Genomic DNA, 72,089 nt, shown 5'->3' with positions numbered 1-72,089 from the left:
AAATTGGATTGTTAATCAATAAATTTTGTTAAACTTTAACAAAATTTATTGATTAAAAGTAAAATTTCAACAAAATCAATACTATAAATAGATGTATGTCTCTGCTCACTAAATCATTAAGATGCTAGCCCTTAGTTGCAATGATGACTTCAAGATGGCAGGAAAAAGCCTGACACCTGCTGCAGATGTAGTTCTCCGTCATTACCTCCAAGTGATGGTTGTCAGTAGCTTTAAGGGCCTCGGTGGTAAAATGATGGATACTGCAGCCTAATTCTCGACATGCACACAAAAGGTGTACTCGAGGGTTTGGCGTCAGGGCCGTAGAGGGCCAAAAGTGTCTAAAGAGACTTTTGCAACGGAGTTTCTTTCATTGCAGGTCTCATAAGTGGCCTCTACACCCCCACAGCCCATATTTATGATAGCTCTTCAGACAGTTTGGTATGAAAATTTGAGATCTCTTGGACTTGAGGAAATTGTGCTATCCGTTTGCTTTAACTCCTCAAGGTACAGTTTATCCTTAGTGTTGGAGCCCTTCTGTCTCTCCGATGTTTCGGACTTGTTGATGGCGTATATGGTGGTCCTGGAGACGTTCAAGGGGCATTCTCAACTTGTGCGTAACCTGGAGAGTTCAAACTTATTTTGTTTTCCAACTAATTCTTGATCCTTTAATATATCAAAATGTGTATTAATTTCAAATACTCAACCTTCATTAATTATTGAATTGGTAGATGTTCCTATTTCACTGTTCCACCCCGTAAAGTACATATTTATACATTTGATCCCAGTTTAGTAATGTTACGAAGATGAAGGTTAAAAAAAAGAGAGATGGTTATTAATCGAAGTCAAACTTGACAGGCTTCAACAATGAAAAAATATTATCTTGGATTTTTACCTGATGTAATGACTATGGAGGCAAACTTTGTGTTGCACTCCTTTTAAGACGTGCATACCTTATAAGACCTACATTCATTCATTCATCTAAGTGTGAGCACTCAGTTATGACATATGTACTTGGCTACACATGAGATTCCACAATTGTGGGCTGGAGGGGCTGTAATCCCTAGATTTTTTTTTTTGTCAGGATGGAAAAAATTTACCCAAAAATAGGTGTAAAATTTTATTTCTTTTTTTAGAAAAAAGAACATTCAGACAAAAAATACAACATAGCAAAAAATTCAATATTTCAATTTTTTTCCAGAAAACATTAATTTTTTTTTGAAAGACTGTTGATTTTTGAAATTTTTTCACAAACAAATTAATTTTCAGTAAATGGCTATGAATGTTTTTAATTTTTTTTCCAAGAAATTTAATATTAGAAACTTAATTTGTGATTTTTTTTTCCCCACAAAAGTTACATTTCTTGTGAACTGTGGATTTTGAAATTTTTTGTCAAAAAATTCTATTTTTTTGTGCATAGCTAAAGGATTTTTGGAACTTTTTTCACAAAATTTAATATTTGAAATTTAATTTTTCATCTGGTTGTTTAAATTCAATTTATTGTGAATAGCTCTGGATTTTGAATTTTTTTTCCAAAGAGATAAATTTTAAGTGAGTAGTCGTGGATTAAAAAAAAAGTTATTTTTACATAATATTTACAAACCTATTCCAGATGGGCTAGACTGTCAGGTTTTTTAGATGAATAAAATCATTGCACGGCTTCTTAATTGATTGAAGGACAGGTTTTTTTTTAATTGGACCGATGAAACTGTACTGAAGAAGTAAAAGAAATCAATATAGTATTATGTTTTCTATCGGATCTAGGAATCTTCTTTGAAGTTCTTATACATAAAGTATATTTCCTTCTCCAGGAACTAGTTGGGCGCGAACCTACACATTCAGTTCAAGAGAATAATTTTTCACGAGACCTTTTTCCATTGAGCTTCGTCGTTCCATAAGAACGTGTCAATGTTTATAAACACAGGACTTAAATGTGACGTTAGTTCTCTCGTTATTTACACACTTTAATGCATGAATGTCGTGTTCTTTACTTTGTTTTTATATTTCATACCTTAAATAAATTTTCTACCTAAATATTAATTATATTATTTTTTATTTATTGTTAAAACATATTCATTCCTAAATACTACGTAATAATGAATCAATATAAACGGATTTCATTCTTTTTGCAATAAATTTTGCGTAGATGTATGATCTTTCATCATCGATCAACAAAAAATGTCTGAAATTAAACTATTCAAAATTATGATTTCCTTATAAATCTGTAAAACCATTAATTAAAAGTTGTATTTAATGTGCATCTACTGTAAGTCTATAGAAACCAGTCTGAACTATCAAAAAAATTATTACACCCTGGAATAAAACAATCATTTAATATATATAATTTCGATCTTTGCATTCATTGAAATGATAGATTTAACTCAAGTTAAAATTTTTGAGGTCTAAAACTACAAGAGGTGTACTCGAGTGTTTGTAATTTTAGTTTTTGATTCTTGAGGGATTTTTTTCGAGTTGACTCTCAAGTCAAGCATCATACCTTTTGTACAAGTAGTTTCCGAATGAAGAGTCTTACCGATATATTCAAGCAAAATATTGAGTAATAAGTCCATGTAATATTTGAAATGGGGTTTTTTTTTCTTTTCTTTTTTTTTTTTGACAGGAATAGAGAGACAAAAATATTTTCGGAAATTTTTTAGAGTTAATGTTTTTTTGGACGAAACAAATTTTGGCCGAATAACCTTTCAATTTTGATGACAAGGGCGTAACTTTTTTAATCATTTAGACAAAAAAAAATTCAAAACAACATACAATTTTGAATCAAGAAAATTGTTCATTTCAAAATTCCCCCTTCCTCCCTCCAAAACAGAAGAAAAAATTATTGAAAGCGGGGTGCTACTATAATATTGGCCCCAATATGACGACCCCTTTGAAATACATAAAATCCATCAATTTTTCATTCTTTTTGTGACAATCAATAATGGATACTTGAAGAGCAATTTGCGGCCCACCCACAGGGCTTATAAGAATAATTTGACGATATAAATTGACGAAATCAAAGAATACAATTACAATACACAGTCAATTTTGAGAAAAATCATGCTAGCTTGAAGTTCGTGTTGAGAGGTTAATGTAATAGTTTTGGGAGGACATAAAAATATCACCTTGCTTTCGATTTTATTTATAAAAACTTTACCTTAATTGTGGTATTACTTCAAATCGAAACACGGTTTTTTTAAAGATTTTTATTTCTACAATTAATAGTTAACAAATTTTGATAAAAACTACTGAATATCATAGCAATATATGATAAAAAATAATCAAGAGTGTCACCTTTCCTAAAAATTCTAGTCTTTAGTCTATTAGGTAAGACATCACAGTAGGCACGGACCACTTCCTCAGGAATGTGGCCCCATTCCCTAATTCGGGAGGCATTCAGACAGTCAAATTAGGATGGGTCTTCTTCCCTCTTCCAAAATTATTTTTGGGAATAAAAAAATATCTATAAGGAGTAAAATAATGAATAAAACAACATTGCAAAGGCTCATTATAAAAAATACAGTCCTTGATCATTTATAAGCCTGTATTCTTGCATATTACACAGTGAGCTAACATAAATACAATCTTTAACAAAAGTTAAGACAATGAGAATTGTCCCATCTATTTTTTAAATAAGGAAATGTTTTTCTTTCTGCACTGTATATATTTTTTCATGATGTGTATCATATCCCATATTTTGATCTAGAAATAACACTATCGTCGTATTAATGAAATATTTCAGGTGACGGCATTTAGCAGCGAACGTTTATTAAGTGTACACTGCATATAGTGGTCCCTGATGTAGATCATATAAATATTTTGATTAAAAAAATAATAATGTAGTCGTCTTAATAACCTATTGCTGTATGTGTGTATCTGTATGACAAGAGCACTGTTTCTTTTTGCTTTTGTTGTTAGTCTCCTATGTACAGGGTTGATCTTATCTAGTGGCACACATTTTATTATTTTCGATCCAGAATGAAATTGGTGTAAAATCACTGAGGAGCACAAAAAGACATTTTATCTCTGAACAGAGCTGAGACGGTTCAAAAGCGCAAAGTAGATTCTAAATTTTCTCAATGCCAACAACAATTCGGACAAAGTGTTGTTCATGTAGGATGAAGAAAATATCCCCATTGATGCCATATCTATGAATAAGCAAAACATCCCCTACATCAGAACCAGCAAATGTATCAGCTTACTTGAGATATGTTTTAAGAACAAAAAAGCCAAATATCCAGCCGGAACCATGGTCATGAGCATTGTAGAGTCTGCCTTCCTATTTTTGTGGAGAAGAAGGAGTGGTTTAATACTGATACATAAATAGACTTCTCGATAAGAAAGTACTACCTTTGACCACATTGTTTTCACTCAAGACGGACCAATGTATCATTGACTGCTAAGGCCCCAGCCTTCCAGAGACACAAGCTTCTGCACTTTTGGGACCTCAATATGAGGTCATCCTCATTTTCAGACACGAACTCCTTGGACTACTCTATCTAATACGTCTGTAAGAGAGAGTATGTACTTTTCCTCTCAGGCGTATCCAGTCCTAAGACACTTCCATCAAGAAAGAGTGGACCAAGTTCGAGTCTGACTATATATTCAAATCCTGCAACAAGGGATTTAGGCTTTGTATTCATGAAGCTATTATAGATGGGAGCTCACATAAAGAATAAAAGTTGTGCGGAGTACTATTTGACAATGGTTTTGTTTTATAAATTTCCTCCCAAAACCTCTTGTTTACATTTTACATTTAAAAAATTCAAAAAAATTAAATGTTTACCACTATATATTCATGATCCATATACACATATGTTTAACTTTGAATAAAATATAATGGATCACATATTAAAGCGAATTTTGTTTGTTTTTATTAGTGAGCTCTCTTTTTAACGAAAATACGCCCAAAATATTATTTTTTTATCTCAAACTCTTATTGTTATTCTTATTTCTTGGGGAGGGAATTGGTCATATGAATTGATATAATTATTGAGTAATTACGTGGGGGTGGGCTCCAGAAAAACGGAGAGTTATTATCAAAGAAAAATCGGTCGTTGAGTCGGTGCCCAATTATCCAGGCAATGTCAGGTACTATCGCTAATATATATATTTATAAAACAAAGTTTGTCTTTTCTATCTGTATGAATATATCATAACAAGTCACACTGTATATAGCGCTCCATGATGTATATCATTGCATATATTGATATATTTCATTTGAATTTAATTTGTTAACAGTATAAGTATTTGAAAATACGGTCGCAAACATACTTTGAAGAGTTTTCCCTTAGTGCCTTCGCAGTATTACTCAGTTGCATCCTAATAACTTTGTAAGTAAGTCAACCAAAAGTCCCTTACTTAATTAAATTGTTATTAATAAGAGAATATTACAATGTGTCAAACATGTGTTGACAATTACCAAAGTTTTTCTCCACATATTAAATTATTGTACAACGGTTTGAGGAGTTTAATGAACTTCCTACATGCCTCATAGACTTATTTATCAAATAAAAACTTTGTTATTTAAAAAACGAATACTTGTAAAGTTGTTATTTTTTCTGATAAGCAATAATGAGGTCATTTACCACATATTTCATTATTAATTAGACTTAACGCTATTAATGCACTTACATTGTACGGCTTATACTTTTAACAACTTGTCTTACCCTTCAATTTTGTTCAATCCCTTACTAGACGTCGTTATTTTTATTGGATCCTTCTTCCAAAAAGGAACAGAAAAATGCCTCAAATCATGGGGTAGTTGCCTAGATATGTCAATTATACCAATTACTATTAATTTATTGAGAAATCCCAGACTATTATTGTGACATCATTTCTCTACAATTTAAAAAATAAATATACAGGATGTATGCCAATTTGGCGTACTCTCTTGGGCAAAATCAGATACTTATGTATCTGATTTTTTGTTTGTTAGATAGGCTGTTCAAACTTGTAGTAGGAGAAAAAAACCGAAATCAATTGACAAATCCGTTGTGCCAAATATTTGGGAAAGGCATGGAGCCCTCCTTGGAATCTGCGTCGGGAGCAACAACATACAAATTGCTTCAACTCTGTGACTCAGTGATACGTTAATTTGTAGGATTGTGAGGGAATTTGAGGCCCATAAAGGACTTGGATCCCTACCAAACCTCGAAAAAAAGTCTCAAATGGCTCCAAGAGAATTTTGAAAAACTTCAACAATAAACCAACCGAATACCAACCTAACACTGCAACACCAAAGACGAACGTATCAGTCTGATCAAGAAAGAACTCCAGGATTTAACAGGAGCTAGTACTTTTGGCCTCGTATAGAAACTGTATCGATGCTCGAGATGATTATATTAAATAAAGTAATTCAAAAACCATATAGATCACAGAATCTGGTTTTAATTTTTTTATTTGATAACTGGTTCGAGAGAAAATTGTGTTTTAAAGATATACATTTCGCGCCCCAAATAGACACTCTACAGGGAGCGGGGATCAGATTGTCGCCTACTTTAAACCTTGATAACTTGAAGACGACATTATCAAATAAAAAACGGGTTACCAAATAGGAAAACTATTCTTGTCAGCTGACGATACGTAGTTCAGTTAGCATCATGCCGTCATCATATGAGGAGATAAAGAGCTATAAGTCGAACGAGAAGCTTTTGAGGTCCGCCGTAGTCATGGCATTGGTTAATAATGGAGGTGAAATCTCCAATTCAACATTGCTTCAACCTTAAGAGTGAATTTACGGACTGTTCAGCGTATCCGTAAGAAGCTAGAGGACACCTGGGATGTTGATGCCACCATAAAGAGGGCACCCAAGGAGGAGGGCGCCGACAGGAAGGTCAGGGACATTGACTTTGTCGACAAGGTGAAGAAGATGGTTGAGGATGACCCTACCAGGTCCATGAAGGCCGGAGACAGGCCCTGGGTGTGGCATCAGGACTCAGCACCCTGCCATGTGTCCAAAATCTCCATGCAGTGGTTAACCGAGAACTGTTATGACGTCGTAACCAAGGATTTGTGGCCTCCTAACTCTCCCGACCTTAATCCTTTGGACTATTTTGTCTGGGACTATGTCGAGAGACATACCAACAGGCATCCCCATAGCACCAAGGCCAACCTGATGGACTCCATCAAGGAGGTATTCGGCAACATGGACAATGAGATGGTCAGAAGAGCCTGTGGCCGGTTCAGAGGCCGTATTGAGGTCGTTATTGATGCCAACGGTGATTATATCAAATGAATGGCTACTCTATACCTATATGCTCGTCATAATTTTAATTTTCAATAAAAAAGTTAAAAAATATATATTTTGTGTTGTTTTTTGTAGAAAAATATTTTGGCGACAATTTGATCCCCGCTCCCTTTATAGTATTTTATTCGATACCGTATAGTAATATTGCTTCATAATTTTGTATTAAAAGCGTAGCTATACATCATTATTTGTATAATATAGCCAAAAATTCTTCTTAGAAATCATTAATGGGCAATATAGCATATATACGATGTGTGATCAACATTAGACTGTATTCCTGTCCCACGTGAAATGGATCATAAGTACTTCATAACTTATTACTTTGTTAATTTATCAAAAAGAATACATTATGAAATAGCCATGTCGTATCAAGTCATAGGAGGGAATCTCCAGCTGACAACAAAACACATAGGTGACACGGTGTTAGCGAAATAACGCCGGTACTACACTAACACAAAAAGATAACATATATTTTGTTTCAGCTGTCGATGGTTCCACTTCTTTTCTACTTGACTAGTTGAATTATAATCTGTTCACTTCAACGCATACGCAATTCACTAAACTATTGATTAATGGTTCCATAGTTGGGAAGATTTGGCTAATCATCAACAAATTTCGATCCCTGTTTCTTTTTGAAGGAAAGGTTGACCTAACCATTAAAGGTACCGTGGTGTGTCCCTAAATTATAAGGCGGTATCGCTAATGTAAAAAATGTCTTGGAGTCTCAAGGTAGTTGTTTTTGCTGTCACAGATTTTTGCCTTACATCCATATTATCTCAAGAATATATCACTTTAACATATATATTAACTCTTCGTTATTCTTTATTTGATTTAATATTCCCCTTGAATTTGTAAAACATAAGCTATAACGTACATTACTATTAAACGCGTTCTTGTCTGTTGAATTAGTGATAGTATTATCCCCCGAAATCTCAAACCATACTAATAAAATCTCACTATGTAATTAATTCGAACTAGAGACAAAATATAAATTCATTAGCCCAGCACTGTAAATTTTTCTCAAATTTTCATTATTTTCCATCAAAAATAACTTCTACATTATCCGTTATCAAATATCGTTCGACATTATGGATTACTTTTGCAAAAAAACATAATGTGAAGGGGAAGCTGTGATTTACAGTCCTTGATTATTCAGGATGTGTCAGATGAAAAGGTGACTAGTTGTTAATTATCAACTTATCCTGGGGGGGTCCGCAGGATTATATATATTTGTACATTTATTATTTTTTTGGGAAGGGGAGGACATGGTTTTTGGTTTTTTTAGAAAAGAAAACAAAAATTTAAAATTTTGAGAAAAAATTTGAAAAACCACAGCTATAACATAAAATTTAATTTCCGGGGAAAAAAAATCAAATATTAGATTTTCGGGGAAAAAAATTAAATATTAGATTTTTGAGGGAAAAAAGTCCAAAATCCATAGTTATTCATAAAAAATTTAAGTTTTCGAAAAAAAAATTCCAAAATCCACAGCTGTTCATAAAACATTTAATTTTGGGGAAAAAATTTCAAATATATAATTTTTTAGTAAAAAATTTCTAATTTTTGGATTTTTTTTTGTGAAAAAAAAAATACAGATTCAATAAAGATTCCCATTTATTTTATTAGATTATATTTAATACTATTTATTTGCAAAAAGTCTGACCGTATCTGATTCTTGACTTTTAATTGAAGTTTTTCTCTGGTTAATAAAAAATGCTTTAAAATCATTGTACCTTGTTTTTATGTGAACAGGCCACAGAGCTTCAGATTTATCAAAAATACGCTCTCTTTTTTTATATAAGACTCTTCATTAAAAAAAAAAGTATTCCTGCCTTGAATATACTCTTTTTTGAAACCCTGCATAATATCATTCAAAATATGCCTTTTAAGTCACGTGTGTCTTGGTGGATTCATCTCATGAGGGAGCAATAAATAGAAAACGTACATATATTGTTAAGGTCAAATCATTTTTTTAACTTATTTTTCGGATAGGATATACATTAGGGCGGTTTGTTTTCCAACTTTTTTCGAACTTTGATTATGCTTAGAGCGGAAAAGTTGCCATGTAGATAGAAAAACACCTATGCAAAATAAAATTGCCATATAGCATCATCTTAAGTACAGTATGCAAGTTTGCCCACACATCCTACCATCTATTTTTACCACAAAATCGTAGACAGTGAAGATGGAAAGTTGAAATTCCCTTATCGAAACCTTTTAATAATAAAGAAATAAATTCACTAATGGACGCAACCTGAAAACTATATTATCCGAGTAGGAGGAGAGTGAATACGAGTCGATCCATGGACTAAGGATGAGGCCGGAAGAGATCACGTCTCATTATGTAAAGTACTAAGACTATTTCTACGATGTGATCTCCTCCCGCTTCGTTCCTGAGTCCATAGATTCACTCCGAGTCCTTCTTTTTCATCCCCTCCTTCTCCACATAATGAGACCTTCCATCTACATTTAATATCCTCGTAAGTGCTAATTGATTAAATCTCCCAAAAAAGGTCGAAGTCCCTTTCCTCTTCATCCAATGACAATAATATATTATTCCCTTCGCAAAGTGATTTCCTTAGTATTTAAATCTTGCAATAATTAAATGTCATCTTCCCACTTGTCACTATCTCCAATTTCGAGATAGAAAAAGAAAGCATGACGTGTGGTAAGCAAACTTATATACTATACAACGTATCCATCATCTCCACGCAGCACATCACGTTCAAAGTTTGAGAGGGGGAAAAAAGTGTATTAGTTACGCAATAAAGATTAAAATAGAGGGAATTATTATAATGCATTTGATATTTATTATAGACATTATTCAGGCCTATAAAAAATATTTGAACAGTTTTTTTCTAAAGCTATGATATGGAACAAAAAGAAAGATTAACATGGGAACATTTTGATGTGTCCTTTCTGAAAATGTAAAAAAAGAATGCGTGCATACGCGGATTATCAAATTGTCCTTAACTTTTTTTTTCTCCATAGGATAATTTTGAAAAAAAAACAACTTGTGAAACACATAGCTTATAGCTGAAAGCTATATCCATGAAAATTCAAATTAATTAAAAATGTTTTCTTACTATCTACATTTATTCACCAAGTAACGAGTTTTCATAATTTCATCGATATATGTGACCTAAAGATGACCTCATAGGACAATACAGTTTTGCATAGCTTATTTTCTTATCATATCACAAGTTTTCCGCACTAACCATAATCAAAAATTCGAAAAAAGTCGAAAAACAAACCGGCCTAATGTACATTCTTAAGGTTAACAAAATATATATTGTCAAAATAGGAACAAAGATTTCATTAAAAAAGAAGAGGGAACAAACGACTCTTTGGCCTATGCTCCCGTTTACGGTTCTTGCATTTATATATACACTTACCATTTTTACTAAATATTAGTGTTGGGGTTCGGTTTGAAACCCCTAGACCGATCTGAGACGTAATGAATTTTAGTGGACCAAACTAATTATGTCCCTTAAAGATGTTTGTTCTAGATTGGGCTCACAGAAAAATTCGGTGAAGGTGGGTATCATTTAAAATTTGGTCTACACCAGCGGGTCCTGACAAGTGAGTCACGACCCCAAATGGGGAAGCCTAAAGCCCTTTCAAGGTTGTATAATTGTGATAATATCAATTTTATCTAATTATATGAGTCAATAAAATCAATTTTCATCAATTTATTTTTGTAAAGTATAAATTTATTTTCAATATTAAACTAGCAATTCAAAAGCCATGATAGCCGAATCGATGAAGCACAATAAAATGCGACGCCATTTTGATGCTAAACTATCTAACTTTGAAGACAATGATGCCACCTAGTTTCTTAGGAAGAGGAGGAAGATTCAAAAGTTTATTTATGTATATATAAAATTAACCAAGATAAAGGAGAAAATCAGCCCATTAGTTTTGAGACCCAAATAATTGGTTCACGAATTCAATTCGGCTTAATTTTTAACTACGGTCTGGTCGGAAATATCGGTTTAAATCAATGTAGAAAAATTAACTTTGGATGGAACTGAAAATTCAAACTTGCCCCGAATCTCAAAACTAATATTTCATAGTTTTTTTTTAAATAGAGATTGCATATTTTTACCAAATCCGTAAGAAATAACAAATGAATTGAATTTTTATGTTCAAATTTTCTTGTATTTATTTTATTAAACATGTCCCAGTTATTCATACAGTCGGTTGGTTTTATTGGTGAGAGCAAAAAGCCGCTTTTTTATGATATGCGTATAATTATTTATAACCAAAGAGTATCATAAAGCGGCTTCTTCTCAAATCTTTGAACCAGCATATGTTGCCCATCAACTTAAAAGAAAGAAAAAATGATTTTCTCAAAATTGAGTGTGTAATACATTTGTATTCAACTTCTATTAACAAATCATAATTTATTAAATAACCAAAATTCATCGTCATAATTAAAGAATGAGAAATTGATATAAATATAAGGGGTTAGTTAATTAGTTGAGGCTATAATGAGTGTAAAAAACTTCATTGATTGGAAGAAAGAAATGTTTTAACAGTAAAGACTCAAAGGTAAATTTGAACATATAATATTAAAACATAAAAGGCGGGGAATATGTTATGCTGCAAAAATCTCTAAGAGTCAATACAGGGTGGTCCATTGAAATCTGAACACTTCATAACTCAATAATTAATTAAGGTTGAATCCTTGAAATTAATTCATATTTCGATATATTAAAGCATAAACAATATGTAACAAAACAAGACAAACCTGAGTTCTCTAGCTCAAGTACAAGTTGAGAAAATGACGCTTGAACGTAATTAACGAATTTCTATTGTGCACTAGAAGCAGTTTGGTATCTCCAAGACCACTGTCTATGCTGTCAGCAAGTCTAAATAGGTTTGAGAGGGAAAAGGGCTCTGAAAAAAAGGCCCAATTGGACCTGGAAAATTTATTTAAAAAAACAGGGCCTATCAATCCCCTCTATTCCATTAGAGTCCATGCAAGATATTTCGGGATTGCACACCAACCTTTTGAGAGAGCTTTCAAATAGGAGGTTGAAGAAACCTCGTGGGCGTGGAGAGACCAATTTTGACAACAACAATGACAAAAAAAACCATCTCCTCCGTTGCAAGACTCTTTTGAACTCTTGTTTGACACTTTCAGCACTCCTACAGCCCTACTACCAACCTTTTTATACCTTTTGGATGCATGTTGAGGAGAAGGCCTGCAGTATTCATCATCGAAACACCGTGTCTCCCAAAGTTACATTCAGCGAGTACTTGGACGTTATGACAGATGACTACATCTGCAGCGGGAACCAGGTCTTTCTCCGCCGCCTGAAAGCCATCATTGTCACTAAGGGTGGCTACATTAATTATTAAGAGAGCTCAGACACATATCTATTTATAGTATTAATTTTGTTGAAATTCTATTGTTAATTCATACATTATGTATTGTTGCAGTTTAAAATTCAAGGTGTTTAGATTTTAATGGACAACTCGGTATTTATCATTTGTAAATTCAACTTCAAAATTAATTAACTTTTGTGTTGTCGTACGAGTCAAATTGACACGTTTTCGACTTCAAAGTATGAAAAATACATCTTAGGGATATTTTTCAGACTCAAAATTTCTTGACTTTGCCTAACAGGCAAATCTTTACATTTGGTATAAAAAAAATTATAATTTTGTTTAATTAAATTTTTGAAAAAAATGATTTTTTTTTTTCAAAAATTATCTTACGGGTCATTTTGACACAGTTTTTATAAATCATATTTTACGTCATAATAATTCAAGATACATAAATAAAACCTACTGAATTATTTATAAATATTCTTTACTATAATAAATATCACCATTTTGTATAGACTTTGATTCAGAAGGACAGTGACAATTCAGTAGGTTTTTGTAGAAATGGCCAGAATTTGAAGACTTAGTATATGTCTGATCTATAAGCTACATTGAGCTGTTGTTGTCATGATGAGGAAACCTCTAAACTTAGAGCAGAAGGTATTTTTCAACCTATTTATAGAATCAGTTATATTATATATCATAGGGTGAATATGCTAGGATGTTCTATAAAGTTTCACACCTTACAAAGATACACTACATTTTTTCTTATTTTTCCCCATAGCATTCTTGTCACTCTGTACACTTGTACCAGTGATCCTCCCATTTCGGTAGCCCGTCCAAATAGTACTTGGTGTTTTTCTCTTTTTTATTGATTTTTTAAATCATTTTTCACCGAAGTACTCTGCAAAATAGTGTTCATTAGAATTTTTTTTTATAATTTGATCTCAGCAGAAATTGTAATTGAATCATTCTAACAATAGACTCGTATAAAATGATTTGATATCTACGAACAAGCAGTTTTGATTGTTAATAATCAAATTTAAAGGATTCATAAATACAAAATAAACGTAATTGGAATATTTTTTTAAATAAGCAAATCCAATTCCACCAGACGATAATGCATTAATCAATTTAGCAAGTAATGGAGGTTATGTCTATAGCATATGGACTTTATTAGTATTAGAGAGAAGGAATTACTTTGAAAATGATTTTTGAAGGACTTTTAAGGAATATTAACGTAGGATTTTATTTTAAAACCACAAAAGGTAATATTTTTTTTGCGTGTTCGTTGTTAATTAATGAACCATTCATTTAAGTCTAGTTTGGAAGTATTTTCTGAGTTGAACTACAAGATATCAAGTTTTTTTACATGCAATATATTGCAAAATTGGATTAAAATAAACAACAGTATTTTTACCTCCGAATAAAACCATAATTAATAAATTAACAATAAAGTTTTCAATGAAAGTAGTTTTGACCTTTATACTCTTTAAGAAAGTCACATTCTAAGAGTACAAATTCGATTCAAAGCCATATTTCGAAGGGAAATAACTATACAGATAAAATTAAAGGGTTTAACAATCGTTAAAAAAACATTTCAGCATTCGAAAGATAAAATTTTTATTAAGTTATGTTGAATAAAGATCTTACAAAATGGGTCTAATCATTTAAAAATCAATTAAATAGAAGGGTATTATTTGAAAGCTAATATTTTTTTAATTGTTGTATATTTTTGCTATAACCAAAATAAAAAAAGCTTAATAATACAACTCAAAAAGATTTTTCGACAGAAAATTGATATTGATTTTATTATAGATTATTTAATAAATAAGCAATGTAAGGTTACCTGAAAATGTTCTAACATTATATATAATCAATTTTATAAATGAACTACTTATAATAATTAACGATCATTTTAGTGGTCGAAAGTGATCCCCAAGTAAAAAATGGTTCATATTCCCTGCATTTGATTCAAATTTGTTGATTAAATGTGAGTAATCTAATCTACTTATGTATGTTGAATTTTAGAACCGTTCAAGCAAACTTTTTATTACTAATATATTAAATATTCCTTAAGAAAATTAAAATTAAACAATCAATCAAAATACAGATTTTGATGACGGCAAATCTTTCAAGTTTTAATATAAAGTTCAATTTTTTTAAGCAGTACTTTGACAATTTAATTTATTTAATATAATATCTTCTTGATTAAGAATAGTAAAACATCAATTTACTCATGTCTTTCTTCATACCCAACAGTTATATTCTTCCAATTCAAGACAATGCTCTACATTGGGATGAATTACCATGACTGTATCCTGTATATTATCCTTCCAAACTAACTCGTTGCACCTACATCCTCCTTGAAAGAGGGAATGATTGAGAGTACGTGTCACAAGATGAACAACATCAGCAAGATTTTCTTTAATAACTGTATCAGCAAAGTGATTAACAACGTCTACAAATTCTGTTGGATATTCCTTGAACTGTTCTGGATAGCCTAAAAAACCCAATGAAGTGTATAAGTTCCTTATAATAAATCGTCATCTTGAAACTGCTAATCAGGGGCGTCCACAGGAAGTAGTCCTGAGGTTTTTTTTTTTTTTTTAAGATATTTTTTTTGGTTGTAATGAAAAAAATTTATTTTAAAATAGATTTAATCTTTTTTTTTTTTTGTACTATTTATTTTATGAAATAAGATAATTCGAGGAACCTATACAGCAGAACAAAATAATTAATGTTTGAATTTTTTTTGTGAATAGCTATGGATTTTTTGAAATTTTTTCAAAAAAAAAATTAATTTTCTAATCGATATCTTTCGACTTGACATGATTACTTATTTTTTCGATAGAATTTCTGTTGATTATTTATCAAAGACACATATTTGGACTAAATTATTCTTCTTTTTTTCTTCAAATGGGCCCGTTTTTCGTGATGTCATACTAAAAAAGAATCCAAAAATACTTTATGTAATCATTGTTGTTGAGATAATCAATAAATATTAACCACGTGCATCCCAAAATAACCCTTCCAACAAACTGTTTTCGTAAGTTTCATCGCGTGCAGTCCACTTGGCTGACTGTCGATGGGGTCCTGAAGAGGCGTGGCGGAACCACGTTTTCCTCCACCCGGAACACACCTTACACACGCTTTCACAGGTCTAAATATCCATCAACGATATGACCATCACGTGATATCTGACAAGTCTAAGCTATGACGATCAACTTCACTTTACAATCATTAAAAATGATTTTGCATACTTTTTTTATGCTTTCGTGGGCAACTACCTATGTCAGACGAGCACTCTGTACATCCTATTCGACGCACATTTCCCTTGTTTAAATTTAGACCAAAAAATTTCAACGGTTGATTTTACCTGGTGCAGAGTTCTAATGATTTGAATTAGTTTTAAGGCTCAAAATCAATTAATTGATCTTTTCTACAATCATTTGAAGTTAATTATAGAATTGTAAAATAATTTTTGTGGTGGGGTCTTTTAGAATCTACTAGAAAAAATATCCGTTACCACTGTCCCAAATGTCAAATCAATCCCCTGCCCCTTTCAGACTTGAATGATTCTGAGAAACAAGCTGAAATTCATAAGTAGATCAATTATGCCAAATTTCATCTCGTACATCGTAGGTCGTTCAAGAAGGTAGACTGAACACTTTCCGAGTTCAACGTGAAGATGGCAAGCATTCGTTAAAAAAAGGTAGTTGCATCTATCTATCATCAGTCGACAGTTATTCACCAAAGTTTCAGCAATTTCAGAAGTGAAGAAGTTGTTATGTGACTGAGTAGTTTGATTGAATTGATGTGATTGTTTTTGGTAAAATGGAGAAAATTGAGGTGTTATTAAATATTTTGTCAGAGAGTGTAACCATTAAATATTAAGAAATACAAAGGCTTGTTTTGCTAAAGAACGAAGTGTTTAATTTAGCCCAACTCAGCCAAAAGTTGAGACAAAAACAAAAAAAAATTGTGAACAGCTATTTTAATGAGAAAACGTGGACTACTATTTGGAAGGGATACGTTGATGAGGGTATCACTGGGAGAAGTCTATAGAGTTACAAGGATTCATAAAATAAAATAAAAAATACAGAAAAAATGTCTAGTACCTTTGTTAGTTTGGAAACTTTAGAGACCAAGCGCACACATGATTTTCTTCGTATATATTTTCAATTAATGAAAGGAGCAATGCATGATGAGAGGCTCTCAAATAAACAAAACAATTGTGGGTGCCTCAAACATTATTATGACAAACTTGTATTAAAATTGATAACACAGTGACGCAACTTTTGGTATTTAATGAGTTAGATAGTGGCGTTCTATTTTCTTGAAGAGGCTTCTAATTATTTTTTAGAAGCGTAATATGCAGGGTTTGTTGCGAAGGTACGAAATAGGTAATAAAAAATTCCTTTGTGATTTGGGATATGAACTATTTTTTTTTTTTTTAAATCCACATTGACCAAATATTACGTAATATTATAAATATATCGTTTTGAGCAAAAATCATACTTTTTTTATGTACAAGGTAAAACTACTCAAAAGGTACTCTCTAAAAATTTTTAATCATCAATGATAATAGGAAATATTTTTTGTCGAGCCAACACTTTTCTCTTCAAATTGACTAAACATCAAATTTAGATATATAATAAGGCAGTGGCGTCACTAGGCCTAAGGCCCCTAAAAGTGTATTTGCATTAATCCCTGGTAGCTTGATTTACTTTTGTGAGTTAGGTACATACTATATGTTGTTTTGTACATCTCTAAAGTGCCCTCTTAATATTATGTATGTATCTAATTGTTTTGATGTAGGTATATATATTAAGAGCTGCGCTGTTGTGAATCCAATAAACGTAAAATTGTGTGTTTAGGATGAGAGGATGCTGGGAAGGCCTCTCCGTGGCGGGACACTAAGTAAAATAAGTCATTAATGACATAATTGCCCTAATCGTAATGGGTTTGTACCCCTGGTATTTTCCACCCGTTTGGAGTCTAAGAGACTAGTAGTATATTTTACTACTAGTTAGATACTGTTTTAACCCCTGCCCCTCGTTCTGCGATCGGGTTCTTCTAGTCTCTTTTTAAATTTAAACTTCAATCTTGTGTATATATTTAAATATGTACTTATGACACATGGAATCCAAATGGTCTAACAAATGGGTATGAAAGTTAGTAAGTAGACATATTAAATAACATACCTTGTTCCTATTATGGTTTTTTTTTTGGCCTCTGAGGTCATTTAGGTAATGTTTTTGACTACCATTCCCTCAACTCAGTCCTGCAACGTGGGAGCCCTCTGCTAATATACGAGGTGTATTCAAAAAGTAAAACGACTGCTACCTTGTTATAATGTATATTTTTTTATTATAGTGCATTTTTATTGTTTTTGTTGCCCTAAACAATCAAGTTCATTTACCTAGATTAATGGGATATTTAACTACTAGAAAATATAAATGGGACCAACCAATAAAAGGGCATAAAAACTTGACGTTAGATACGAGGAGTGTGCAAAAAATAGGCGACTTTTCAAATTTACCGGGCTGGGTATTTTTGGTATGCTCAATTTTTGTATGTAAGTAGACTCAACACAAACATATATTAGCTTTTTCAGCTATATAATATGCTTAGTTTGTTTGTGAGAGGCATAAGAGTTAAAAGTATTTTGCGTACTCGGTGATTTTTTGCTGTTGAAAAGCATGGATCAAAGAATTTGTATCAAATTTTGAGTAAAAATGAAATTAAGCCCTCCAAAACACTTTAAATATTGACAGTCGTATACGGTTACAAGTGTCCGGAGTAAAAAAAAATGGTGGCCAGGATGATGCCAATTATGCCAATGACGTCAAGAACGAATGAAAACGTTGAAGCAGTTAAGAAAGTTATTTTTTTAAATGGTTGAATAACCAACTATCCACATATAGGTTGCTGAGGATAATGTCATTTCGGTGGGATAGTCCCATAATAAGACGAGTGTCAGCGAAATATGTTCCGAAACTGCTTAATGGGACAAGTGTATTCCATCTGAGGGGGATAACAGAAATATTGATGAATACAAAAATATGTTTTTCCTAAAACAATACAAAGTCACCTTGAAAATATATAAGAATAAACCTATTTATACTTTAATAAGTAATTATATAACGCCGTTGATTAATTTTTATGGGCCCCCCCCCCATGAAGATAGCTGGAGCACCCCTTTCATAAGGTATTAATCAAATATATATATTTGATTAAAAGGATTATGACAACGATATAATTTTATTTTTCGAAAGATATAAATATTTTTCCCTACTTGTATTTTCAAGAAAAAAAATTACTTTTTCTTAAGAAAAAGGGAAAAGGTTTTTCTTTAAATTTCTTAATCAAGATAACATTAACTATAATTTTTTTAAGTTATTTTATTGTATGAAATTTGCCCATATATGTACATAAATCTTTCAACTATCATTTGAAAATATTTCATGAAGCTGACATTAACCATCTATACGAGACGTCACCGGCCTCTCAAATATAGCAACCCATTTTTAAACAAGAAATCAAGAAAAAATCCCAATTCTGAAAAGGCCCTCGAAATAAATTCTTTTTTTTTTGTCGAAAAAACTTTCATAGATTGCCATTATTGAATTTTAGCTTACTTATTCATGAAGTAACCATACACCAATTGACATTATGTTTGAAGTCATACAAAAGCAACAATGCTTCATATGGAATTTTTGATGTTATGATTCTATTTGCTGTGTCAAGAATTACCTCTTTGTCTTCCATCCAGCAGCCTTCATGAGCATTGAAATGACAGTCTTACTATTTTTACAAAAATCTAGCCCCTGAAGCAAATTCCTCCAGATACTGTCAAATTTATAAAATATTTCCGAAAATTGGTTAATTAGACAATCAGTGTGGGAGGAGCAAACCAAATCAAAACAGAAATCTTTCACTTTCAATACTGGCTCATACGTTGTGTTGAGTGACTTAGAAAGCTATTATATTTAGTGTCATAGAGGGAATTTCACTCAGTGAACAATATATTTAGACAGCTATGTCTAAATATGTTTTCACCCTGTTTTATATAATATTAACATTCGTCTCAAAATCAACTAATGAACCATTTGTGACGCGGCCCATATAGAATCGAGGCCTGCAAGTTGAGAACCACTTATCTATGCGATATGGTGTCCCGAAAAATCATACTAAATAATTTTAGGTATATATTCCTATCATTCATTAAAGATTTTTTTTTTTAATTTGCCCACATACTAAAAAGGTTTCAACCATCATTTGACTAAATGATGGTTAACCCTCAATGTGGCATTGTTCCCCGAAAAACTTTAATAAATAATAAAAGAAGCGGAAAGGAGAAAATCATAGTTCATGTCAGAAATTCAAATTATTTCGTAGCTGTTGAATAAATTTAGAACATATTTGCTCACTAATAATAATAATAATTTTGCAGACGTCTATTTATAAGAAATGTTAGAGTAGGATTGAGTAAATGCTTCAAATGATAGTATATTTATTTAATGCAAAATTAGGAGTCAAAAGTTAACAAAGTTTACAATATGCTTACAGCCAATAATTTTGCATTATCGGCCAAAAACTACAACTTAAAAGGAAACCATTTTTAAGGATTTGTAATTTTTAAAATGCGGAATTATACAATCACAATTTTCTAAAGTTATATTAAATAAAACTATTAAGAACATAAAGATGACTTAAAGATAATCAATAAAAAAGATATTATTTATTTTCAGCTTATTTATGTAGAAAAACTTTTATTTTATGTCTAAAGTCTGGATCTATCCCCGTTTTTGAAATAAATACATTTTTATCATTGTATTTTTAAGCAAGACGTACATCACACAGACACACACATAAATGATTTTGATACTTTGTAGGTTATTTAATAATCGGTGTGCCAACATAAAAACAGTCCTGGACAAAGATCAAGAAAAGGAGAAAATCACGAGGTATTTTTAACTTCATAGGGACCAATATGTTCCTTTGACATATTTCAGTTATTAACTTTGTATTCAAATTTGTTGTATGAGTTAAGACATCTAAACATCTTAGCTAAAGTTTAGAACAATTTTTTGATGAGACTTATATTGGTACCCAATATCTTTAAAATAAAATCTATCAATTTGACTTTAAGTGTAATCTGTGGCAGACCCAAATGGTTAATAAGAGTAATTTTTTAATAAGAATAGAAGATAATTCCTCCACAAATATGAATGTAAGTCATATTCAAGTTTTTGTCAAAGCATTCCAGCTTCCTTTTTTATTGACAAAACACAGTAATTAGAAGTAGAATATTTATTAGTAAAACAATTGATTTTTATAATGATATCCTCATATCATCAACAACTCCGCTGTGGATTTTCGACTTCTCGTATCCTTTATTTGTGCTTTGAAAGCTCCTTGGTTGAAGCTGTAAGCCATTTCAAACTTATAAATGAAGAATATTTTAATTGTTTTTGTTAATTGTCTAGCAAAAATCTAATTTCAAGTTGAGAGTTTTTAATTAAGATTGTTCTATGTTTTATTAATTTATATCTAAAATGTTCAAAAACTCTACCTGAATAACACTTTATTGAAGGTTTTTGGTGGTCTGCCTGCAAAATGCAAGCAGCTGATCTATTGTAAAGGTATAGTGGTTTTAAACATTTATTTATAAAATCAATTAGATATATTCGAATTATTTTAAACCTTATGAAGAACTTAATCTTTGGAAAGGCTGAGTTTAAGAACATATTTGTTCTCTCAGGTCAAAAAAAAAACAATCAGAGTAAAAATGGAGAAAAATATTAGTTTAATTAACTCACGCGGGTTACCGTCCTCTTAGATTGAGGTATGAGCGTAATGCACATATATTTCTCATATAGAGGGCGCTGTCAAATTTACTCTGAGCATGCGTTTAAACAACAAGCAATAAACTGTCACACAACCTAGTAGATAACTTGTATATTTTAGTTTACTGTCGCAGTATTTAACCTATCTTAGATAGACCAAAAGTAAAGTTTATTATGCTTTCAATCACTTGAAAAGATGACAAGAGGTATGGACTATGGTCCATTAACCAGGGTGTGATATGAGTAAGGCGTCTATCATTGTTACTGACATGATACGATCCATCAGATAAAATTAGAGCCATGAACTGTAGCCAACATTATTAATTATGAAATCCTACTGAAGTCGTTTCCTTTTTGTGGTCTCAGGATCCTGATAGACTGCCGTTTATCTTTCTTACTGACCTGAAACAATCCATTAGATACAATTAGAGACATCCAACTGTCTGCAACATGATTAATTATGAAATTCTATAGAAGCCATATCCTTTGTATAGTCACAAAGTCAAATCTGACTGGCTGTTCCGAGCGAGGCCTCAGTTTTTGTACATTTTCTAAACGTTTAAACTCATAGAAAATCGTAAAGCGACTGATCCTTAGCTGTTAGATGATGTTGGAATTATTCCTTCCAGGTATAGATATAGGACATGTTTTGTTCACGGATTCACATACCCTGGATACGGTATTAGTAAAACTTGTATTATATGAAAAGATATGTGATCCAAAGTGGCCTCGAATACCCCCAACTTTTACGGGTCATTAAAAAGATATAAGGGATTTTCTGGATCTTAAAAAGCTGGTACATTATTTATCTTGATAAGTGATTGGAGGGACATCTACATAAACAGTTAATTGCATGGTTATTCTACAGGTTGTTATATCACATGACATTGCTTTTATAGTTTCACACAACTTTTCCCCCGAAAAATAAAAGACAAATGGGTTCAAACCAGTTGGGAATTAGTCAATTCATCCAACTGTGGAAGCATTGTTCAATGATTGTGGAGAATTTTTCGTAGTTTAAAAGGAACTATAATGATTCAACCAATCAACATTCAGAACACTGATTATGTGAGAAGAAGGAAAAAATCGGGAGGTTATAACCAAATAAACTGTATATTTTTGTATAAACAAGGGAACACAGTGCTCACAAACACAAAAATGTATTGAGCGAGAACTCAAAAATTAGAATCCTCTTTCAGGCGGTCTAGCCCCAGTTACAAAATTCGGACAATTTTATACTTGGTTCCATTGGAAACAACTGACAAGAAGGTATAATTTGATGTTTGGTTTGCTTTTGTGTAATAAAAAATGTTCGAGTAACAAGGTAAATGGCAGACTGTGTGTGATTTTCTCCCTGCACAAGTCGATCTCCGACAAGAAGCTCTTCACATTGGATGCTGTTCTAAAGATGAGAAATGATAATTTCTTGTCGGAATCAAAAATGAAGGTAGGGGGGGGGGGACCTTCAGAACCAAATATCAACCTCAACCCTTGGTCCTCGCCGTGGTGACGTCCAACAGTAGTAAGATGCATCCCTACTTCTTCAAGGTGAACAAGAAAGTCAACACGGACGTCTACTACAGGGTTCTCAGGCACCATTTCTTGCTATGGTTGAAGAACAAGTTCCCCACGGATAAATATGTGTTAATCTAAGACACCACTCTGGCACACACGTCAAACTAGGTGAAACATTTCTGCAGAGAGCTGCCTTCTGGCCGTTTGATTTCTGAACTTCGTTCTCACCAAATGTTAACCCCTGGATTTTGCTGTTTAGGGTGTCTTGGAGGGTCAGACGAACAAGACTTCTCACCCGAATGTCAATGCCCTGAAGTCTGTGATCACGGAGGAGCGGAAAAAATGTCCACGGACTTCATCAAGGCCAGCTGTGCTTCTTTTCGTCCCCTCTATGAAGCCATCATTCAGAATGGAGGAGGATAATGAATCAATAGTGTAGAAAATTGTTGAATTATCAACTTTTGCTAAAAAAAAATTTGCCATGAAAATAGGTTGCAAGATATAATGAAGCTAATGACATATCCAATATGATTATAACAATAAAATTGATAAATTTTTGTTTTGGCATGAGTAATCAATAAAATGTAACCATTATCTTAGACTTATTTTATTTAAGCCTTAACTTTGGTTAAAATGCTTATACACTTAAAGAAAGTATCCATCTAATTTTGGCTTGCAATCTGGATCTGAAAGTTAAGGGTCTCAAAAATTTAACCTAGTATCTAGGTCTAATGATCCGAACCGACCTGATCCGAGCAAATGTGGATCCGTCCTCACTTTATTCCGGTGTGGATCAAAGAAAGGAATTTATACCTTCATCTGTTTTTCAATGTGAGCTACGAATATGCTTAAGGTATGATTTTGATGCTGCACACCCTCTATTCTTTTATTGAAGCATTAATGTCATAGAAGATCTTTATACCCTTCAAAAGTCCAATGGAATTGGTGTTAATTGACTTTTTAAGACTCAATATGATAAAAGTAAAATTTTTGCTTATAATTTAAAAACTTACTACGGCAAATTTACCTAGAACCATCTACATTAATTATTAATTTCTACAGTAATTTTCAACTATACATTGATAAGTAACTATTCATAGAAATGAATATATATATATATATATATCATAAATTGGATGTTCAATCATTGATGAAGAGTTCATTTTATTTTTTCAGCCTGGGAATTTTTTAATGTATGACTCTACAAGATATAATGTCATTAGACGTAGAATTTCTTTTTAAAAGGCTTTATGGCTAGAGCTCTACTTCAGAAATGGAATGATCTCTTTAATAAATGATAAATTGTATGATTATCTCTCGTATTCATCTTTTTATGTGATGTGTTTTAGAGCCTTAAATAATAATAAAAAACCTATATATATATAGTACAAAAAGCACTAATATGTACAACTTATATACAACCAACCTAGAATCAACTGAGAGGCATGAAAAATATAATCTTATTATACATACATTTCGCCATGTAAATAGGTCAAAGATTACAAGAGTTTAGGGGCCCCCCCCAAAAAAAAAAATATTATTTTTTTTTAAATTAACAGAGTTGTGACTGTTTATTTTGGAAATGGCTATAAATAGTTTGTTTTTAAAGAATTTTATGCCAAATATTATTACTCAAATGGAGTTGCACCAGTTCTGTTAAGGGATGGTATTTTAGTAGAGAAAAACATAGTATAGCAATATGAAATATGAAACGACGTAGCTGAATAGACAACCCACTCGGGAGAAATTATTATCTTGAATTCAATGTGCATAGGTTTGTGCCACTGTTGTTTATAGAGAAGGAAATATACCTCATATATCTATGGTATATGGTAACTATTTCATTGATAAGAATCATTCAGTTTCCTTGATGTACATAATGCAGAAATAACTTATTTCAATCATATAGACATAATTCCTATTTTAAAGTGGAGCTTGTGACGTAGAATCTATATGGATAATTATATAACCCTTGCTTTCTTTATTATTTTTGTGCCTCTTTTGTCATTGGAAAACAAGGTGAAGATGATTGCAGACTCTTAAAAATATTGAACCTTTCTCTTCTCGACAGGTTTGTCTGTGATGCTTACTCTAATAACTTGTATATCGTTTCTCTTTTTAAATTTGTCTGATTCTCTACAAATAACTTCTATTAAAATTTATAATTAATATAATTTTTTTTCTTTTTTTTAAATTTAAATATACATGTATATTCCTTTAATTTAATATCATTCATAGACTTCAACTTATCAATTGAAGGCTAATCTAATATCTAAGTTTAAATATAGAACAATAATACCAATATGCTTTAAAAGCAGATCTAAATACTCTAAATAATGCTCTTGTTGGAAGTGATTCCATTAAGATCCCACTCTGAATTTTGGATATGTTTGAAAATATAGATTGATACATGCTCTACGAAAATGAAAACAAAATCAGGTTTGTTGCTTGGCAGGGGCGCTATTTTGAAGGCTGCACTAGAGCCCCAAACTTTTATTCTCGATTAAAATAAGATCATGACTTAATATAGGTTACAGTTTGTGTTCTTGTGCATCTTTTGAAGTAATTTGTGTTAAAATCGAGACACTATGAGCGGAGTTATGGTTTTCTAAACAACACATGTCCAACGCATATGGCCCAACTTTGAGCGGGCCTAGAACGACCCAGGTGAGTTACAGAACCCAGATATTTCACAGACTCTCTTATTTTTATATAGAAAAGCCAGCTCACCAAAAATCAACAAAATCGGGGATGGTCATGCCGTGAGGTTGTGTACACTTGACATGGAATTACCTATAAGCGACTGTGAGGAAATAAATTTAAGAAATTTCAATGTTAATTGATATATGTATTAAAATTAGATTCATGGACATATCAAATTGCACTCGTTCGTATGCCCAGCCCTATCCATAAATAACTACTCAGTTTCTACAATACCCTTTTATTTGAATTATCAAGGTAAATTATGCAAATAGGAAATGACAAAATGATAATGTAACGTCTTCTGTCGGTGGACAAATAAATACATCTTTCGAAGGAAAAAATAACAAACCACGAGCATGTTTCTCTTCAAACTAACAGGCTTGATTGGTTACTTCATTTTTAAAGCTTTAGGAGAAACCTGTGACCGATAAAAAACGTAAAAGTTCTTACGTGACCTCTGTCTCGAATATCAATAAACCTACCGCCACTAAGTTTCCATAACAATAGGATAATATAACGTAAATTGCAGTGGACAAAAATCGATGATTCTCGTCAAATTTTCTTTGAGACAAAACATCTTTCACAATTATGTTTAAAAATTAATTTCCTTTTAAAGACCTACAAATCCTAAACAATGTTACTATCACCTAATAATAAATGAAAAGCTTCACATATTTACACATACACTTTTGAAATTTAAAAACGGCTGAAAAATGGATAGGAAACGTTTTCTTATAGGAATTAGAAATGAAAAAATTTCATTACAATTTGCATTTACACACTATTTTAAAAAGATTTTATTTGTATATTTAGCTTGTTCATGTTAAAATTCTAAACTAAAACCTTCTTGTATACAACATTCTTTGTTATTTTCTGTCCATTCGATACAAATGCCCCTGAATCTACATAGTTTAATGCAGACATATTGGAATGTAACCAAAAAAATGGATCCTTGTTTATTGATTTGTATCCATTTCAAGATGTATGTATATCTCAAGTCAACAAAACAGAAAAAGCATATTCTTTTATATTTTTTATACGTTTCAAGGAATTGGATTAAATCGTTACTTTATCAGCAAAATCTGATATGCTTACATACATACGCTTCCTTAATCCACTTAAGCATATATCTAAGTAACACATGAATACATCACTATATTTTATTTCAAAACGAAGGTCAAAGTGATTTGAAAGAGTTATCAACAGTCATGTGTTCTTTTATCTGGACACTTTATTTTTTTACTTCTCTTAAGAGCATGCAGTGGAGGTTGTCAATGGATTCAAATGTCATTGACCTTCCTACTTTAGAGCAGCTAGCAACAAAAAATCAAAGTAGGATCATTAATTAATTAGATCAATTAGTGAGAATGATAATAGAACAATTAACTAAGGATTATATAGAAATATTTATACGCAAACATTTGATTGAATCTTAATGAAAATGTATTAAAATCTGAAAGTAAATTAAACTAACAACGATTATATATAAGCCGTCAACACAAACGTAAACTAGTAGTGATGTGTCGTTCGCTAACGTAACGGCTCTTTAAAGGGAACGTCGGGAGCCAGCTGCTCCCAACCAACCAATCAGGAGAACACTCAAAGCCCTTGCAGGAGGGTCGGTTGTGCTTCCCAAATGAAGGAATTTTTGCATTTTATAAAAAGATATCCTGCGGCAGGGGCGTTCCCAGGGTTATATATATTTGTGGGGATCTGAATAGCTGTTTGGGAGACGAAATAGTGAAAAGTGAGTCGACCCATAAATTTGAGTATGAATTATAAATTGATTATAAATTATATTACTAAATATTATTAAATTTGTTTTATTTAGAATATGAAAATAAATATGTGACCCGTCAACACAAAAGTAATCAAGAATGATTTTTCTCAAAATTGAGTGTTGATTAAATTAATTATGGGTTGTTGTTTTTTTGTTGTTTTTTTCCCCCCATTTATAGTCAATTTTTTGAACAAATTATTTTTTATGAGCCTTCAAAGCTCCCTTAAGTTGGACTTAAGGGAGCCTAAATTGATCGTCTCAATAATAGAAAAAGAAAATTGTCATATTTTACTTGAACGGGACCATATTGGAGTAAATATCAGTCTCTTATAAAATAATTAATTGTTCTAAACAATAGCTAAAACTTATCTTACAAATTTGAATATAAAATTTTTATTTGACTTTGATATTAATCTTGGATCTCCATTCTTTCGTTATGAATTTTGGTGTTTCCCAATTTTTTTAAATAAAACGGATATGAAAAAATTCTTTTGAACAGTTTGAATTTATTTGCTTATAAATGTTAAGATTAAATAAAGGACATATAGACAACAGGGGGTCCGCGAAGAGTGATCTAGAGGGGCTGTAGCCCTCCCCCTCACCTGAAAAAAATAAGGATTTTTCCTCTCCATTCAAAATTTAATATTTGACATTTTTTTCGATAAATTTACTATTGCAAATTTAATTTAATTTTTCAAATTTTTTCACAAAAACTTTTTTTAGAAATTTAATTTTTGATTTTCTTTCCATAAAATTCAACTTTTTGAGTACAACTAAGGACTTTTAAATCCTTTTCCTACAAATTTAATATTTCAATTTTTTTTTCTAAAAATTTAATTTTATTTAAATTGCTGTGGATTTTGGATATCTTTTTTTTTAAATTAATATTTGAAACTAAATTTTTTAAATCTTTTTCCAAAAATTATTGATTTTGAATTTTTTTCTAACATTTTTTTTTATCCAAAAAAACAACAATCCCCCTCCCAGTCAGCAAAAAATATATAATCTTTCGGAAGTCCTTGCGATGATATTACCCACAAGAGTTTAGTCTCACTATAATAATGTAAAACACAATTTTACCACGCTACAATATACTCAACGATTTTGTCTGCAATCTTTTTGCCACAATTATTTCACACTAAACCTTGTGAATACAAGGTCTAAAGGGATATACATTCCGTTTTCCACCGAAAAAGTGTCTCTATGTGTATCAAATTTAGCAATTGGAAAATAAAAAATCATAAAATAACTTTTGCCTATGTTTGCAAGAGTTTATATTACAAATTTAATTATTATACTATATGAATACATTAATAAAGTTTAAAAGTGATTTTTTCATAAAAGTAATGTTGAAAAACAACAAAAAATTGATATTAAATTTCTAGTTGAATTTCTAATTAGGTTGAAACGAGAAAGAAATGAAACTCTATCTAGAAAGAGTGTTATATTTATGAAGCCAGAATAATATTATACATATATAAACATCTTCCAATTTTCTATACATTTGATGCGTCAACATTCAAGTAATACGGAACAAAAATCAAAGAAAGGGGATCCTCCAAATTTATTTATTCACATTATCAAGGCTAATCTAAAATAATTTATGTGTGTGCAATGTACGTTCCCCTTAGACAAACAATGATAAAAACGCATCTATTTCAAAAACAGAGACAGATACAAACTTTAAACATAAAATAAAAGTTGTTTAGAATTTTCATTTACGTACGTAAAGCTATATTTTATTCTAATCAAACTGGATTCCTAGGCTCTGGAGGGTAAGTTTAATTTTGTACAAATAATTTGATTATTTTCATAAAACAAAATCAATTCCCCGTGTCTCAGAGATGTTTTTTTTTTTTTAACGCATGGACTGTTGATTCAAAAATGCACCAAAGAAATTAAAAATCCACGAAACGAATTATTTTACTAATAGAACGTACATTAAATACGAATATAAAAAGGGAATTTGGAAGAGGATGAGTGAATTAATTTTAGATTGTATTTTCAATCTTCATTATGGTTGAAGAAAGAACATGGCAATTGAGCAATGCCATTGACAATAAATAAACCACAGCGTAAAAAGTTTTCAAGAGTGTCAAAAGGGTGTGCGGGTTTGATAGTATTTACATCAAATTGACAGAAATAACAAAAAATGGTGTCGTATACAAAGAGGTTTTACAAAAGAAATTTACCTAGGTATTATATCATTACAGTTGATAGTAGAACGTTTTAACGTCAAATTCTAACATAAACAAGGCAAATAAAATCCATTTGATTAGCTATCTTTAAGATAGCTTGTTTTTGTTAGTCTTAATTAATAAAACAAAGTTTCCCTCCTGTACATTGATAATAACATCTTGCTTCCTTCAATATAAAATAATGTTCCATTAAGGGAATTAGGGCATTTAATTCTCTGAGCATGAGATACAATTTGAGTATTCAGTGAGTTGATACAATTTGACTGAATTGCTTAAAACATCTGTTCTTTACCAAATAAATCTTGTTAATTGTCGTAATTATTTTTAAAAATAACATCGATTCAACTTAAGAGACATTTAGCGAATTAAAAATGGATGTTTGAAAATATATTTTAACTAACGTGGGAATGCAATAACTCAGTATAGCGATTAGATAATGAAAAACAGTTGATGCGGCTGCTTTTTCTTCTTTTTAGTTCATTATTTAATATCTCATGGGGCTAACTCCTCCCCCCTCCTAAAAAAAGAATTCTCGTCTATCTTTGGTGTAAATTGATTTACAAATTTATAATAAAATAAATATATATTAATTTAAATACAATTATAATATTTTCCCTGCACAAAGACTATTTTAAATGTGGAAGGTTCTCCTCTTCATAGGAGCGTAATTCTTTTTGTCCCTCAAAAATAATGAAAAAGGCAGCTGATATTAAATAATACCATTATTCAGGTGTACCATATTTCTTACTCCAGCCTTTTCCTCGCGCTCTTAAAAAAACTCATCCCTAATCATACCAAAGTCACTGAAAAGTCCCGCCTTTACAAAGGAAACAGAAAAAAAAGACTTTTTTTACAGTACTATTTTTAAATTTATTTTTTATTTACTTCAAGAAGCGGAGTCGACAAAATACTTTTGAAGCTATTCCTTAGCATGAACAGTATTCTTGATTAACAAGAAGCATTGTAATTTGATACCACGTGTTACATATTGTCCCATATTTTATAGACATATTTGAGTCCAATAAATCCAAGAAAAGGAGTTGTTACTCTTCGGGTTTTGACCAAAAAAAAAATTACCAGATTCATCCTTCAATTTCGTAAAAACATAAAAGCATATTTTGAACGAAAGTTAATTAGATTTTTTCCGTTTCTTTATTTCCAGCTTATGTCCCCTTTTCATATTTTTCGAATTCTTCTTGTTGCTTCCATTCAACTCGTCCACCATCTTTATCGACGATAACTTTGAGAGATGCAAATGTATTTAAATTTATACAATGTTTTTAGCACTTACACTTTTTGGTGGTGACCACTGGGTAAAAAAAAAAATTACGTCTGAAATCTCTCTCCTGTTTTCAAATTACCTCTCAATTATTTCAACATTCCTTGGTGTTTTGAGCTGGTGAAAAAAAGTAGAGATTATCTGTTTATTCATTATTTTGAATTTGTAGCTTGGAAATATTTAGTAAAGTCTCGGGAGACATTTTGACTAAACTGGGAGATTAGGAGGATTTCTCTATGGCGGACTTGCATTTTAAATAAGTTCTACCTACATCTTCTTGAAGGTGAGGTGGACACGGCTTGAATATTGTTTTCTTTCAACCTATTAACGTCCAAAGTTATATTCAAACACTTGGGGCTAAAATGATCGGGAACACATCTTTGAGTGCTCCTATGGAGTCAATTTATGCAACTTGAGGTTCCTTACCCACTCTTGGCACTTCTCTGGATCCTTTGGAAAACGACGAAATGAAAATTCCCTATCAGTAACACATTTTTTCTTGGGCCCAAACGCAAGATAAGACATGAATAACCATACGTCGGTGATTACAATGGATAGAACAAGGTATTTTTTTCTAATCATCCGTCCAAAAATAAATTAATTGTAAATATTTAGGTATTTTTATAATATGGTTTTTAGTACATATATATTAGACTATATTCTGAAGGGCATTTGCTTTTTGAAATAATAATAATAATATTTCGGAAATACATTAGGAAGTTTTTGGTATATTTCAGAACTATTTATTTTGTTTTGTTTGTTTTTTAAATAAAAAATGACTTGTTAAAACATTTGAATATATTACTTTTTCCTTCATTTTTGAAATCCTTATACTTTAAAACAGCCAAGTACCAAACTTCAAGAGGTACACGCCGACCATTATTATTTACTTATCTCCAGTAAGCTAATTTTGAGTCATTTTTTTACAATTTTTCTATTAGTCTGGAAGCCTGCCATGGAAATTTCATCCCATAAGTCATAGAAGGACCCCCTGAAATTACTTATATCATTTAGAACATAGATTTTATATATATATATATTCTTCCCCCTCCCCCTTAAACTTGCACCAATGTATAGTACGATGTCAGGACATCATAAAAAACCAAGATTCACAATAAAATTTGGTCGGAAACTTCAGTTTAAACCCCCTCAAAATATGGTAAATTGGGATTGTTATAATGACCTCAATTTCCAACTGAAATTTTTTGTGGTTTTTTATAATGCAAGTTTTGTATAGTACTTTTATGGGGTGAAGTAAACCATAAGTGAGATCCACAATAGAAAATTAATTAATGTTAAAAATATTTTTTCACAACGAATTTTGAACTTGAAAGGAACCGACTGGATGGGGGAGACAAGTTCAATTTAAAAATTGATTTTTAAGGGCCACCCTAGTATAACATAGTATGCCTTTGTCTTTATTTTTTGACAGAAAATATAATTATTAAAAAAAAAAAATCTTAGTCATCACATCTCATATTTTATATTTTTAGAAATTAGATGAATTAAGGAGATTATGTATGCAACTTTTCCTTCTCTGAAATATTTTTAAGAGACGGAAGTATTTTACTAAACACATGGCTTTGGAATGCGGTAAAAAATATAAGTAATGTTAATTGTAATGTGTACGAATTAATAATATGTTAATTGTAATTTGAACAATTTACACATGTATAATATATTAACTTGTTGATTCATTTTGTAGCAAGAGGAAGATGCAAAGAGCATACACAAAAAAGTGGCCCGTCAATACAAAAGCAATATAGAAATACATTTCTAAAAATTGTGTAAGGATTATATATATATTTCTCGGTTATTGTCAATTTATCAATTTTCTGCCCTATAAGTAGGAGTGGGTAGAATGAAGCAAAATTGTGTTTAAATATTGTCTGGTTATATTTAGGTTACCAATATTCATTTTAGACATATTATGATAAAAATAAAATGACATTGGTTTTATAATCAGGGTAAGAATAACCATTTTATGCGTCAATATACCTTTTTTGTCTCGTATGATAGTTTAATCTTTCTCCAGGCGTCCAACAAATGGATTATGAATAATGAACGATCAAAGTATTGAAAAAAGTGAACGTTAAACGATGATCAACAAAAAATGGTCTTCTAAACCGTTGATCGTTTATTTAAAATAAATTATCTTAGTAGGGGGCGTCCTCAATTAATATTTGAATTTTTTATCCAAAAAATTTGATATTTTGTCAATAATTATGAATTTTTGAAATTTTAGGAAATCGGTTAAAGATTTTTGAAAATAGTTACCAAAAATGTAAAACTGAAATTTCATTTTTCAAATTTTTCTCCAAAAAATTTAATTTCTTAAATTATTTTTCCTAAAAAATAATTTTTCTCTGAATATCTATAGATTGTTTTAGAAATTGAATCTTTTAAACTTTTTTCCAAAAAATATAATTTTAAAAGAATAGCTAAGAAGATTTTTTTCCAAAAATTGAAGATTTTCGGCTTAATTTTTTAAATTTTTTTCAAAAAAAAAATTAATTTTATGTGAATAACTATGGATTTTTAATTTTTTGGAAAATTTTATCTTCCAAACTTTTTCCAAAAATTATAATTTTTGCTATGAATAATAGCTATGATTTTTTTTTTTCTTTTCTGATTTTTATTAATAAATTAATAATGAACTTTTTAAATCAAAAGGATTATTTCATTAAATTGCCCTCTTTTCATGCACCGTGCAGGAAGAAAAACAATTGGCACAAGAACCAATCTGTCAAAGTCAAATTTATCTTGTCAATACTTAAACCCTGATAAACATTTACATATTTGAGAAAAAAAGTATTTTATATATTTATCTGTGGGAAAGAACATATATTCTTTAAGCTAAAAATATTGACAACTTTTTTAACAAAGTAAAAATCCGGAGTGTATATATTTTTTGTACATATTATGAAGGTTATTATTTAGGAATTTGATCTCCATCAGCTTCAAAAACAGCCTCCAGACGAGGTCCCAATGTAAGTCCTGAACATCTTCCTCCGATTGGACTCAAAAGAGACTTTGAGATAACTGTGTTGGACTCTACAGGCTTTGAACTCAATCTGTAACCATATTAAAAAGTCCATAAGATTTCGATCAGGATACTGGAGAGGCCAAAAGTATTTGGGCCAGAAATTCATGTTTTTTATTATCCAGGCTTATTAGCTTACAACTTTTAGGCCGATCCCTTGGATTTTATTCATCCTCCACAAGCTTTCTGATCTGTACACTATACGAAGGTTAGCCTCCAGCCTCAACAAAAATGTAAGAGTTGCTATGGCCGGCACGGACGAATGTGACAATATCTAAACATTTTGTCTCATTTTTCTTTTTAATAATTAAGATATAATAATGTTACAACACTTTTTTGTTAGCTAAGAAATCCAGCTTCAGCTGATATAAATGGAAAAAATTGATTGGAACTTTATACAGCATTTTAAACCGTCGTCAAATTGATGTTCAATGACTTTTCGAACGCCCTGTATATCTTAATAACTTTAATAAAACTAGAAACAAAATACATGCTGAAGGTTAGATCTTGTGGTAGCACAATACTTTACTTGGTTAGAAACATTTAAGTAACAAGGGATTTAAGGATTCCAAACGTACTGTTCGCCCTGAACCAAATTGTTCCTAAAAATTGTCCAATAAAACAATATCTGCTATGTGATGTCATCATATATATAAACCAATGACGTAATCATCAATATCGACCATCAATAAGAATAATATAAGCTGAATTAGACGTAAATTTAAAAAAAAAAAGTTTTCTCTAACTTGAAGGGAACTTAAGAGTCATTCTATTGTTAATTTGTAATTAACTGTTGATATGTTCTCCTTTTTTTTATCAGTACTTTGAACGTTGATGATTGGTGGACATTAAATTAGTTCTTGTAAAACTATTATTTATAATTACTGACATAGTTATAAGCTAATGCCTGATATTGGGCCATTCTCTTTTTTTTATGTGTGTGAAGGGTTATGAGATACAATAAAGGTATGAAGTACTTTACCATCATGTTAGTACAAATGAAGCCTTCTAACGGAGTTATGTCGCAAGCACAAAAATACCCTATGTGTTTTGTTGTCAGCTGTCGATCCCCTCTTCTCATTTAATACGTCATGTGTATATCCTAATTTAACCTTTTCGTTACGTACTTATGATCCGTTTCCAAAAGTACAGGAATTTAATTTCATGTTTATACCTCGTCAAAGGGTGATTCAAAGGGATGTCCCGTTGTCTGGTAGGGCACGTACGGCGTAGAAAATATTGTGGCCGTAGCCGAGAGTATAGCCAACACGTTACCATCAACGGCGAACGTTATCGCGCCATGGTAACATACTTTTTGGTACCTCAAATTGAAGCACATGGTCTCCACGATATTTGATTCCAACAAGACTTGCCACACAGCGCGCGTAACAATGGACTTATTGGGACATCATTTTGGTGAGCAATTAATTTCACGTTTTGGCCAGGTGAATTGGCCACCAAGATCGTGTGATATCACACCTTTGGACTTTTTTCTTTGGGGCCACGTAAAAGAAAAAGTCTTTGTGGATAAACCAGCGACGATTGAAGCATTGGAAGCAAATATTGAGCGAGTTATTCGTGAAATTCCGGTCACAATGCTCGAACGCGTTTTCGAAAATTGGCGCGGAAGAATGGACCATTTAAAAGCCAGTTGCAGCCAACATATGAAGGGGATTATTTTCTAGAAATAATTGTAAAGGATTGTTTTTTGGGTTCATAATAAAGTTTTGACCATAATATAACTTTTTTATTTGTTTTATTTCTACAATGCAAAAACCACTCGTTTTGAATCACCCTTTATATATGGAGCATACAAGTTGTAATGTCTGTACAAGTTGCAACTTGTATAATCTAATTGTTCAAATTACAATTTATTCTTCTATAAATGCATTATTTCATTACAAAATTAATATCAGGAGCATTGCTAGCCTTTCTCATTTGGAGGGGCTTACCCTCAAAAATTATCAACATTATTACGTATATAAATAGGTTCATTAATATATGTACATAAAGTTGCAGGGGGTACATGTGTTGCAGGGCTGAATAGAGGAGAATAGAAACAAAGAATGAAAGTCGAAGAAAAAAGACAGAAAGAGGGGTGTAGAAAGAGATAGGGTAAGAACAGAAGAGAATAGAGATAGAAAGAAGGATATATAATTAGAAATAAAGACGGGAAACGAGACTCTTAATGACCTCATAAGCCCAAAAAATATCATGGGAACATCCTTGGTTATTTCAGACTGATCTGTTCAACTATTTTGAATTCCATATCTGATAACACTAAAAATAGACTTATATTTCAATATATACATAAGATATGATACAAAAATAGGGGTATAGAACTTTAAAAGGGGCTCCCCCCCCAAAAAAAAAGGGGCTAGCGACATCACTCCTTATTACCAACTATTATTTGATACAATCATTTTATATTGATCTACTAAAATTACATTGTGATTAGTTATTTATTAGTAGTATAACTGTGGAGATTTGAACTTTATAATCTGCGCCAGAATGCTTAACCTTTAGTCATTTGTATTAAAATAGTCAAAATTTACATTATTAATACGTCAGTTATTGATGAAACATTCAATTATTACAATATCCTCATCCAAAGTACTGTAAATCCTTCATTTAAAATTATTCATTTCATTTTTTTTAGTTACACCTTGAACAGAACATATTATTTATATGCGGACGTTTTTGGCTATGATATATAAACAGTATCTAATCCAATCAAAAGTAAGTTTTTTAATATTATGAAATAATAGATTTAGTTTTACTAAATCAATTATTTTTCCAATAGATGGTTTTAGTAATGTGTACCTTGCGTTGTATAAGTACGATCGGGTTACACTAGACGATATTGGAAGGATACGATTTTTAATATGTAAAACTTATTAGAGAATTTTGTGGTTGTTTGACTCAGTATTGTTTAACCGTCCGTCAATGATGGGCACCAGCAAGCAAAAATTCTCCTTATTTACCATTTATCTTCGAATATGAATGTAAAATGCCCCTGATACTCTAACAACCAATCACGTCCAATTTTGCTTTCGTGGATTCCGGTAATTTTAATGTCAAATATGCACATCGCTATAGAAGGCCAATTGTTCAAAATAATGGAAATCGTTGAGTCTGGCCATCATATAAGCACTGCTTTTGATTGCCATGGAGATTAACTTAATGTACAAAATAAATAAATAATAGTTTTCTTTTTACACCACCTTGTTGTTAAGTGTGAGTGGACTATTTGACGAAAAAAAATCAAATAATATATCACCAAAGTAAAATTTACCAAATGAAATTTCTTCCATGCGAATCGCTGTTATCTTGGTTTATTATTTAATTTATTTAAGGTACTACAAGTGTAGAGATTAGAACTACTTTGCTATGCTTAAATATTGATAATTAATCCAAAAAAAATATCTCTCTGCAAAAGAACACTCATTCATTTACCTTAAACTCGTATGACACAATTTATATAGAATATAAGCAATACCTATTTACATTTGGCAGATTGTTCTTCGGCAAAATGTCCGTTCGGTACATTGTCCTTGGACACAAAGGTTTTTGGGCAATTGCCTTATAACGAGCAGTTGGTATTAATAACTTTTTTTCCGAACAAACAACTGATTTAAGGTATTTTTTCTGTTTCTTTCGGGAATAAAGATTCTATGATACAATAATTATGTTCTGGAGAACGTTATTCTAGTACCATTCAGAGACCGATTTGAAGTCCCGTATTGAGGAACAATGTCATTAAAAAATTTGTCAAAAAGATATGTTAACAATTTATATAGTAATTTTGAATCTTTTATAAAGGAAACAATTTAAATAACGTTGATCCAAGTCCTCTTTATAAATAGTGTTTTTTTTTTTATTTATACAACGTATCTCATACTATGACATGAAATTAACTATCTTCACTGAATTAATTAGAGCTCATGAGTCTATTATCACATAATTCTTTTTAAATTCCTAATTTTTCAACTCAGGGGCAAGTGATTTGTTCAATTTGTGCACTGTGCCCCTCCACCTAAAGTGGGATGGGGGTCCATTATCTCCATATTTGAAAATGAATCTCTCTTCTTCATTCCAGGCAATGGAGAGTTTATCGGATATTAATCCAGCTGGACCAAACTTTTTTTTACTTTGTGTGGGATAGTATATCCGACCCGAAGAGGGTACCATATAAATATTCTCCGGATTAAAGCTTACATTTAACTTTTCATTTCCATGGTTATATAAAAGCAAATCTTCATCATCATCTGGCACTGTAATGAATATAAAAGGATAATTAATTAACGATTTATTCAAATTATAAATATACAGGATAGGGCAGCAAAGCGTGGACACAAGAGATGGATTTAAAAATACAGTGATAATTTCATATTTTCAAAATTAGGGGAAAAAATGTTAACAAAACAAGTAGACAAGGTTTTTCCAAAACTTTTTTGACTCAATATGGCCACCTTCATTATCAATCACAGCCTTTACACGTCCTCTGAAGGCCAAGAAGGAGTTGATGACAAACTCTCCTGACAAGTTGTTCTATGCAGCCACTATGGAGGGCTTCAGTGAGGACACATTTGGGTGTTAGGTTTTGCTGGTTTCCCTCTCCAAAGTCCCCCATATAGAAAAGTCCAGTGGGTTCAATTCTTGTAAGGAAGGGGGTTATATATCATTGGACTAGAATCCAGCCATGTTATCGGCGCAGAACTTTTGGCACTAGGACACCGTGTGAGATGAGATGGCTTTCTGAGTCATCACGTGGTTACTTCCAGGTAGTTAGTCTTCAACCAAGGCAAGATGGTGTACATAAGCACCTTATAGTAGTCCCTGGCCAATTTCTGTCCAGTCTAGAAAAGAACGGATACATGTTCTTTCCATCAGAGGCCACATCGCCAAGGACCATTGTTTGTTCAGGATATGTGGTGTGGTAAACCCAATGGGCCTTTACATTTGTTTCTGTAAGCCAGTGGTTGTGGAATTAAACAACTGTGAAAATTGACCCATTGCATTGATCCATAAGAGGATTTATTTGTACTTTTTGAGCCTCCTGCCTTTCATACCCTCTGTCAAAAGGTGGCGTTGGGTCCTTGTGAACTAATCCCAAGTTGTGCTTCTTAGCCCTCCTTACGGTCCTAGGAGCCACAACGAATCGTTGGCGAAGCAATTGATCGACTTTTGTATATTATATTATATTATTCTCTAAACTTAACAAGAACATCGTATCCCTCTTTAAATTATGCTCTCCACTTTCTGACATCCTGGAAAGGTCTTATCCATTTTTTTGATCTTGACCAACATAAACAAAAAGGCTCCTTAATCATGTCTGTAATCATCATCACATCAACTCCAGCATCTAGGAGATCTGAGATGCACTGCCTTTTTTTTTATTATTGATCAATCATGATGATGAAATGACTAAATGATTAGAATAGTTTGTTTATGTAATAAGGACGACGAAAGAATATCAAAAAATAATCACAAAACCTTTTCATAGTAATGAGAAAGTAAACATTGATTAACAGTCCACGATTTGCTGCCCTATCCTCTACAGTTTACGTATTAGTGTTAGTCTTTGCTCTGAAAATCAAGCACCGATCTGAAACCATTAACGATCTCATAGAAAAAATTGCTCTAGACCGATTTTACTGCATGTCATTACCTTTTAGTGTCGAGTCCGTCCTAGTTTTTTCAGTCCAGTCATATAATATTAACAATCTGCAAACAAAGGCTCATTCTTGCCCACTACAAATCGTGTAAAAGATCGATAAATTACAACAATGACGCAACTTAAGTTCAAAAGGTCATTTGTCCATCATTTCCCAATATTTTTATTGAAAAAAAAAGTAATTGTTAGATTTAAATAGTAAAACATATCACTTTATAAAAAAATCCAGTCTGTGAAATTCATAAGTCACAGTTTTAAGGAAATTACTTAATTCCAATATCAAGTCTATCACAAGCCTTTTATTTATGTATACGTATACATTTGACTATTTGAACCTAATAAATGATACCCATAAAAATATGACCAATAGCCTTATGAACTTATTTTATTTCATTGTAGTAATTTTTCAGTTCTTCTACCACATTATTAGCGGGTGTACATGAGACTTTGCTTACAACTTTCGAATGCAAGAGTATTCTTTAATCACTCTTGAAAAAAAAAAACCGACCAATCCTCCCCTAACCATGCGTATTTTTAAATCTATTTTCACAGTAATAAGAATAAACTCGCCAATGTCGTGATCATTACAGCCTCTTTATGCTTAAAGCAATAGTTATATAAAATCTTAAGTGTATAAAGTACAGTTTTAAGTTCATATAAAAGGTCAATTACTGCTAAGTTTTTATTTTAAAATGTGTGTTAAGGGTCCAATTTGAGAGTGACCTCTGAATTGGATCTCCTGTTGTATTTTAAAGAAAAGTTATGTCAGTAAAGATTTAGTCTTCAAAGGGCGTATTTCTTTGTTTTTTTTTTACCTCTATAGCATTTGCAAATGACTTTTATTAACGAAATTATCTATTCCGAAGTTTATATTTTGCTGAATTTCTGACGTTTGACTTGTAAAGTTATGTTGTTGAATTTCAAAAATATCATTAAAGCTCATTTTCTCAAGTGGCCGATAAGAATATAATCTTTATTTTTCATATTGAACAATTTTTAGCCACACGAAATACTTCAGATACTTAAACGAACAAAAAACAATGTACTGACCTCCAAATCGAATCAAATATGTATGTATATATATATATATGTATCAGAGTCCACTCCTAAATTTTATTGTAAGAGGCTAAAGTAATAGAAATTACTGTAATATGGAGTGGCAAAAACCTATTTACACGTAGTTGGACAACAGATAATAAAAGAAACTGTTTATTAAGTAAGAGAAGATACAAAAAAAAATAATGTAGCAAAAATAATTCAATATGACTCAAGGGAGGTTATCAAACTTCCATACAAATATCTGAAGAATATATATATATTTTGGATGTTTTTGAATTGAAGTAGATATTTATCAATTCATTTTCTTGATTGATCCAGATTAGTTATGAGTGAAGATGTTCAATGTACATATATATATGCGGTCAGACACCCCATTCCATGGTACAAGACAATGCATTTTAAATTATTTAGTATATATTTTTCTTTTAGAAGAAGCCATATTTACCATTGGTAGTAAATTGCTCAATGTTAAGTTACAGTTGATTTTTATCATGGTTCAATGCCCACGCTAAGATCATAATATCAAACAAAGTTACCATTACATTATAGTTTCGACTTCGACTATCGATCACCAACATGGACCGTTGAAATTGTATTTATTGATGGTCTCTTCCCTTTGTCTAAGAAATCATTTAATACATTTATGAACTTTTTCGGGTCAAATATGATCAATTTTCTCATCATATCATCATCATTAAATCCTAAGATATATGCTGTCCATCAATGGATTCATTTGGCTAGTTAGAGACGTGCAATTACTTATACAATTATGTTTGAATAATCGAAAAACTGACTAGCTGAGAAACATCCAGGATATCTGAAGGATTTATCGTTTCCAAATCAAGATAAAGTTCCTTCACTTTAAGTACTAATTTTTCGTATCAAACATTTGTGAATGTTGCTAATCGGAGGAAAGTCTCTGGTTTTGATCGTTTGAGTATGCAAAGTATTTTCGAGCGGCTACAATTTCTTTTTCTTCAATATAAAGATTATATTCTTATAATATTCACTTGAGAAAAGAAACTTTAATATAACCTCTAAAATTGAGCAAAATAACATTAAAATAAAAACTTCTTAATCACTTTACAAATAAGGAATGTCGTTAAAAAGTAATTTTCAAATAGCTATATAGGTCAAAAAACGCCCTTGAAGACTGAAACTATAAAAACATCATTTTTTCATTAAAATACAATTAAAGATTGAATTAACAGGTCACCCTAATAATTGAACAACACAGTTCACATGCTAAAATAAAAAATTTAAAGACATTTTTCTCTTTCTGTGACATTTGACCTTTTATAGGACCTAAAAATGTTAAATAACTATTTGTTTACTTAAAAAGGCTTTAATGATAACGAAATTTACAAGTTTCTTTTGTTATTTTGAAAATAGTAGATTATAAAATACGTATTATGACTGAAAAAGTAATTTTCGGGCTAGGGAGGGGGGTATTTTCTAGTACTATTTGGTCCAGTACAGTGGTAGGACCGGTCCTATCAGTCCTTAGTACCGGTACTATCTGTCTTTTGGACCCGTCCTTCGTAATATCAGTACTAAAACTAAATAAAAAAAGTAAAAATATAGATCAGTGACGTCAAACTAAATTATTTTTGGGACTGAACAGAACTTGACTGATACTAAACTGAAGAGGATAGCAGCCATTATCCCTAAATAAGGACTGACACAACACTATTAGCTATATTATATCTCCCAACCTTTCTTCCCTTAAAAAAAAGCTAAAAAAGGTATTAATTCAGTGGATAGCTATTCAATTCTTCCTAACTATAGAATTCTTTCGTTGTGTTGTGAACAACACAACGAAAAATAATTATAATTCAACCAGTCAGTGTTCAGGACGCTAAGCGGGAGTAAAAATGAAGAAACCCCAGAGATGAAAATGTAATGCAGTGTAACTTTTTGTGTTACTGAGGTAACACCGTGATTGTTCATAAAAGCATGTGTGTTATCAAATTATGAGCTTTATGTAGACGTCACAGGAAGTTTGAGGTGTTTAATATGTATACAACTCGTATAGCTGGGATGAGGAACAAGTGGGTCGAGAAGTGAAACCGGAAAAATTGATCACCGATTTGAAACCGATTAAACTTCGATCCAGGGTATCGACCAAAATAACAGTCCCAATTAGTCTTTAAAAAGTTATATCAGAATACCGAACCGTAAAAATGTATCGAACCGAGTTTCAAGGCTAGTACGTATGTATTGTATATAATTGATTTGAGTAAATATGAAGCTGTGAAGTGTAATTATGCCTTATTCACACCTCATTAAGGAAAAGATTGTTTATAAAATAACTCAATTGACTCTCTATTGATGGGCCCCGTATGATTGTATTCGATACTTCCTGTCTTTCAAATATATAGGGAATGATATCTTAATGTATACAATTAACTTGCTTTTATCCTGTTCATCATTATTAGAGTACTTATATGTTAAAGATGATCACTTTAATCCATATACTGGAACAGGAAAAAGGACTTAACACCATTTTTTATATATATATAGTCAGTCAAATTAAAAAGTATTAGTAACTTATTAAAAGCATAGATTATCAGCTTTCATTTGTTATATTTGAACATACGTACGCTAAGCACAATTGAAAAAACAATACATAATTAAGGTGACAAATAGAGATTTGTCAAATCAGAAATCGTATGGCAATTGCGAACAAATTTAAGGGCAAGTCTAAGGAGGGTAAAACAACCAAATTGAAGGTCAATGAGATACAGAACGTCTTTGAAAATAATCTGGCTATCCCATTCGCCGAGCACGCCAAGAATAAAATGGTGGACCGGCTCATAGTTGGTTAAGCCGTAAAAAAAAAAGATAGTGAAAATTTAATCAAAATGCCAAAAAATCCGTCAGCAAATTCTGGATTATTTAATGAAGAAAATGGAAATTAGAGAAAAAAATTCTGATGAAAAGATATTAACTGTTAACCCTCTCTACAACAAGCCAAATGAGCTGTTGGATTGATTTTGATAATACCACTAGCAACAAATGATAGCTGATAACTTTAGATTTTCGACTATTGGTCCCTAGGTGTCACCCATTACACATTATAAACCGGTTCAAAAATCTAAATACTTATTTCGACATGTATCAACAATATTTAATTCATTGTTTGTATAGTTTCATTCAACAACGCACTTTTTCCCCTCGTAAAAATGCCTAATTTTGTGCCTACAAACTACAATGTGCGGACATAATTGAGTTTCTGTTAATAATTGAAGATAAAATCTTCTCAAGCCCATCAATTGCTTGTGGAGGCAAGGTTTTAAAAATTCCAAAGTGGTGTTTTTGACGTGAGAAATGGAAAGCGCAGCCGGACACCGAAAAAGTTGCAAATTGTAAGTATTGCTCGACAAAGACCTTCTACAATCCGGTCAACCCGTTAATGGTGATCGCTACCAACAACAATTGGCCAATTTGAACCATGCTATACGTCAAAAAACGCCCAAAATATGAAGCCAGCCAACACAAGGTAATTTCCCTTGATGACAACGCGCTACCGCATCGCTTTATAGCCACCTGCCAGCTTGTTGAATCGTACAACTGGGAACATGTTGCTCATGCAGCTTACTCACCGGACCTGGTGCCTTCCGAGTATATCTTGTTTGTATCGATGGGCCACGTACTCAACGATTGACGTATCGATTCTCAAGCTAAAGCCAAAAAATGGATCGATGGCTGGTTTGAAAATTAAATTTATAACCATTTTTCCACAATAAACCTTCATTTTTTTTTCTTTTTTTAAAAGTCTCATTTCAGAGGCGCATACCTGGTATTTCTTAGTTAGATAGATTCTTAGTTAAAGGAAATAACCACTAATATACTTTTGACTGCAATTGCAAAATAATCCACCATCTTTATTACACTTTTTATTTTAAACATTAAAATTGAATTAATCAAGATCTAGGGGGAAAAAAATCTTTTTTTATTATTTAATTTCAATGTTATATTTAGCATAGTAAGAATGATCCGAATTAGGTAAATCATACACCATTTTGTTCAATAGCTTGTTCCCATTTTGAAGATAATTTTATAATTCCTCTTTCATGGAAACCCTATTGACAAAAAAATAGGAGAGTCGATTTTCACCAGCTTCTTTTGAGGCGAATTTTTCACCAACAAAATCATTCGCCATAGAGAGGAATAGGTGTTTATCACTTGGTGCTAGGTTTGGACTATAAGGTGGATTAATAAGAACCTCTCAATTAAGCTCCTGTAGCTTCCGGCGAGTCAATATCGATGTGTTTGGCCTGGTATTGTCCTCATGGATCACAATTCCTCTCCTATTGGCCAAAGATGGTCGCTTTTGGGCAATGGCTTCCTTCCAACGGTCTAATTATTGAGAGTACATATAACTACAATTACATTTTTAGCCGACAGGCTTTCGTTTTCGCCTTTATCAAAGAAAAATATAAGATATCAAGGATTTTCTCTTTCTTGTGTCCATGTTTGATACTCGACTAAACAATACTAAATCCAGCAATAATAAAGTTGTGTGAAAGTTACTTTTAATACCAAGTGTTATTTTTCTAATGAAATAATATCGTCACAACTATAATTCGTAATACTATGAGTTTTAAAAACTGTTCAGTAATATCCCATAGGAAAATGAATAACAATGCACTTTATAAGAAATTTTATGATAAACGGGTTCCCGTTTCATTTCCTGCTCTGAGACCAATGAGCTCACAGCATATTCATACACGTGTATGATGACAAAGAATACGCTCATCCCATTAGTCGTGGGGGTATTGTTGCTCGCTCAGAAGATAGAGGCAAAAAATGATGGAGATAGATAACAGTGACTAAGACGCCGACCCTGCTCTACACAGGGGTACAGCTTCAAACAGCCATTCAACTTGCATCCCTCCAAAACAAATCGGAAAGGATTCAGAAATACCGGGGGAAGCTAGCACATGGGTAGAAAATGGACCTGAAAACATCTATAAAGCCCACTTCACGGTGTGTCGTCGAACTTTTTCTATAGCCCATCGTGGGCTGTTGAACCTCAAGCAACATACATCCAGTGGTGTGACAAATAGTTTTAAAAAATCGGAAAAACGGGGAAAAAAATCATGGAAAGTTGAAGGCAGTCGGGTCGACCGACCCTGCCAATGAGGTTTCCTTTATTCATTTTTCATACAGTTGGTAACCCTATTCATGGCGTTTCCTTCGAGAACCTGCAAGTGGAAAGAAATAAACACAAATCCCACTCCGTAAATAGATGGGGCAAAGACAGAAAGTACTCAAAAGTATCCTCAATTCTACACAAAGTGCAAGTCCAACAAGTACATAGCATTATAACACCAGAGCATAACATCATTGTTACCTTCCGTCTTTCATTAGCACATACACTTGCAACTAATTTGATTAATTAGTTTTAAAAGGGGTTTTCAATAGGACGTTCAAATTTTACGTTGATAGGTTTCGAAAAAAACGTCATATTTATTATTGTTTCTTTAACAGCTGTGCTCAGAAATAATTGTAGTTTCATCATGGAACAGTACACACTCGAGCAACGCTTGCAAATTATTAAAATTCATTACAAAAGTGGTGAGTCTTTGATCCAAACTTTAAGAGCGTTAACGCCAGTTTATGGTAACGTAATCGACCTGCAAAATCAACAATTCAACGTTTGGTGGAAAAATTTGAGTCCACATACACGCTACATAATGTTCCTGCCCCAGTGAGACAAAGAAATGCACAAAGTGTAAAAAATTGGCTGCCGCAAGCGCATCAATTCAAGATGACCCAAATTTGTCTCTTACGTGCCGTTCTCAATCGTTGGGCATCTCTGTGACATCGTTGTGGCGAATTTTGCGAAAAGATCTTGGCCTACATCCGTATAAGATCAAGTTGACACATGAACTGAAGCTGCTTGACCACTTCAAACGTCGGGAATTCGTAAAATGGGCTGAAGGAAAATTCGAAAATGATCCTGATTTTCAACGTAAAATCATCTTCAGCGATGAGGCACATTTTTGGCTCAATGGCTTTGTTAACAAGCAAAATATGCGCTATTGGGCCAGAAAAAAACCCACACGTGATTCATGAGGCGCAATTACATCCCTAAAAAATTACAGTTTGGTGTGGATAGCATGCTGGCGGTGTCATTGGGCCGTACTTTTTTCGTCGACCATGACAATCGCCACGTTACTGTGAATGGAAATCGTTACCACGCCATGATAACCGATTTTTTTTTACCTGAATTGGAAGATAAGGACTTGGACAATATGTGGTTTCAACAAGACTCAACAACAACACTTCACACACAGCAAATGTTACAATCGATTTATTGAAGAGTAAGTTTGGTGAGCGTCTTATCTCCAGAAATGGACCAGTCAATTGGCCGCCTCGCTCGTGCGATTTAACGCCTTTAGACTATTTTATTTGGGGTCACGTAAAAGCCCTGGTCTACACCAATCATCCTTCGACGTTAGAAGAGCTCAGAACAAATATTCAACGCGAAATTGCTGCAGTTTCAGCCAATTTATGCGGAAAAGTAGTCGAAAATTGGGTTCAACGACTGGACTTTGTAAAACGTGCACGTGGTGGTCTTTCAAACGACATCGAATTTCATTCATAAATTAACTTGAATGTATTTTAACGGCAAATAAAGAAATCGTCGATATCTCAAACCGTTTTCGTTTTATTAAAAAAAAAACGTGAGCCCTGTTAATGAAAACCCCCTTTAGATAAAATAAAAATAGATATACTCAGATTACTAAATAAAAAATATCTCTTTCCTTTTCAGGTCATATTTTATACAACTCTAAGCATTACTATGAGACTCGAATGTATAAAGAAACTTCTTCTTTTTTTAAACCTAAATCAATATTCCATTTTAAGCCCAAATAAGTAAAACGTTCATTACTCAAAGTTTTGAGCAACTAACAAATTTTTAATATATATTTGACTCTAAAAATCCAGATTAAGTTGGTTCTATATTTAGAATCTATGCATGGATATAAATCAAATTTAAGAAATGAGAGAGAAAAAAACAAAAAAAACATTACTACAAAAAAATATATAATGATTATATGAACTTGAAGCAGTCCTAATTCGGTAGCGTTAATTATTATAATCTATTGATTACCTTTCCACCAATAATAATACTCTGTAAGAGGGTGTTGATATAGCAACACACAATCAAGTCATTATACCATCATTAATCTATTGCAATTGTAGTTGTAACTTGCGTCCAAGAATGACTCATTAAGAGCAGTAAATACTGATCATGCTTTCCGTTCCTTTTTCAGTGACTGAACGGAAAAATATGTAATTAATATTAAATATATAGCAATTATAAATAAAAGCTAGTCACATCTATGTAGCATCTGTTGAGAGTTACTCACTAAAGTTTCAGCCATTTTGAAGGTGCAGTTGTTATGTCGTTCGAGTTAATCGATGTTAGTGTTTTTTTTGTTTTTTTAAATGGACATACTCGAAAATCGAGCAGTCATTAAATATATATTTTAAGTGTAATCTTTAAACTGATTCTCATAATGGCAGACAAATAAATGCTTAGGTTAAAATTTGACACCTCAGCCAAGTCAATCCAACTCAAAGTAAGTGAACCATTAATAAAGTGTTTTTTCAGAGAATAACGCCGAGTACAATTTAGACGGGTTATAGGAATGGGAACCTCGGTGGGAGAAATGTGCAGAGTTTCAAGGAGACCATGTTGAAAAAAAAACAGCCCTTATATAACTTTAGTCAATAAAATTTGACACAATAATATATTTTTTGTCCGCTAGATGACGCTAAGGATATCATGAATTACTCTATAATTAGTGATGGTTTTTTTGTAAGAGCGGAAGAGAAGGCGGGAGAGAGACATTTGGTACTAATTATTTAAGACCTCAGATTTATTTTGAGTTTATTTCAAAATCATAATTATAAAATAGTCTCCCTGGTACCTTCATAGTGATATCTCGTGAAGAAAAAAGTGTTTCCTAGCCAATTAAATTTGGACAAAAATTGCTCAAGTGGTCGTCATTTTCATTAAAAAAATAATGAAATGGATACGATCAATGAATGAGCCATGGAACGACATTTTTTTTTTAAAGAAATGAATGGATGAACGGAAAAACTATGAACGTATCCAAGCCGGTTATTTATTCATCAAGAAGCTAGTTTGATTTCAGTATGGAAATCTTACGCCTGTCTGAAACTAGTACAAAATTGAAGCTCCGGTCTGGACCGATCTCATAGTAAAATTTGATCGCTCCATAGGACTTCACTGTCAATAATAGAACTGATTAAAAATAATAGTTGATTGACGTCATCAATGACCGAAATTTATAATTTATAGGACTGATAAGCAGGACTGAACAGGACCGGACTAAGACTGAACAGTCAAAAGGGTTGCCAACTCTCTGGAAAAAATAATAATAATAGAAGGACACTTCATTGGCAGAGTCAGCCTACCAATTCACCAATTTCGGCCTTCACCTTTCTTTGCACAATGATTTTTTTTTCCAATTTTAAACTCCATCACTGGAAGCATGTTGTTTGAGGTCCATCAGCCCACAATGGGCTACAGAAAAACTTCAACGAAAGACCGTGAAGTGCACTTTATCAATATTTTCAGGGCCATTTTCTAAACAAGGTGTTACCTTTCTTCCTGTATTTCTGCATCCTTTCCAATTTTTTTTTTTTTTTTTTTTTGAGGGATGTAATTTGAATGGCTGTCTGAAGCTGGACCCCAACGTAGAATAGTGTCGGCATCTCAGTCAGTGTCAGCCATACTGCTTTGTTTTTGTTTTTTCCCACTATCTTCAGCGCGTATAACAGTACCTCCTCAACGAATGGGATGGTCGTATACTGTGTCATTGTACACGTGTGTGAATATGTTGTCAGCTCATTGATCCCAGAGTAGGAAGTGCCCTGTGAAAACTTTTGCCATAAAATTTCATATCAAGCACATTGTGATTCATTTTCCATTCAGTATTACGGGACAAAGTGCGTCCCTTTTCAGCTCAACACGGAACGGTTGCTTTTTTTCTTAAACACGTGACGATTCTGTTCTTTAAGGGACGATTGGCAAGTCTAACTGAAAAGGGGGTACAGCTTCTACAGCCCACCCCCACCGAACGTTCCTGCAACACAATACTTTTATAAACGGTGCTAGTTTGTCTAACTAATTTTTTTTTTTAAAGTTGAAAAAAGAGGTTCCGCGATTTCATATCTTTAATTAATGCGTTGTATTCGGCTAGTGTTAATTATAAAAGGTCTCGAGGTCCTTTAGTATTGATCTAACTTTTACCCAAGTACTAAGATAAAATTGACCAAAAATAAATAGAAATTCAACACTAATTTGTGGAATTATAATATTTCTAAACTGTATAAGCTTACTTTAAGGTTTTCAAAAATATATAATAGAAATTATCCTTATATATATATTTTCTTTTTCAAAAGACAATATTACAAAAGATAAATTTTGATGTATTTATTAAATGTATCAAACATTCTTAAGAAATTCTTTGTTAACAACGGTCTTCCGTTATAAATTTATTATCATAAGTTATAAATATATTCCAAATTGTACTCCAAATGTACAACTTCAAATGTTATTAAATAAATATCTTATAAAACAGGAATTGTAAAAATTGTAAACTGATTTAAGTAGTTAAATTAATTTGAGATTAAAACAAGGGCGTCCAAAAATTATAATTATATATATTTTATTTTTTTCAGGGGGGTACGACTTTTTGAAAAACAATCCAAAAATTATTTAATTTCATAAATCAACAGTTCTTCACAAAAAAATTCCATTTTTGAACAAAAAAAATCCAAAAATTTAAATATTAAGCTTTTTGGAAAAGGATTTCTGAAAATAAAATTTAAATATAACACTTTTTCGGGAAAAAAATCTATAGCTATTTAAAATAATTAAATTTTTGGAAAAAAAAAAATTAAAAATAAGTTTCAAATATAAAATTTTTTGCAAAAAAGTTTAAAATACTGAAGATTTTTAAGAAAAATATCAAAAATCTGTAGATATTCAAAGAAAATTAAATTTTTTGGAAAAAAAATTTGAAACATTAATTTAAATCTCAAATATTAAATTTTTTGAAAAAAAAATTTGAAACATTAAATTAAATCTCAAATATTAAATTTTATAGTAAAAAGGAAATTTTTTTAATTTTGGTGGAGGGCGGAGGCTACAGCCAATCCAGCCCATCCTTTGTGGTCGCACCTGTAAATGCACCGACTGAATTGGTAATTTAACCTGGCGTTACTTCCCTAAAACAAAAGTATGCTGAAAGATCGGTCGAATTAAAATTAGCCATTGTTAAGATCCTTCCAAAAAAAGGGTTTAGTTGAATAATTTTGAACCATTTTTCTCTTTATTTTTGGAAAAAAGGTTGCGTGATGAACTAAAAATTGCGACGCATTAAATAAGGAGAGACTTTTGACTCACTCGGAGTTAATATTCATTAATCGTCATCCAGAAAAAAATTATTTGAATATATTGCTGATAAGATGTAAAATATGCATCACTTGCTAAATTCCAGCAGCACTATTCATTGACTGTATTATCATATATTTAATAGATATCTATTTGAGAAGGCAGCTAATTGATGTATGAATAACAAAGATACAAAAATTCAAATCCCCTATTAAAGTAATTGAACATCAGATTTGTATTATTTATTCATTTATTGTAAACTTAATTTATTATATATTCCGCTCTTCTTTAATAATGCCGTTTTTGGTCTTAACAAGTTTATTGGACAAAAATATATTACGTGTCCCCGAGAGAGATAAAACAACTAAGTTTTAGGACCTGTTAGATAGTACTCAATCAGACTGGATTTAATATTTTACTGCTGCAATAGGTAAATAAAGGAATTCACCGATTTTGAAGTCAAGAGTACGAATTTAAAGTTCTTTGAAAATCAAATATTCACATAATTGTTCTTACTTTCTCAAGTATTCACATAATTTATGTTACTTTCTCAAGTAATGACAAAGAAAAAAGTCAATAGGCCTTCAAGGGTCAAATTTAGTCAAGGGGGAGTAATTTGTCTATACCTAACAAAAACTATATTATACTTACCAATATGAGTAAACACAATGGGTGTATCTTCACATCGAATAAAATTTATTTCAGGTCCACAGGGAGATATAAAATTAAAGCCATTCTCCAGATACTTGCCTGTAGTATTCTTCTTGATTCGTCGAAAAAAAAATGAGAGGAAATGTTTTTCTGTAAAAGTGAAAATTGTTAATAACTTTAAAAAAATGAAAGCTAGAATTTGGAAATCATTACACAATTCAAAAATAATTTATAAGTGTTTGATTAATAACTTCTAGAGTGTTCTACTTATTACTTAGAATGAAAATTTTAAATGCATCCTTCCATTTTATTTTATTTTCAAATGATGGGCATATATTATATAATGACTGACTAAAAAATAATAGTAGTAAGGAAATTCAACAAAAGGATTACCTTTAAAACAAGAAGTAAAGTTTTTCATTTTTGCATCGTCAAGAAAGAGCTGTAAATATGAAGGAATAGCACAATTTAAGGGATGGAGACATCATGGTATAAAATCTTACCATTCCTTGATGATCAATGAAATAGAAATACTCTCTAACATTATCCGAACTAGAAATCTGTCCTTGCTCATAGAAATATCGTCTACAGATATCTGGAATCAACGTCTTTCTTAAAAGTCTTTGAAATAACATTTGATTATGAATATTCCTCTACCTACCGGAATAAAATAGCAACATCATTAAATAATTATAAATATAACATATGTATTAATTTAGTATTTTTATTTAATTTTGATAATATTAATGATAATGTTTTAATATAGTTCGTATAATTATAGGAACATAAAAGATAAAAATATATACATATACTGAACTTCCAAATATTCAAAGAAAAAAATATACATATTTACTGAGTAATAATAATATACGACAAAACTACATCATCAACTGTGGTGAAAAGAGAGACACTCCCAATGGCTTCATTTTTCCATGGCGCTCAATTTGTCTCTGAGAAAGGAAATAGTATCTTTGAGGTTAAGATTTTCCTCCTTCAACTCCTTATTCGAAACTCGCAACTTAAAATTTTCTTTCTCAAGAAAGGAGGCACGAAGTGCAATTTGATTTTCCTTGAGTCGCCGAGCCTCACGAGAACGACGTGCAGACTGATTATTCCTCTTTCTTTTTTTCCCAATAGTGATCATCTTTCTTATCCGTTGGAACAAAATCCTTCTTCCTCTTCCGTATAATGGGCTGAGGCTTCAAATCATCAGAGGAAAAAGCGCATTTACGAGGATCGAAAGTTGAGCCAGGGATTGTTGCAAGGGATAGCTCCTTGGGATCAAAGGATACCTCCAAATTAGCTTCCTCCTCTGCCTTCTTACGACGTTTTTTCTTCAGCCTCTCTCTCAAGTCGAGCTCTTTTGCTCTCCACATAGAGAAATGAGGCATTTTCATCATTGTCGAATAATTGTTTCTTCTTATTGTTTGTAGTCTTTGCAGTGTCTGAGTCGTCATTGCCTTTGGACTTTTGAGCATCTTGGAAAGTCATGGCTTCCTCTTCTTCTTCTTCATCCTCATCGTCTTCATCATCATCATGATGAGTGGAAGAGCTATCCATGACATTGTCAGAGTTGGATCCAGACATCGTCAAATCATTCTCAATCAAGAATTCATTAAAATTCATCACACTAAACTCCGGCTCATCCATTTCAGAGAGGGAGTCCAACGTAATGGGTTTATCCCAAAATTTGGGGCCCAGATATGCATCTTTTGGATCGGGTTGAATAGAAATTTCATCTTTTTTCTTGGCCTCATCAGCTGGGAAGGAAAAGAGATTGACTTTTTCCAAGATGTCCTTGATAGATGATAGTTGATCCCCAACAGGCACCGTTACATGACTTCGCTGAATATTCGACATCTTCAGGTTACTCTTACTTATAGGTTATTTAGTATATATTTGTTATAAAATAATGCGTATTACGTATTATACGACAGTCGTCAATAATAATGTACACACCTCACGACGACGTACTTGGTTGGTTTTTCAGGGGCATAACAGCAGCTTATCTGCTGTAAATAGAGAGAAAAATTTTAATAATATGTTTTATTATGAAAAAGCAGACAGCAGGTTTCGTGATTTACAAAATACCTACAAAATAAATAAAATGGCTATTGTTTATCAACTTTGAATCTGTATATTAATTACTTAAAAACTAACCCACATATTATTTGTTAAATTAAAATCTCTCCTGAGTAATAATAGAAATTACATTAAATAAACGATAATTAATTATTCAAATTGACCTACTAACTTACATAATGTATTTCATATAAGTCATTTAATTATACAATGGAAGAGTTGTATAACAAAATAAGTTATATAAGCAAAGATTGTTTTTAAAGTGGTATGCCTAGTTCTTGGTAAGGTTTTTTTTTTTTTCAGGGAGAAGAAAGAGATGTATTTATAGCGAGTGGCTTAAAGCCTTCTAATTTCATTTACTCTCCCCATATTTATGACACTTTACAGAACGTTAACGATCTAAGTAATAATGGTTAATTAATTATGTATTCTTTTTGATAAATAATCAAAGTAATATGTTATTCTATACATATGCTCCGTTTCCAAAAGAGCAGGAATACAATTTGTTGAGAATGCCTAGTTCTTTAAAGGATATATTCTGGCAATATTAGTGTTTACATGTATAAATTTTGGCTATCATATAGTAATATAAATTGATAGCTACGCATTAAATAGATTATAGTATTACTTAGTAACATTCTATCAAAATTAAATACAATGTACATTGAAAGGTTACAAAATACATTTTAAAGATAATGAAGAAATAATATATAAGATATAAATAGCGGTTGGTATGATTGACTTTTTTGGCATACTACCAAATGATTTCGGGCCTCTTTTTTTTCTTCTTCTTTACGGAGGAAAGGTTGCGTGAAACAATAAAGGTAACGATGTCTACCCATAAAAAACTATTGGGTTTTACTAAAAATTTATACGGTGAAATAGATCAATTCAATAAAGTTAACTACTATGATCACATAAGCGAAGTATCCGAGAGAGTCCCAGGCCCTTCCAAATCCCAAGATTGAAAAAAAAAAATCCAACTCTTGCCCCCTTTTTCTGATATATAAATTCCTCTTATTACGCTTATATCAATTGAATAAGGTTGTAAATCATTCATAAGAATAGTGGAATTAAGGAGAATAAAACTGAAGACTTGTTGGGGGTAGTTATAAGAGGGAGTCCTGCTTATACTCGGAGTAGAATTGAGGATCTATATTGCCGTAATTCCTGCCTATACGTCCTTGCTAGATACGGAGGGGGATTTATGTCATTTCTTTTGTCTAATAGCAAATTGCAGCTAACCTAATAAAAGAACATGACACTTAAGCTACTCGCCTCCCAACCATTTTTAATATTGACGAGGTAACCATCATATTTTTTGGCCCTTCCCTACCCAAATTGAAGAAAATAGATGTTATATTTGATTCATTTCTATACTTTTAATATTGAAATATGGCGGAATTTAAAAAAAATATTTAAAAAAATGTCTGTCCTCTGAATCAAAGGTTTATTACAACAAAAAGGTAATTGAAAAAATGTCTTCTTAAAAAAATCCTATTGTCAAATTTGTAATGAATTAGTAATAATTAATATTCGGGCAAAGTTGAAGTTATAGTCTTCAAAAATTATCCTATCCTATGTGACATAATAACTAAGATAGGTGTATTTATTTCATTATGTAAATTGAGTACATTTTCATGTAAAATCATCATAATTAATCATAGCCTAGGAGTGTCAGATTAATAATTAATGCATATGAAGAAAAAAATTAGCAATTCCTCGTATATATGAAAGGTTACATGATTTTTGGTAAACAATTATTCCGTTAATTTATATGGTGTATTATTTTTTTACTGAAAGGGTTGGTTTGATCCATAATAAGGAACTTAAAATCGGTCCCGTCCACTTCCATCCCTGTTATTAGTCCTTGAATAACTTTAGAATATTAAAAGCGCCCTCTAGAAGATATAATTCAAACTAATGTTATAGTAATTGTGTCATTTGCACATATTTGGACTAATGTGTGTCTTCCAAAACGTGTTTTCCTTCTTTTCCTTTGTCGATGGAGCGTGACATCATAGTTGATATACTATTTAATTCATTAATTGAATTCCCACATAATTATGAAGTGATTGATCTTAACAAATAGGACAAAAATGCTTTTCAGTTTTTAAAAACTAAATATACCTTTAAAATAAAATATTATAAAAGGATATTATCTATTTACCAACAACATAAAAAAATACATAAATTACTTTAAAACTTCCAATAAAAATATATTAAGAGTAGGATAAAAAATTTATAATTAATTACTTTAAAAGTTAATTGACAAAATGAGTCATCTTTATTATTTTCCTAACTAATTTATTTTTTATACAGTTTTTATTTAATTTATTAATATATTTTAGGCGAATAAATGTTCCAGTACGTATAAATTTTTTTGATAACTTCACAAAGTTCATTTGGGTATTTACTATGAATTATTATTATAAGTCTACCCATAACAAATGGTTTAATATCTAAATAGTTGCCGTGTAATTGATTAAATTCATTTTCCATTTTCTTTCAAAAGTTTATAAATTCTTTAGATGGTTGAATTAATACCCCTCTTGCCAGAGTTTGTAGCCATGGACTAGGCGGAACATTAGGATATGAGGTAGGGATTCCTAATGTTGGGAATTTCAAGAGGAGATTTTTGCCCACATACCCAATAACAATTATATTTATATAAAGTAGCTCCTTTGTTACCTGACAATCATAATCGAAGAAAATGGGTTGCATCTAAGGACTTTTAAATCCAAAAATGATAAAACATATAATAAGTCTAGTAGTATTACTTAAGAAAAATTAAATATTATATTGTATCGATATAAATTTTCATGATATCTGGAAAAATTTGCAGTTTTTTTTTTTTTTTTTCCAATGAATAGACGATTGAATTTATAAAAAATAATGATAAAATAATTAATTATTTAAATGGTAATAATACCAGTAAAGATATTGTAATAATTGACTATCATTTTAATTGATTAATTGTTACTGAACGTCATTGAAGTAAGAACTAATACATATTGAAAGCAACTATACGAACTACTACGTTTTTTAAATTTATTCTAAATTAGAAAAAATATGGGCTAAATAAAGAAATCGTTGAAAATTGCAAATTCGTTTATTTCAGAACTTCCAATAGAATATGGGATTAGTAAATGAAATAAAGGTTATAGAATTTGTTTGGAGAATCGTTTGCAAATAAATTTGCAAAATAAAAATTGATGTTTAACTGAAGTATCTGTCATTTTTTTTTTAATAATTTTTCAATTTTTCTCTCTTTTTTTTTCCATTTTTTCAACAAACGTCAATTTTCAGTTTTACGTAAAAAATGACACAAAACAATGTTTTTTGTGTGACAAAATATTGACACAACAAGGAGTATTTTCAATTTCTGGAACATTTTATCACATAATTTTTGTAATATTTGCAAAAATGAACCAGGTATCGAGAGTTATTATTTCGACAATGCTATTCTTCATAACGTTTTTGTTTTTTGCAAGTATAAAAAAATATTGATAGCTTTGTAATTCTTTTACAATTCCAATAATTGCTATTAATTGTTTTTTTTAATTTGAATTATCAGGATTTTTGTAGACAACAACGAATTATTCCTATTATAATTATTAGTATATATAAGTATTTTCTGAATATTTTCTCAATTAATTTTACCATTTTCAATGCGATTTCCCTCTCGCTTCATTGCCTGAGCAACGGCGGGTAACCCTTAGCTAGTTATACATAGATCCAACTAATTGGAAAATCATATCTTTACAAAGGCGTATACAAATAAATCATTCCAAATGTAAAAGCAAGAAACTGCTTCTTTCCATTTTTCAATATATTTGATGAAATGCTAAATATTTTTTTTAGTTATGTAAATTTCAAGAGTTGATGATTTAATCATACTGATATACAAAGAATCCCCGGACCTTTAAAATGGAACTTCTTATTCGTTGACTTCGTCATGGATAGATAAACTGAACGTAGCTCAAAGCCTGATCATATATTAATGTATAAATTTACAGAAATGGCAACCGCACAACTTCAAGTTTTATTGAGGTACTCCGTCACCGGTCACTCAATAAATAGTACAATAATATATAATATTATATAAATACTACTAGGAAAATTTATGAATTTATTACTAATTACATTTAGAACGATGACTAAACAATGTTATATATGATGAACTCTTAAAAACTAGAAATACAAAGTATGTCAATGACATACATCAGGGCAGTATTCCTTTTCAAATTGTTGTACCGTACCCACCGCTAGTCAACCTCAATAGAAGGATTGTTTTTTTTGTGACGTCAGAGTCGATAATAATATATTTTTTAGTCATCGTTTAAATAAGAATTAGTAATAAAATTGATAATATATTGAATTGATACATTTATATTGTGACTGAAGTTAGAGTCCCACAATAAAACTTGGGTTTCTGCAGTGGCCCTTTGTGGCTCACCCAATAATTTCGTACTATTGTAATCAGTGGCTCTGAAAATATTATTGTTGAAATGCTCCAGTTAATTTTCAAAACGACGATCACTCTCATTAATGATTCAACATGTCGCAAGGAGTATATTAGATATAAAAGATTTAATAGAAAATCATTAATCTATAACAGAGGAAAGGTTCGAAGAGATTGAAGATTTTTTTTTTTTTTTTTTTTTTTTTTTTTTTTTAAGAACAAGTATAAAATCTCCTCAAATTCCCGACATAAGGGATCCATATCTCATATCTTAATGTTCCGCCTCCCCCATGGCTACAAACTTTATCAAGAAGGGGATTAATTCAACCATCTAAAGAATTTATAAACTTTTCAAGACGAATTTAATCAATTCCAGGGCGATATTTAAATATTTAATTAATTGCAGTGATTAGGTTCTTGCACTTAGGAATAATTCTTTACTTCTTCACCTATTGAGTTACTTCTTTTATTATTAATATATACAAGATAATAAATACGAAATGACTTTGTATCAAATGTAACGCAACTTATTATATATAAATAAACACGCAACTTCTCATGCTCTCCTAAGATTTAAGGGAATATACATAAGGTTTTAAATGACATTAAATCTTTTTCAAAAAAAAAAAAAAAAACATATATACACTATTTAGAAATCAATATTAAATTTAACATTTTTCTTTCTATTCCGGTCAATCCTTCTCAACATTCTATGTTCCATTTTTCCTTCTCCAGATATGAGATTCTCAGACAATATCCCTGATTTGTTTAGCCTTAAGAACTTCCTATTTCGAATCAATTCACGATTGTTCTTAATGAATATATATGATTTCCCATGATCTCGGATGTCTGTGATCATGGCTTCAGTTTCCCAAAAGTTTTGGAAATAGGGTCTTGTACCAATACATTGTTCCAAATCTTGAACTCTGATGGATTACCGTTTGAATTCTCGGTAGTTATTGTTTCTCATAAACATCATTTGAATCGATTTTTTCATAAGCATTAGGTAGTGTTAGCATATAACCACGTTGCCTTCTGCTGAACATCATTTGTTCCGGACTAAATCCATCTGCCCTGGGTGTATGTCTCCAAGTAAATAATTCTACTTCTATATTGGTATTATCTGTTTTCTTGATGATTGACTGCTTGCTCTGCTAAACCATTACTTTGAGGATTATGCGGTGAACTTATCTCATGGATAATAATATATTTTTCACATAATTTATCAAATTCATTTCTATACTGTGGCCCTCCATCAGTACGAATATATTTTGGGAATCCAATACAATCCATGACAATATAATTTTTGTAACAACATCTGTAGACAACGAATTTAATTTGGCTACAAAAAGAAAACCACTGAATCAATCAACCATAAGAAGATAGTGAACACCCCTCTACTCAAAGAGATTGGAAGCCACATGTGACATTGCATATTCGACCTCTGAATGAATGATTGGTTCATCTGACTAACTTCGTAAAAAGTTATGACAGGAATCACATTTCTCTATCATGATTTTGATATCATTTTTGATATTTAGCTAAAAGTAGAGTTGTTGTGCCGTCTTCCTTGTTTTCACAATGCATGTATGAGTTATATTAAATATTTGTAAGATTCTTTCCCGCTCGGCCGAAGGAACAATAATACGATTGTTGTCATAAATGAGGAGTGTGTATTCATCATCATCAAATAGAGATAATTGATTCCAGATTGACGATAGTTGTTTTGCTGGGTGGTTGATTGGAAATTTCTTCATTTCTATTCCTGACCTGAATGCATGTAATATCATTTGATATTCACTCTCGTTTATTAATGCGTCGATCAATTGTTGTACACTAGGATCTGTACAAATTTTGTTACATAACACTGTGTTATCCTCAAATTCCTCATCCGACTCCTCAGGTGGTCAAATACCGGAGTTCTTGACAAAACGTCCGCTATCTCATGAGATTTACCTGGAACCCATTCCAATTCGAAGTTGTAATCAGTTAATTTCTCTCTGAAACGTTGTAGGCGTTTATTTGGGATATCCATAATTGCTTTTTTGAACAAACCAACAAGTGGACGATGATCACTAAGAATAAGAAATTTAGGTGAACCGTATAAGTAATACTTACAACGAGCAAATGCTCATTACACCGCCAAGCTCTCAAGTTCCACTGTAGAATATCTGGATTCCGTTGAAGTTAAGCTTCTTGATCCACATTGAATTAATGTTAAGCAGTTGTCGTTATCTCGTTGTACTAGAGCAAATCCTATTCCATTCAAACGTGAAGCATCTATTAACAATTGAGTATACAACTCGGGATTAAAATAACTGGCAATTAGCCTTGAACTAAGCAAGGCTCTTTCTACTTGTTCAAAAGAATCCGTGGGGTCTTCTAGCCATAAGAATTCCCAATCTTTCTTATGCAATGATCTTAAATTAGTAGTCATGTGGGCCAAATCTGGTACGAAGTGTCCGAGTTGATTGATCAGCCCCATAAAAGATCTTAAACTTGATATATTTTTTGATATTGGAAATTTACGTATAGCCTCGAGCTTGTCTTCATTTGGTTTTACACCTTCATTAGAAACGGAATAAACAGCAAAGTTAACACATTGTCCATGAACAAATTTTTTTATAGAAATCTGTACATTTTTCTTTCTACATTCTATTAAAGTTTGACGTGCCCATTGAAATAACGTTTCTTCCTTAGGTGCTGGAATAAGGTTATCGTCAACTATCTTCTTAGCATCACATACCTTTTCAATTATAAGATCAGAACGAGAACACCATTCATCCGAACTGGCATTTAAGCACAAATGTGCGCGTGTATATCGAAATTTACCATCTGGTAAAAGAAACGTAGTGAGATTCTTGCTCTCCTCCTCTAAGGGGATTTGGAAATAACCATGAATACAATCCAGTTTAGCAAAAAAAAATCGAATCAGGCTTGATACTCCGCATTATATCTTCACTCGTTGGAAATTGATTTATTGGACGTTTGACATATTTGTTAAGACATGTGTAATCAACTACTAATTGGACTCCCTTGCCTCCTTCTTTGTTGACGAAAAATGCAGGACTTATCCATTCAGTCGGTTTAGAAACTCGTTCAATAATATTATCATTAATTAATTTATTGATAAGTTACTTTGCTTTATCTTTTGCTGTATGTTTATTGGACGTGCCGTCAAAGTTTTGTGCGCTTTTATAAGTTGAGAATGATGCAACTCAATTTTCATAGGTGGTCCAGACATTGGTTTATCGTCTAGAGAGTCACTGAATATATCTTTAAATTCTTCCATGATTTTATCAATCTCTTTATTTAAGCATTGAACTTTGTTCACTAAAACATTTGGAAACGCTTCCGTGATGATTGATAATGTTTTCAAATCATCTATACCAATGAGAAATTCTCTTTTCATAGACGATGTAATTATAACATCAACCATAATACTTTTCCCACTTGAATGTATAATCTCAAGTTGAGCAATTCCCTCACATTTCATAGGATAATTTCTTGCATTGAACAAAATCCATTTTCTCTTATATAATTGTTATAGTGTCCTGTGTCAATGCCATAATCTTGAAATGTTTCATGCATCCTTTGAGACTAGATTGAACTTACAATTCCATCTTCTTCAAAGACATCGATCCTTTGATCTGATTAATATAAATTTTTGATGATGAATAACGTTATGGACTGTTCACTCTTGAGGTATATCAACTATTGGATTTGTCTTAGTAAGACAAAAGGGAGACAAATGTCCTAGTTTTCAACATTTGAGACATGTAATTGATTCTCTACGAGGGCAATCTTTGATATGACTAGTACTTCCACATCGCTTACATACCTTTTTTACATTTTTATCCTTTTTGAAGAAGTGACTTTCCATCTTATTTGATATATAAGATATAGGATTAATTGCCATTTGACATGAATCATGATGTAGCTGCCTCGTATACACGACCTGTGCGCTTGACTTCTTCTCTGGTGGGATTTTCTAAACTTAGCAATTTTTTCCTTAGTTCATTGTCTGTAGTTCCATTGACGTAACAAAAACGTAGAGATCACCAACATTAATCTCAGATAGATTAGCTTGTGCTCCTTTTTGTTCCAAGTTTGCAACAAAATAGGCCCATGATTGTCCAGATCGTTGGGAATATTGAAAAAAATCTAACTTTCTTTGTAATGGAGGGTACAGATGAAGAAATTCATTCTCTAAAGCTTTTACACATCCATCTTCAACCTCCGAAAAACAGGAGTAGCGCCTTGTAAATTAGGATTTATTCTCGTTCTCAAACTAGCATCAAGTCTCTTGTAGAAGTGTGTATGTTGAACATGCAGGGGAAGTTGATCAATTGAATTTTGAGTATAGTAACTTTTGAAACTTTTGGCACATTCAGCTAATTCATGAGGATCATGATCCTTTGTTAAATTAAAAGGTAGTAAAGAGTTGTCAATGTGGATAATGAGGTGCAGGTGGTTTATTTACAGAGTTCAGCTGGTTGCTCATTCAAAGACATAGTATCTAAAAGCTTCTCTATCGTTTCTTGATATTTTGTAATATATTCATCCAATTGGTTATTGTATTCATTTGTTTGATCTGGATCTATGTCCATCAATTCCATATAATGATCCTCCAATGATTCATAGGCTTTTTGAAGACGAATCCTTGCTTTATTTAGGAATAATTTACCTTCAGATGTTTTCCGTGCTAATAGGGACTTACACAAACTGATTATGCCATTAACAGCTCTGGTTACTTGAGCCTTCTTACTATGTGATCGCTTCCTTACGTCATCACCTTGTACAACCATTTTCACTTATCAATTTTTATAACTTAAAATCCACATAATATTTTTTTAAATTATAGTTTTTTAAAGAATCTCGTGTTTTTCTATGACGCCACTCATTGATTTATTCTACATACTACATTATATTAATAAGTAATAAATTAACACGTATATAATTTATTATACTCTTAAATATATTTAATATCTACATATAATTATAAAAAAAAAAATAGTCCAAAATAATGGGTAATTGTAGAGTCTGAGGATGCTAAAATAAAACTCATTCAAATTTCCAAAAGCTTATAGGAAACGTTCCCTTGAGCTCCAAGGCAGGATATTTCCTTCGTAGCTATTTCCCTCAGCATCAACGACCCCTTCTAAAACCATATAATCTACCCCAGCCCTCGGGTTATGCAAGTGAATAGCTTACCTCTAAAAGAGGATAAATTCCACCACCCACGCTTCACTGGCAACCAAGGGCCCCATCAGATTTCACATAATACACCAAGATCCAGAGATTGTGCAAGTGAACTGCTTGTCTCCAATGGATAATAAATTCCACTGCAGCAGATTCCCTGAGAATCAAGGGCCCCTTTATATTGATGGTATAATCCACGACAGCTTCATTTAAACTGCTTGGCTCAAATACATGTTATGTTCCTTCGCTGAGGCTTCACTTATACCTTGTAATCCACTGAGGCCCCTCAGGTTGGGCAAGTGAACTACTTTGCTACAAGGGAGGATAAATATCACCGCTACTGAACTGTTCATAAACGTTAACATCTCTGCAATACGTCCAACGATGCATAACTTACCATAGTTGAGTATATTTTAATAATTAGAAATCCGAAATAAATCAACAAATTATGTACTAACAGCTATATTTAAGCTTTATCAAGTACTATTTTATGTATGTGCACAGATCTATACATGATTACCTGCCTCTTTTATTCTATTATCAGTAAATCTTTTTGATTATGACTTTTATGATGATTAATTGATTGAGAATTCTGTTGTACGGGTCATTTTAATTTATTCACTGGTTATTAATTATTAATGTGGATTTAAAAAGTCGAAAAAGAGAAGTATATTATCTCGATTTCTTAAATCCTTAACAATTCTTTGGATCCTTCGAGCTATATCTTTATATTTTTAATTTTTTTCTTCGTAGAATTTCACCTCCCGCTACATACTTCTCAATCAGTATTTCATTTTGTCCCTGGATGTTTAAAACCTACAAATAATGGGATCAGAGGCTCCTACGATTTCGTTGTTAAATGAGCGGTGTCATCTTTCGTACGAGTTGTTTGTTTTGGAACCACCCTCCTTAGCTGCATCATAGCAATTCCGAAAGAGATGACTGAAGCGTAGGGACTGTCTTGTTAAATTGTTTGTCGGCCTTCAAATCTAAGTATCTCCAAGATAGTCTAGAACTGGCAACCATTATTCTGGATAATCATTGTAGGTTATCAGATGTATAAAGTATTGTTCCATAAACGTTGGACAAACAAAAACATGAGATGCAAGTATTCACATTTTCAAGCCAAAGTTAGAATCATTTTCGTAGATGGATAAAAGACCATTCTGCTTTATTGATTTGAAAATACATTACGAAAAACAAAAAAAAACATCCCGTTTGGGAAGAATTGGGGAAAACGTTGGCGAAGGAATTGATGGCTGCATATTCCATATCAGTCAATATTTCAAAAGGAGCTAGACTCGGCTCCTACTCCTTTAGTTTGCTGAAAAGTTTTGTGTAATTATTTCAGATTTTACAGCCCTTAAACTATACACTAAAGGTTTCACGCCCCATTCATCAAATCATGGATGCTTATAATGTTGGTGAAATAAAAGGGGCACAACTTTAAAGGTTCCATCTGTGTAGCAAGTCGAAGAATGAGCCAAAAGTTGGAGATTTTCACGTTTTGAAATAATAATGAGTCTTGCAGGTCCATCTTTATTGTCGTGGAGAAGTAAATCGGCATCTGAATGCGTTCAGGTATGCGGTTCTATAATTTCTAAAATCAGGAGAGATGATGGACATAGAGGGGCTTGATTTTCTATTCCTCGGGCATTACGAATACTTCTTTTCAGATTTTGAAAATTAGGGAGCTGTTTAGAAACTGCTAAGTACTCCTACGAATGCATCAGTGGCTATAGAGTGAGTAGATGCCTTATCTTTAGCCAATTGAACAATTCCTTACAATTCTTTTGATAATGGTGCATTCTACTGTAGTAATTCTTGCAATGCATTTTTTTTAAACACAACAATTTTGCTTCCCGAATGTTCTCTCATGGTCCTTCTAATTTATTTTTATTTTTTGAACTTTGCACATATTATAAAAGCATTATAAATACAATCTTGGTTGTTTTATTATATCTAACTTAAAATAACAATCAGCACTTACACCCTAATGAAAAAAAGTACTTCGTAATTCGAATCAATCCCAAAATCAAGAGATTAAGAAGATATAAAACAGTGGGGCTCAAACTTTTTATCATAATCTCAAGGAGAGTCTAAAGGAGGGGCTTCCAACTTTTCAAGCTGTCCTCAGTGTTGAGTTGCTGCTCCGATAGCCGTAAAGGATCTCATTTGGAGGGTCATAATGACTAACAGGGGTGGACATAAGCGTTGTTAGACCTTCGTATCATTTATTTCCAGCAAGGGATGAGCTGTTCATAAAACTTATTAAGCAATTTACTATTGGCAATGGATGGAGTGTATTATTGACATTCACTGGGGTCCTTGATGGCCACTGAACTGGGGGCAGTGGAATGTATCCTCCCATGGAGCCAAACAGTTCACTTGCACAACCTGTGGGGTGGAGTGGATGATCAAGGAAGTAGCGACCTACTTAAATATTAACCTAAGATGAATGTATTATGGGGCATTCGATGGAGTTCTTGATACTCAGAGAAACAGCAGCGGTTGATTTTAAACTGCCTTAAAGCTCAGTAGTTCACCAGCATAATCTAAGGGGTAGGTTATATTATATAAAATTTCAGGTAGTCCTTGATTCTCAGAGAAGCAGCGGTGGTTGAATTTAAACTGCCTTGAATCCCAGTAGTTCACCTTTTTTCTTTGCCACATGACGTAACTTTATTCAGAAACGAAATAAATTATAAGCTTAGCACATCGCATAAAACATAAAATTTTATTCTTAAAAAAAAGATAAAAACAAGAAAATTATAGAACTTAAGTATAAAAGTAAAAAAAAAAAAAACAGAAGAACAATTAAAAATTAAAATAACGTTTGTGGGATAGTACATATCTTTAATTAATTTGCTATGTAACTTAATAATAATCGTCTGTAAGGTTTAAGTCCTTGTCCGTCCCATTTTGCAAAAATTTATTGTATGTTTTTGTAATAATAGCGTTGAACTTACCTTCCTCCTTTCTACAATAGTAATCTAAAAATTCATATTTACCAGTTGTTGCTCCAAGATTATCGAGCAGTCCATATGAGATCCGCTCATATGTTACACATAAAAGCCTGCAGCTCCAGAAGAGATGGTCAGTAGTCTCTTTTGTTTCATTACAAAACGGGCAAATACTCCTTTGGTCGTTCAAGAATTTTGCCCCAACCTCCAACGTTTCTGAGAGTAGAGTAATCGATATTAGAACCATTTCTCAGAATATGTCAAACATTTATTTTTTATTAGTTTGATGTTGTTATATGCTCCTTTGTTGATGTTTCTCCTTTCCAAATAGTCACAAAAAGGAGCCATAGTTGATTTTTTGAAACATCTCCTGATCTCTGACGTAGAAACTATCGAGGCTTCCATCCTGAACGGCACCAGAGGCCTTTCGACGCCCTAACTTTAATGTAAAGGACTGTTCAGGCATTTCATCAAATTAGAGAGTCGACCATCGAATACCCGCAGCAATATTGGCAGAGACGTACTTCCGGGAAATTAAAGAGTCCTCCTATGGGCAACTCCCAACCGAGAGACAAGCCAAACTTCGTAGTAACATCTATACACACTTTACTCAAATACTACATTCGTTTGGAGTATAATGCAAGATTCAGTTCACATTTATAATTTAAATGTTTTATTGTCTGAATATGGTATAAATTGCAATGAAATTGCACTCGATAATATTGTCTTGCAATAATATTACCTACAATCATTTTGTCTCACAATCAAAATGTACACAATCATATTACCCATAATCAATTTGTCTCACAATCAAAACGTACACAATGATATTATCACGTAATTATATTACCACAATCATTTTGACTGCAACCTTTTTACTATATTCATTTTAAGGTAAATCCCATTTGTTATTGCTGCTTAATCCACAGAACATACCAAAAATAAAAAAATAAAAATCCAGTAAAATGAAGGATCTTATTTGGAAGCTGGATGTGGATAATGTCTATGTAGATAAATCAGCGACGATTGAAGCATTGGAACCAAAGAATAAATCTTACATCACAACTAAAAAGGATTTACCTTCTAAAAAAAGTTGGATTTTAATTAATTTTTTCAATTTTCTCTTAGAATATTCAACACATAAGCGATATATGGTTGAGTTGAGCAAAGTTCATAAATGAAATATAATCATGGATCCCACAAAAATGGATATAAAAAAAATATAATATTTTTCTAACCACTATATAAAGGGTGATTCAAAACGAGCGGGGTTTTCCAGTAGGGATTTTTTGACAGACATGCGTGAGTTCTGTCAAATTTATACATCATTTTTACTCAGTATTGTTTTACAATTCTTCATGGAAAGATATACGCCACGACACCGTGTACAAATTGTTCAATTGTACTATGAAAAGCAGCGTTCTGTGAAAGATTATTTTTGCAAATTACGCCCAACCCGTGGTCCACATAATCGACCTTCAGAATCCACAATTCGCAGAATAATCGAAAATTTTAAGGGGCGGCAACTTGCTGGGATGTCCCGTCGTCTGGTAGGCCACGTACAGCTTGCAGCGTGGAAAATATTGCAGCCGTAGCCGAGAGTGTAGCCGAAGATAGTGAAGAATCGATTCGCCACCGCTCTCAACAACTTGGATTCTCGTATGCAACAACTTGGCCCATTTTGAAGAAAGATTTGGGTCCACGATATTTGTTCCAACAAGACGGTGCCACTTGCCACACAGCGTGCGTAACAATGGACTTATTGGGACATCATTTTGGTGAGCAATTAATTTCACGTTTTGGCCCGGTGAATTGGCCACCAAGATCGTCTGATATTCCACCTTTGGACTTTTTTCTTTGAGGCTACATAAAAGCAAAAGTCTATGTGGATAAATCAGCGACGATTGAAGAATTGGAAGCAAATATTGAACGAGTTATTCGTGAGATTCCGGTCACAATGCTCGAACGCGTCATCGAAAATTGGCGCGAAAGAATGGACCAATTAATGGCTAGTTGTGGCCAACATATGAAGGGAATTATTTTCTAGAAATAGTTGTAAAGGATTATTTATTCGGTTCATAATAAAGTTTTGAGCATAATATAATATTTTATGTGTTTTATTTCTACAATCCAAAAACCGCTCGTTTTGAATCACCCTTTATTAGTCGTCATTAGAATATATTTTTATTTTCTATAATTTTACATACATACATACTCGAAAGTACTATGAACGGACAAAGTTAATATATTTTTTTAGGTGTCCGGTAGTTCTGCCTTAAAATATTTTGTTGTAGAACATACTGCCTCAAGGGTATTTCGTCTTAAAATATAAACAACATAAGATTTATAGATCGTAATTGTACATTTTTGGTTGAAACTGGTGTTCCCCTTGAGTTTTTTAATCTACAAATCTATTGTTGAGTCATTTTTCTATAGCAAATAAGGTTTCATGAAGACCATCGTCCTTATCTTTCTATTCCTATTCCAGGTTTCTCCAACTGTAATGAGCTTTAAAGTTTTCTTCGCTTTCGTTTCTCATTTTCTTGTACTTTCCTACGGCCCGACGTTTGAGTGCCTCGCCGAATCCTCCAGTAGTTTGCCTCGCCACAGTCTCTTGTTCTAACAAATCCGGAATCATAATGAAGTGAAAATTACTGTTCTTGCCTCATATTATAATTGTTCGTTAATCCATGAGTTTTTTTTTATGATCAATTATGAATTATCCCGCATGTCGAATGATAATTGACCACGGAGACGATATTAGCACTTCTTCCATATCAATCGTGGTCGGGTTTGCTTATTTTACTTATTATATTATCTATTTTGTATCTGGTACGAACTCATTATATAGTGAGGGATCCATTAACATCTGAAAACTTTGAATTTTCAACTTCAACAAGGTTTAATTTATTAATTAACAATATGATTTCAAGAAAAGTAGTAGCATAGATAGATGTGTGTCTGAGATTTCTTATTCCTTAATGTAACCACTCATAGTGGTAATGATCACTTCCAGACGGCGGGGAAAGGCCTTGTACATACTGCAGTTGTAGTCTCTGGCATGCTGTCCCAGTCCTGGCAAACAGGGGATTTGAGGGCTTTTGTGTTTGAATGATGGATACATCAGGTTTTCCCCTCGACAAACACCCAAAGGTATGAATGGGCGGGTTATGTTTTAGGGATGTAATTTGGCCAAAAGTGTCAAAAAGGGTTCAAAAGCACTCAAAAGACTCATTCAAATAGTTTGGAACGGAAGAAATGGGTTTCTTTCATTGCTGGTATCATAGGTGGCCTCTCCCCTCTCACATGGTTATTTCCACCTAATTTTTTTTATAGTTTTCTAGATAGTCTGGTGGGAAACCACAAGATCTCTTGCATGGGCCCTCATTGACTTGAGGGGATAGATCTGGGTTGTTTTCTTTAACTCCTCCGAGTCCAGTTTGACCTTTTTGACAGAGTCTTAAAACCTCTTCAACGTTTCGGACTTTCTGACAGCGTAGACGGTGGTCTTCGAGACGACCAACTGATGGAGGGTGTCTGGTAAAATGATTGTATTAAAAAGGTTGCAAACATAAATGTTGGAAACATACCATTGCGTTGTAATATCGTTGTGTATATTATCATTGTGAGAGAAAAACGTTGTGGATAATATCATATTGAAGCAAAATCATTGTAAGGAATATGATTGTGAATAATTTCATTGCAATACAATATTATCGGGTGCATTTTTTTTGCAATTTATATATATTCAGACGATAAAACTATTGAATAATGAAGAAACATGCCAAGATGGAACCCTTCTAATCTATAATACAGCCTCACTAACAGGTTGTAGAGGTGAATTGCTGGGTCCCGAAGCCTCTTGAACTTATTTTCCGCCGCTTCCTTGAGCATCAAGGAAACTTCTAATTTTCCAAAATACAACCCGGCCCACAGGTTGTATAGGTGAAGTGGTGGGCCTCGAGGCAGTTTAAACTCCACCACCGCTGCGTTTTCGAAGCACCAAGGAACATTGCTAACATGCTATAATATCTCCTGCCCCACAGGTTGTGTAGGTAAACTACTGGGCATCGAGGCAAGTTGAATTTATCCACCGCCGCTTCCCTGATCATCATGGTACCCTTCCAATATCCCAAGATACACCCAGGTTCACAGGTTGTACAGGTGAAGTACTGGTCCCCAATGCAACTTAAACTCCACCACCGCAATCTCCAATTCAGGGATATATTCTTGCACTCTGCTGCCGATAGAACCCATTCTTAATTTCATAATGATTCCAAATCCAAATAAAGGAATGTATCATGTGCCCGTAAAACATAACTTGTATTGAAAACCTTAGGGAATAATTAAGAAGATTTAAAATTTTAAATCTAATGAATTATACGAATAAGCACTATCAAAAAATTTCTTAAAGTTATATTCATCTTGTTTAACCAGGACTTACTTATTAAGAAGTTTTATAAATTCAAAAGACACACACACTTAAATTACTATAATTACTATAAAATTTTTGGCAAAATAGTATGTTTAATTAATCATCAAATGTAGAATAATTGAAGGATTTTCCTTATCAGAGATGGACCTGCAGAATTATGGCATGGGGGCTCATTTTTTGTTTTTGAAAAATGTCTACCTTGGGGCATTTAAGGGGTACTGTTTAAAATATTGGAAATAAAGCTCGACTGTGATTATGAAAAATTATGAATTTAGTTAATACCATAAGACGAATAAGGAGAAATAACTGTACTTCTTCATTGCCAGCGTCTAGGCGTGGATTTGAAACCTCAGCCAGCCTTAGAGTTACAAACTTAGGAGAATCTATTTTATTTAATGAAAAAAAAAACATACAATAACTTTAGTCTAAGGGGAAATATCTTTAGTTGTAGATATAGTGTTCAGTTCAAAATTAGCTAATACTCTGATGGGATTAATGAGGTACATTTACATTTCATCCTATCAGAGTATTAGCTGATTTTGAACTAAACACTATATTTAAAACTAAGAATGTTTTACCATTTACTAAAGTTGTTGGATGTTTTTTTTTTTGTTGTTTTTTTTCATTTGGGTCCTTCATTGTGGAGGCAAGTTCAAAAGTCATAGCTACGACTAATTTACATTGAAAACGAGACTATACTAACTACAGTAAAGAGTTTTATTGCATTGGCGTTCGTACCTCCTGATAGAGTTATAAATACTTTTGAAATCCTCACAGAAACATTTCTGAACGATCTCAGAGTCATTGCCGATTATTTTAAAGATAATTAAATCGGTAGATTCCATGGGAAGAACAAGATATCGATCCAAGATAGCGATCAGCTTTCTGGAATATGAATAAAAGCACGGAAGAAGGTTTAAAGATAACAAATAACTCCTTTGAGTTTTAGCATATGGTTTTTCACTCTTCCACGCAGAGCCAGAACCCTTCACCTTGGAAGATTCTCCAAACCATCATTAAGAATAATGCCTTAACATAAGTTTTTGCCTCTCAAAAATATAAGAAAAGATGCACTAAATAATTTAATTCAAAATATAAATAGGGGGGAGGAAGAGGAGGTAGCTACGTGGAAGAAAGTAAATGGAAGAATGGGGGATTAAA

General features: G+C 32.1%; 2 protein-coding genes and 1 long non-coding RNA gene across 4 annotated transcripts; all 3 read right to left on the bottom strand.

The window, feature by feature from the left end:
• Positions 1-30,157: 30,157 nt before the first annotated feature.
• On the bottom strand, positions 30,158-37,611 carry LOC121124308 (uncharacterized). 2 transcript variants are annotated; one of them, XR_005866279.2, is made up of 4 exons: positions 37,450-37,611; positions 30,920-31,024; positions 30,514-30,868; positions 30,158-30,445 (listed from the first exon to the last, which is right to left on the bottom strand). It is a non-coding gene; the product is annotated as an uncharacterized lncRNA (long non-coding RNA). The 2 variants fall into 2 exon arrangements; XR_011781763.1 differs by lacking the exon at positions 37,450-37,611 and having other exon boundaries at positions 30,160-30,445; positions 30,920-31,553.
• A 194-nt stretch (positions 37,612-37,805) lies between these two features.
• LOC121124006 (UPF0598 protein CG30010) lies at positions 37,806-52,472 on the bottom strand. The gene is made up of 4 exons (XM_040719093.2): positions 52,285-52,472; positions 52,175-52,223; positions 51,782-51,931; positions 37,806-38,224 (listed from the first exon to the last, which is right to left on the bottom strand). The coding sequence occupies exons 1-4, from the start codon at positions 52,414-52,416 to the stop codon at positions 37,929-37,931; spliced, it is 627 nt and encodes a 208-aa protein (XP_040575027.1). The 5' UTR covers positions 52,417-52,472; the 3' UTR covers positions 37,806-37,928.
• A 19-nt stretch (positions 52,473-52,491) lies between these two features.
• Positions 52,492-53,775, bottom strand: LOC121124005 (hepatic leukemia factor). The gene is given in 3 exon segments (XM_040719092.2): positions 52,492-52,907; positions 52,909-53,112; positions 53,114-53,775. Coding segments are annotated over 3 exon segments (936 nt in total). The 5' UTR covers positions 53,642-53,775; the 3' UTR covers positions 52,492-52,703.
• Positions 53,776-72,089: the final 18,314 nt, after the last annotated feature.

Source organism: Lepeophtheirus salmonis, chromosome 9 (assembly GCF_016086655.4).
Source record: "Lepeophtheirus salmonis chromosome 9, UVic_Lsal_1.4, whole genome shotgun sequence".
Classification (NCBI taxonomy): Eukaryota; Metazoa; Arthropoda; class Copepoda; order Siphonostomatoida; family Caligidae; genus Lepeophtheirus; species Lepeophtheirus salmonis.
This window is presented reverse-complemented; position numbering and strand designations above follow the sequence as displayed.

Coding starts and splice junctions, on each gene's coding strand:
- LOC121124006 (XM_040719093.2), bottom strand. CDS start 52,416: ATGTTATTTCAAAGACTTTTAAGAAAGACGTTGATTCCAGATATCTGT. Junction 52,224..52,284: donor TCATTGATCATCAAGGAATG/GTAAGATTTTAT, acceptor TCATATTTACAG/CTCTTTCTTGACGATGCAAA. Junction 51,932..52,174: donor CTTTACTTCTTGTTTTAAAG/GTAATCCTTTTG, acceptor TCACTTTTACAG/AAAAACATTTCCTCTCATTT.